We start from the raw sequence: 69,478 nt of genomic DNA on the forward strand, positions 1-69,478 counted from the left end.
TTTCCTGTACTAAATTGGCTACCCCATGCATTCCTAGTAGTACTTAAAAATTCGAATACATGTTTTTGGAAAGTTCTATCTTGAATAGTTTTGCGTCGAATATATTTTGTGACCTAAAAGAACGAGGTGCTAGAGTAAAATTCCATGGTATTACTTTAAGTAATGGATAGTTGATTTATTCCGACTAGAATTAAAAAGATTGTGTCCTTCAGCTTTGTAAATAGATAAGAATGCTAAATGTTCCTTTTGATAGAAGGAAATAGATCAAGAGTATTTGAAATAAATTTAAAAATTCATCGAGTTTCCCATCTGGATAATATGCGTGTTCGTTTGTAAAAGTCCTTAACAGTAACTTATATACCGCATATTTGTTTTGTTTCTAAAAATAGATGTGGGGAGAAACCCTCACAAGTTCAACTGACGGAAAGTTCATATCAAAATCAAATATCAAATTTAATATAAGCATATTTTACAACAGGAACACATGCATAATGTAAACAGCTAGGCAAACATGCAAAAATTAAAACAAGCAAGCTAACAAGAAAATAAACGCAAATTGAAAAGTATAAATATATACATGTAACTGAGAAGCTCACTCGTGTAAATAGAATTGGTATGATTCAATTAGACAACTCTTCACAGTAGAACAAACGGCAAATAAAATAATAACAAAAAGTCATTTTACTGCCTTCAACAATGAGCAGAGCCCATGCCTCTTTAACTATAATTATTAGTAGTCACTTTTCTGCATTCATTTACGAGCAGCTAGAGCCCATGCCACATTAACTATAATAAGTCCCTTTTCTGCCTTCATTTATGAGCAGGGCCCATACTGCATTAATATCAATAAGTCAGTGTACTGCCGTCAACAATGATCAGAGCCCAAGTCGCATTAATAACATTTAGTCAGTTTTCTGCCTACAACAATGAGCAGTGCCCATACTGCATTTAACGAAGTCATTGTACTGCATTCAACAATGAGCAGAGCCTATGATACTGCATTAAAGAGTAATTAAAAACCAAAAAGAAAAATGTTAAACAAGTCAAACGAGAAAACAGTAGGCATAATTTATGTACATTTTTTTTATATAGTAATGCCGATTTAAGTGTATCAAACAGTTTAGGAAATATTTAAGACTGTACATGTTCAAATGATTTCCACTTGTAAATATTTTAATCTAAGCCATCGACTCTGATGGATTTAATCTAAAGCTATCGCGTCATCCGCCACAAAATTTGTCTTCTAACTCTCATATAGTGTATTTCATCTATTACACGTCAGCTGAGCCATCTAACACATAGTGTAAAATTGTGTATAATAGTGGTAGAATCTGTAAAGTAAATAAAGATGAGGAATTTGCACTTATTGCCCTCGTGTGTATCTCGTGTGTAATAGCGCTAGGTGCGTCTTCAAAACCACTGCATGGTTATATAATTTATGTACATTAAAGCAGACATGTAAAAAAGGCCACGAATTAAATATATGACATCAAATTATGATAATAAATAATCCTTTCAGTAATCTTATCTTATCACCATCAGATTATCTTATTCCTAATGAGATAAATATCAATACACTAGTTCAGGGAAACAATGCGCATGTGCAAGATCGATCGTGATTTTGCGTTATCGACTAATTAGATACGAGATTTGATAAACTGGGGGCATTATCAGTTTATTGATATATCTGATGGGCATCGTTATTACTGAAGTCAGATCAATGAATTTCCATACATGCTATGGCAAACTAAAAAATATACAATATATGACAAAAATAAATTAATTAATTAATAATAATATCTAACTTGTGGCCAAGAACAGTAGAATAAATATAAAATTCTATACGTTGGACATGATAAAACAAAATGATATTTGTCCTCCAAAACATTTATATTGCAACATATTATATTTTCTCTTTGAGTATTCAGATAACGACCAACTTCAACATTTAATCTAAGTGTGCCGCTACGCAAATACTGGTTTACATGTATATATATCGTTTGTGAATACAAAAATTACCTTCACGCAAAAATGGACAGATTCATGCTGTGATGTTCACTTAGCAGATTGTCTTTATATTCAAGAAGGTACTGATCTTGGGTCATAAAAATAAAAGTCAATCAACACCTAGGCCATATGGTATGATAATGTTTTACCTTAAACTATTAATCTCACCAGGCGACAGTTAGACACAATTAATATACCCTTAAAAATCATAATCATGTTCTGACAGTTAGGTACCATTAACATACTTACTAGACCTGATTGCATGCGTGACAATTTTTTAAAGGAAAGGTATATACATGGGTCGTGCAGCATTTTATTTTGATATATTGTGAAGCATTCATGATATTATATACAAAATATCTAGTTAATTTCAATGAGATTTATTAAGATTTTAAACAGAAAAAAGACACTTTTTGTTGTTGTACCTTCAGAAAGTAAATTAATTTTCACACATATATATATACATATATAGTTTGGCATTTGATTACATACATTAAATGAACAGTTCTGTCGTATATTTGTTTTTGTGTCAGAAAATTCACGTTAGTAGGTAGAAAAATGATATTAAATGCGAAAAAAATAATGTTATATTACAGTTGCTACCCCCCCCCCCCCCCCCCCCTTTTTGGACAAAAAGAAAACAATTGTTGTCATTTTGTCGATAGCAATGAGGTCTTTAAGATTTAAGAGTGAAATATCTGCTTACTTGGATCTTTTGGCATACATGATCCTTCTTTTTGACATGTTTCGCGAAAGCGATACTACGCGATCCTAGATTCCGCCGATTACTTCAGCATTTAGGTTCAGACTGTGGTTAAAGTTTTGTTTTACATCAAAATCGTTGTCAAACATAATGGAATTTCGGGATTTTGGGGCAGAAGCTTCTTTATGTCCAAAATACAGTATATATGCAGGGCAAAATTTTGCAAATATTTATTTACATTTTCCGTATTTTACTACAAGATGGACTTCGTTTTTCCTAAACAGTTAATTTCACGTTTTGTATGAGGTTAAAGATTTTCATGCATTCATCAATAACCGTTTTGTTTAAACGTCCAGTTGCAAGTTAAATGCATATCCATGCAGGTCAAGATCATGAAAATGATATATGAATATTGAAACTATTTTGTTCTACATTGCGCTGGACTGTACTCGTTTGTTCAAAATGCATCAGTCAGAGTAAAGGCATTGTATAAATCAAGTGAGTGCGGCTTTTTGGCTAAGAGTTTCATTCCATATGACGACCTATAGCTGTTTGATTTTATGGGAACTTATATTTCATGGTTTGAACAAGGAACGTATTAACTGTTCCAAGTTTTAGCGATCAGATTATTTATACAATATTGAAAGCATAACATTTATGAACCCATGGTTATTTTTTATTGAATACATCGCATAATATCATTCATTGCGACTATGTGTGATGACCAGCATCAACATTTTAAAAAGCTCCGGTTTAGATTGTTTATTTATATTTTCCCGACAAAAGCTTAACAGAATAAATAATGTAGTGTCACCAGTGTATGATATACTGTTTTGTCAATTAATGCCATTACACCAGCATGTTTCTGGAAATTATTCTCAATCGCCAAAAATGATATTCTGCACATAAACTTCCTCAAAGTTCTAAACAGCCTCCAGTGACTTGAAGGATCTCGTTCCTTCATTAGAGGTCCTTCTTTGTCAAATTTTTCGTTTTTGGTTATTTGCAAGCCGTAATTTCAAATTTCTTTTCCAATTTTCTCCCGTAAATGGTACGGGATAACTGTAATTCTAGGAGGATAGCTTCGTGAAACCGGCCCCAGGTGTTTTCTGAGACTCGTAAGTTCTAACTGATAAAATAACGCTTTAAATTTTATTTTATTTTGCCTAGAAGGGTTTGAAGGGTTTTAGAAGGGGTTATTATGTAATAAGTTATTGATGTTTAATAGCTTTTGCTGGTGATTTTATTTAATATAGGCTGTATTTTGTACAGTCAAAGTTACAAGGGAATTGATGCAAACTACGTGAAATTTTATGGATTTTTTTTAACATAATTCTATGAAATTATCTTATATATTTTTTAGCCATATGTTTCAAAATGTCTCAAAATATAATCCTATAAACATTTCACTAGAAAAAAAAATTAAAGAAAAAAATTGCCATTAAAATTTTACGGTTTGTGGTATCAGAGACATATATACACGTATATATGTCTCTGGTGGTATTAAAAACACATTTTTTTATTAATTTATTCAAATCTTCTAGTTAGAAATGTTTCATTTTTTGTTTTGATACTTTCCTTAAGGACTTATCATTATTTATCTGGGAGGGGGCTGGTTAAAATACAGGGGGGATCAAGTTTTTTTATGTATGTGGAAAAGGGGGTTCAAATTTTATATAAATTCAAAGTGGGAGGATCAATATTTTTTCCACATGAAACTGAAAGTTAAAATGCTTCAACAGGCAAAATGCCAAAAAGAACATTACAACAGTTGAATGAAATATAATTAAGTAAGACATCACAAGACTTTGTGGTGATGTAGTAAGCTCAGTGTCATTTTGTGTCATTTTGTCCCATTATAGGTGCTTCATTATGTTCATAACCCGATTAATCCAGTATTTATATTACACCCACTTCGATCACTACATTAACAAGCATTATAAGTGCCAACTTATGTTATAATAAGCTAAAAGTTTGAAAGAAATTAAGTATAAATTAAAATGAAATCTACAGCGATTTGTGCAAAACTTTGTCACACAAATAAAATCACATTGCATCATGAAAGAATATAGTGTAGAGCAATAAGTTCTGCAATAAATGGTCAAATATTCTGCATAAAACTAGTTGAATATTGATACAAAAGATGATTCTGAGATGACAACACCACTAATTATATGCACCTTTTTCGTTATCAGATCCCTTTGGGTCCATTTATACATTTCGATCATTGCAAAGTTTGTACTTTTAAGGCTAATGAATCAAAATTTTGGGGTATTATCACACATTTATAAATGAAATATGACAACAAATGAGTACTTAATAATTGAATTGTTCTGAAAACTGAAAGCATAAACTATCCATACAGGTATCAAAATTCACGTAAAACTTAAGTTTAGGCAGCATATGAGAGAGGGACAATTTAAAAGCACCTGAGATCAACCCTAGATTTTGGTGGGGTTCGTGTTGCTTATTCTTTAGTTTACTATGTCGTGTCATGTGTACTATTGTGTGCCTGTTTGTCTTTTTTTATTTTTGGCCATGGCGTTGTCAGTTTATTTTCGATTTATGAGTTTGATTGTCCCTTTGGTATTTTCGTCCCTCTTTTTTAATAGATTCTTCTTATGAATGTGCAGTTACTGTCTCAACACGTTTCTTTAATAGCCCAATAAAGGAAATTAGAAAAAAATAGCTCCCCAAAGCTCTGGCTTGCTCTAGGCTATTAATATTCATGCAAGAGTCCTATGTCAAGGCAATTTTCCTTCAAATATGGTTTTGGACTCAATTCACTGAAAATATTTCATGTTTGCAATAAATGTACTTCTGTGAAATAAATTTAAAAGTGTTTTGCATGTTAAAATTTTGGCATGTTTGATAGAGGGGGGATCACATTTTTTTTTACAGGGGGATCAAATAAAAACAGATAAATTTTACCGTGTATAAAAGCCTTAATAGGATTCTACACGTACCACTACAGATACAGATGGGGGGATCAAGAAAATTTTATACTTTGATTTCAAAATGACCAGCCCAACCCCCTTCCAGGAAAATAATGATAAGTCCCTTATGATCGAACCTTAAAGATACCCCAACTAAATGGGGGATCTTTTAAAGAAGATCATCTTACAGTTATCTCCCCTAATATGACTTCTTCAAAAAAGAAGTAATATAAAGCCAAGGAGGTTATATTAGATATTAGATATCTATTAGATATCTAATATAACCTCTTTGTATAAAGCAGATTAGTTGAGAATGCCAATGTTATCACAGGTCAGATGATGGAATTACTATATATATCATTTGCATATAACTAGAGACTATTTACACCGTAAATAAATAGATAATGTACTAATATGTCACAACAGTGTTCCTTCAAAAATAATTCTCCTTGTGGTATCTCCCAAATTATATTATGCTTCATCTGAGGAGGTCATACATACATATTTTAAAATGTGAGAAGCCAGTATCACAGCATCTTCGTGGGTTATCCTGTGATACAGATTTACAGATACCAGAGGGCCTTCTTATCTTGTATAGATATGGGAATTATTCACTTGATTCCTCTACTCTAGAGAAGTATATTTGTCCCAAGCATAGGGACAAATCTCGGAATTTATTGGAGAATAAAATTGAGAATGGAAATGGGGAATGTGTCAAAGAGACAACAACCCGACCAAATAAAAAACAACAGCAGAAGGTCACCAACAGTTCTTCAATGTAGCGAGAAATTCCCGCACCCGGAGGCGTCCTTCAGCTGGCCCCTAAACAAATATATACTAGTTCAGTGATAATGAAAGCCATACTAATTTCCAAATTGTACACAAGAAACTAATATAAAAATAATACAAGACTAACAAAGGCCAGAGGCTCCTGACTTGGGACATGCGCAAAAATGCGGCGGGGTTTAACATGTTTGTGAGATCTCAACCCTCCCCTATACCTCTAACCAATGTAGAAAAATAAACGCATAACAATACGCACATTAAAATTCAGTTCAAGAGAAGTCCGAGTCTGATGTCAGAAGATGTAACCAAAGAAAATAAACAAAATGACAATAATACATAAATAACAACAGACTACTAGCAGTTAACTGACATGCCAGCTCCAGACTTCAATTAAACTGACTGAAAGATTATGATTTCATCATACATGTATGAACATCAGGCACAATCCTTCCCGTTAGGGGTTTAGTATAATACCATCATAACATATATGAGAAGAACATAACCCGTGTCATGCCAACAACTGTTTTTAGAATAAATGTGTTTAGTTCCGACGCAAAGACCTTATTAGTCATGTTAGTGACTCAATATTAACACCAAAATATGCAATCTTTAATGACTTGACAACAGTATCGTAATTATATCCCTTCTTAATCAGTCTATTTAAAGGTTTTGTAAGTTTCTGAGGTGAATACTGACACCTTTGTGCTTTATAAAGAATATTTCCATAAAAAAATGGATGTGAAATACCTAAACGTATAAAAAGTCTGCATGTTGAGCTATATTTACGAATGATACCTTTATACCGATGATAAAATTTAGTAAAAGTTTTGACTAGTTTGTGATATCGAAAACCCTGATGTAATAATTTTTCAGTGATACATAAATTTCTCTCGTTAAAATCTAAAACATTGTTACAAACACGAGCGAGTCGTACAAGTTGAGATAAATAAACACCGTAAGATGGTGACAAGGGAACGTCACCATCTAAAAGCGGATAATTAACGATAGGAAATGAAAAATCATCCCTTTTATCATAAATTTTAGTATTCAGCTTTCCGTTAGTGATATAGATATCAAGATCGAGGAAAGGACAGTGGTCATTATTAGTATTAGCTTTATTTAAAGTAAGTTCAGCAGGTTAAATTTCATTAATATACATACTGAAGTCGTCATTATTGAGAGCCAAAATATCATCCAAATATCTAAAAGTATTATTAAATTTGTTTATCAGATGTTGTTTTGATGGGTCTTTGCTTATTTTTGTCATAAATTGTAACTCATAACAATACAAAAAGAGGTCCTCAATAAGTGGTGCACAGTTAGTCCCCATTGGAATTCCGATAATCTGACGATATACGGAATCCCCAAAGCGAACAAAAATGTTATCTAGTAAAAATTCAAGGGCATATATAGTATCAAAGCATGTCCAATTAACATAGTTTTTTTGTTTATTGCTACTTTGAACATATATATTCACATTCTGATTTTTTGAATGCCCATTTAATTAGGTGTGTGAATTTTTTCTTAATGAGAATGTGAGGCAATGTGGTATACAGGGTAGAAAAATCAAAACTTTGAACAGATTCAAAATCACCAATATGAGCATGCAATTTATCAAGTACTTCCAACGAGTTCTTGACACTCCAAAAGTAATTTATTCCACTATTTTCGAAGGCCTTATTTGAACAATTTATTATAAGGTTTTTAATTGTACCAAGTGTGCTGGTAAGAAGAATAGACAATTTAGTAGTTGAACAATGGCTTGAAGACGAAATAAATCTATATTTGTAAGGGGTTTTGTGTAGCTTTGGAAGCCATTACATAGTTGGGACTTTCATTGTATTTGGCTCTGCTTGTAAAGCGGTGGCTAAAAGTTTATGTTTGTTACAGATTTCGTTTTCTGAAAATGGAGTCAGTTGAATTGGTGATTTCCTTTTTCAGAACCTCAATGTAAAATTTACGTCAAACAATAATAAGAGGTAGCTCAGTATTGTCAAAATAACCAGGAATTTGTTCTTTAACAGAATGGTCGTTAAATATACCGGCAATATTTACAAAATCAAAGCCTTTATTGACATACTTAATTTTAATAAAATGTTTTTTATGATTTTCAGGGCGATCAATTTAAGACAACAAATAAGATGCCAGTCAACATTCCATCCAACAAATAGCCATGCTAAAGTTGAAAGAAATATCCAGGTACAATTCAAGTTGCAAAAGAACTATGGATGGAAAGTGGAGTCTATATTCCTGTTGGTGCAGGTAAGGATAAAAAATTTCATGTGTATACTATATGAACATCACTCAGTGATGACATCAGTGTACATATATGATCATGTACATGTATGTCTCTTTTATATATAAATATCATGCAAAAGTTGTACACATAGACTAAACACAAAAGGTATAGAATGTCATGTGTAAAGACTTCCTCCCAGAATGATTGCAATTGTCTTTCTGCTTTTGCTGTTTTATTATGAGGAGTGTTACAAGTGAATTGACAGCTCTGTTCTCTTGTCATGCTAAAAATGCTGAATTGCTATATACAAAATTAATGTTTATAATAATAGGTTCAATTAGAATAAAAAAAATAACTAGGCCTATGAGGCATATATAACATAATTGATTTGAAATGTAAAAGGTTTTTTTATCTAACCTTTTTTTAAATGTGATTTGGGAACAGTATATGGACAACCTTGCAAATGTTATAGGCTAGCTCTGTATCTATCATGATTATTATTTAGAAGTGGGGTTTACATGTATATTGAGTCTATATTTGGAGTTGTGACTTAGATACATTATACAATGTAGTTGTGGGTGTTTTTTTTTATATATTTCCAAGTACTGGACAGAACACAACAAACAACAATAATATTATTTCAAAAATGACACGCCCCAGTAAAGGGATTTATAAAAATCAGTTACAGACTGACAGTTGATAATTACAACAATAAACATGTACATGTATATTTAGTATACAAGCTGATACATGTATACTATATTTAGTATACATGTATTATCATTGGTCAGAATCAGAGCCTGGTAAACAACCATATAAATAATGAATTCTGCTAATGTTAACTTTAAATGTTGACCTATATATTTAAGTTATACCAGGTACATTTGTATTTAAATTTTTCATATTATTCGTAAACGTTCATTTTATTAATCCTTTTAAATTTCTAATTTTAGATATGGGATTTACATTTGTATTTCCCTCTACTAATGTAATTTGAACTTAATATTTTCTCCATAGTGAGTTTTAGAGCACCGTCCCTTGATGAATATTGTCCAGTAGCAATGTTAACCCTTGCTATTGTGCATTAGTCATGAGGAGAATGTGCATTTGTTATTACAGCTAGTTTCCTAATGCATGTAAAGCAAAACTTTGGTTGGCTTGCTTGCTTTGTTTGTAAAATTGTTTGTACAAGATTTGTAAATAAGATTGACATCTTTAAACAATATATATAGGCATAGTTTAACCTGTATATATAACAGGCGCGTAGCAACCCGTACGCAAAAACGCAGTTGCGTACACATCTAAAATTTCACAAAAATAAAAATGTGGTAAATCAAGTAAGAAATAAAACTAATGAAGACAAGTTAGTAAAAACTATTTTTGATTTTAGTGCAAGACGGGTGCCTATTTCGTTCAACAAGTTAATGTATGGCCTTCAACAATATCTAATTTAAAGATGTAAAAGGTCCAGGAAAGGACAAATGTAAAATAATTTAACAGAGAGTTCACTAATGACCTGATTTACATCATGTAGGTAAAATAAAACCATGATTCATGAAAACTGCATGTCTTCTGTTTGTGTCATTAGGTTGCTGTCTTATTGTAATTATAATACTTATATCCTTTTTGGTGATTTGTGAATAAAAAAGCAATTTGAGTTGGTATGCCTCATATACAATTTGTAAAGTCCTAGTTTCATTGATAAAAAAAAGAATTTTATTTTGTGTTGAATAACACTTAATCATGTTTTGTTAAGTATATTACCTATAACTTTGTTTCATTGACTTGTTTCAAAATGAAGTGAGATTCTGACTACGTTTTTTTTTTGTGCGTTGAATGAATTTTATCATGTTTTGGTTTATATTATAGTGTATTGCTATATTTTATTATTTAATTGTTTCAGATCAAAGGGACCAAGCTGTTAAAAACAATTATCTTTTGTGTTTTTCTTTTAAAATATTTAATCTTTTACTCATACCAAGCTATAAATAAATACATTCAGTATTTACATCAAAGCAATTAAAACAAAAATCATGATTTTCCAATTATTCAACTGGAATTTGAATTAAAATTGGGCGCGAACGGACCTTGGGTGCGAACGTGCGAGGTGCGAACGTGTAGGGTGCGAAAGTATATTGGGCGCGAACGGACCTGTTACCGACATACCGTACGGATACACAGAACAGAAAGTACAATACCCATTTATTATCGTAGGTAGGGCACAACAAAGTCAAATCCATTTTTTATCTTCAATAGCATTAAATCAAATTTAATAAAGATAAAATTTTAAAAATTTACTAGTTAAAGGTAAAAAATGGTGGTAAAGCGAAGGTGTGGGGTGGTGGATCAGTACTTCGCGGAAAAAAATGATTTTAATTCAAATTAGGATTACGGAAAACAAAAACTTTAAAACTGAAAGCATGGAAAATACGCACTTTTATTTAAATTTTGGAACATGTAACTTGTTGAACGAAATAGGCACCCGTCTTGCACTAAAATCAAAAATAGTTTTTACTAACTTGTCTTCATTAGTTTTATTCTTACTTGATTTACCACATTTTTATTTTTGTGAAATTTTCGATGTGTACGCAACTGCGTTTTTGCGTACGGGTTGCTACGCGCCTGATTACAATGTCTAAATTTAAGCTCCAATGAAATCTTCACTTTAAATAACCCACCTCTAATAAATATACTAGGCCGGGAATTTTTCATACGTTTTTAAATATAGTGCTAGGTGCTAGTTTTGTTTAAAACTGGGATATGTATTAAGACAACAGGTATGTTCGAAATGTAATATTTCAAATCAACCGCAAGGAGACACATCTATATTTTTTACTTGTATATCAATTATAAAAATGATAGTTTGAAAAGACGACAAACCAAACATTTAATGAAATGGATATCGGTCGAGTTCATGTATCTAAGGTATGTTCAACAGTGCAATGATTTGCCATCTTTATTGCTGTTTTCTACTAATCAGCTATCTAACGGGGGGGGGGGGGGGGTTTGAAATAGATATTCTAGCCAAGTTATAGTCCGATACTACTCTGACTTCCAACGGCTATTTGTCAGACAAGCTACAGTCAGGGTACTCTCGGACTAGACCAGTTACAACAGGGTAAAGACACTGCCCATTGATCCAAACTAATAGTATGTCTAACAAGATGAAGGACAAAACAGGAAATAGCTGTGGTCATAAAGCCAACGATACAGAATAAAAAGACACCCTTACCCAGAAAATCAATTGTCCGGTTTCCCTTTGTTGAGAAAAATAATGAAAACAACACGGATTTTAAACAAAAAAATTATTCTTAAATGTTATTAAAAAAGAAGTTTGATTTTTTTTGATTCCAAATGAGTTTATTCCGAGATTTTTTTTTATCCAAACGAAGGAATGCCTTACAGAAAATTAAACAAATCTACTTAGTCTTAAAATTGTTTTGACTTACCAACACCCAGGTGAATAAGCATTGCCCAGGGAGACCAGCATTTTTTTTAAAGGGGGCATAATTCCTTAAAATAAAGAAATACTAGTCTATCGGCGGCGTTGCGAGACGAAATAATGTTTAAACTATTTTCGACTAGCAGATTATATACAGCCATGGTCTACAACTTCGTTCTTTGCTTTGTCTTTCACCTTTTGGAAATTTAGCGCCACTCGGGAGTCCTTTGTAGACAAAACGCGCGGCTTGAGTACAAATTCTAGTGACTACTTGTGGGTATCTATGATTAGTTTATGCTATATTTTCCATTAACAATATTATATGGACTTACTTACTTGTGCTCTCTTCCCTTAAATCGTTCACTATGATACCATGCTCTATGCTTATTTTAAAATGGCTTGGCATAAATTTGTCACCATCTGTATACTACAGAAGGCTTAAACGAGATGTTTAGTATTTTTTTCATAAAATATCTTGTACCAAGTCAGGGAAATGCCCATTGTTATGTCATAGTTCGTTTCTGTTACATTTCAATGTTGTGTTTCTGTTATGTCGTAATTCATCTCTTATATTTGATGTTCCTCTCAGTTTTATTTTGTAACCGGATTTGGTTTTTTTTCTCAATCGATTTATGAATTTCGAACAGCGGTAAACTGCTGTTGCCTTTATTTAGTATTTACAAATATCAGTGAATAACTATCTATGTAAGGGTTGTGGTATGGTACATACAACATCTCGAAAGAATTGTAACGGCTGACAGTTTCTAGAATAAAATTTTATTCTGGTTTTACAAAATTTAAAACTGTCCTGTCCTGGATTTTAAGAAAGTATCGTCTCGCAGTAAGTACCAAAATATACTAGTTATCTGTTAGTGAACAAAAATTGAGACGTCCCCCTCATGTTATAATGGTAGGGACATAAAATTTCCTCAACAACAAAAGCGCTGTGCCGTTTGGATTTTGCTGTACTTGTATAACTGATTTTGTGTCAAGGATTGATACCCCATATTCTTTGATTTTCTATTAAATAAACTTTTCTGGTGCAATACAATGCAAAATATTTTAGTAAGAAAATCACTTTCTTTAAGTTTATTCACATCACAACAGAAAAATAGAATACAAACAGGACAATTAAGTATCATTCCTAATATATTATAACAAACACTTACAAGTAGTACACGTTCGAATCCTATTTCTAAAATATACATGTAGTATGATCTGGAAATCATCGTAATTGTGTTTATTCTTATCTTCATTTGAATAACATTGTATCTTGCTCAATATACTCAACATATTCCTCTATAATTATAGAAAAGTCTATAACGAAAAATTAGATGTAAAATATTCAATTGGTGTCGAGTAAATATACAATTGCAGTATTTGATTTTCTTTTAGTCATTTACTACCAATTTTGTGTTAAAATTAATATATTGATTGAATACGATCGCAGATATGTTCGAAATGTGTTTCGAGACGGACTCAAGGAGACTTGAATATTTTTTGATTTTGTATCAATTAATATTTTTATAATTTGAAAAAGTAGACTTTTGAAATTGTTGTAAGCATGAAAAATCTATTAAAATCTCTAGAGGTTGCTGCATGCATTTCTGTAACAATTGTATTAGACAATGCAACTTACAATAGGAACTCCTTTTTATAGCTTAACTGTACGTCTTATAATTATGAAGTCTTTTAAAGATTCGAAAAAGAAAATCCTTCATAGGCGGATCCAGGGGGGGCCTGGGGGAAAAAATTTGGTTGATTATATAGGGAATCATTGAAGCATGACTGGAGCGGGCCCCCTCTTATGTCGGTCAGAGCCCCCCCCCCCCCCCCCCCTTAAGGATAAGTTCTGGATCCGCCACTGATTCTACGAACGAAAGCTCATCTTCTGCAATTTTTTTAAAGGTCAAAATATAGGGCTGTTTTGTATTTTTCAACATTTAAAAGCCTCGACCTTTAAAGAGTTTAAAATTATACAGAAATTCTGTATAGTACCCCTACCTTCACTCCTCCTGAGCACTGAATTAATGCGGTAACTATTTATGGAACCAGTACGTAAACAAAACAAAATATCATGCTATTTATAACGTTAGGTGTTTTCATTGTTGATCTGCGGTCTATTAAACAACAGGTAATTTTTACAAATAATCTGTAAATCAGTGTAAAATTGACTTAAATTTTCAACAAATTAAATGAAAGGGCGTATTTTGAAAATTATTTCGTTATACTAGAAAATAAAGGAAAAGCAGTATGTTGCACTTAAAATATAATTTTTGCTATTTGAGGGAGAGAGAAAAAAAATCATAAAATAAAAGGATAATTTCGAAGGCTTCTTTCGATCTCAATGAGTATATGTTTTGATATTCATTTGATATTAAAAACAAGTCATAAATCTTAACTAACTGTTAAATCCTTTTAGTTATTTAGAAGAAAAAAAAATCATTGTATAGAAAATATTAGGCAATTGTTTAATGTCTTAATTTGGACATCCGATATCATTCCATGGCTGCTGTTTATGTTTTAGTATTGAGCAATTGAAAAATGTGAAGCAAAAGGGATTACATAGAAATTTCGAAATGATTCGTAGGGATGGAAACTAGTACTCGAGTATTCTGTATAGTATCTCTACCTTCACTTTAAGTCTCCTCAGCATTGAAAAGTATTCAAATGAAGAACTTTTGAAAAACACTTTTTCTTACTGCAATAGTTACTTATCAGAAAGGAGTAGGTCCGGTAAGGGCCGATTTTGGCCTCAAATTTCAAGTTCATCTAACGAAAGTTTTTGGACAATTTTTAAACACTTAAGTGTCTATTTCAATTGATTCGATTAGTTTATGTGAAAGATTTTAACTGATTTAGTCATTAAAAACGCTCTGATTCAAGCTTAAGCTTTTCAGATGGTTTTTGTCAAAAATGGCCGCATCCGTTTTCATCCTCAACCTTTATAAATGGTTTGTATTATTATCAAATACAACTTTCATTTCAATATCATGAATGAACACGAATGCGGCCACTTTCATTTTAGACGGAAACCCTCTAAATATTAACCAAAATTTAGAAGATTACTGTAATTTAGCATGACTTAATGATGCTAGAACGCGTTATATGTGTATTGTATTGTCAAAACAGCTCATATTTATGTAGAAGAAGCATTTTACTTTCCAAAATATAGCTTAAAGATTACATTTTCACAATTTTCTAAAATTGCTTTATTTTGGGGCCAAAAAGGGGTCTTACTGAACCTACTCCTTTTCTTTTACAGTGCATTTTAATCCCCAACCCCTGTTTCAATTTTTTTTTTAATTTGGGAACAGAACTTTAATTAATGTCAGCTTACTCTGTGTGTATGTTTTCTGATATGAAATGCCTAAACTGGCCACCCCCAGTCCAGTCCAGATGAATGACCGGTGCCAAAGAACAGTCCATTATGTTTTTTAAAGGGAGTGTTATTCCATAAGCGGAAAATGGACTATTTGATACTATAATTTGTATCCTGTTGGAATGTTGGCTCCTCAATGGTTTTTCTTTATGTTCCAGCGTCACTGGTGGATTCTTTTGTAAACGGAACACGCGTCTGTCATACCAGAGACATATAATACAAATTCTAATACAATTTGGATGTAACAATTTTTTTCATTTTCGTTCATTAAAGGGCGTGTACTCCCTTGTGCCCCCACCCCCTTGGAACTTTCACTATGATGTCATGTTATAATATAATTTAACATGGCCAGGCTTTATATTTGTAAAAAAAGGTGGTCGTGTTTACACTGCAAAATATACTCCCGAATACAAACAAACCACTCCAACTGAAAAAGCTGAAGGGCTGAAAGGAATTAGAATAAAATGTACGCTTATTTGACAATATTCAGAACTGTCCTGTCCTGGATTATGAAAAAAAAAATGTTTTGTCCCACAGAATGTACTAAAATATGCTCTGAGTGAAAAATGTTGGGACGTCCCCTCATAATTGTAAGGAATTGTTAGATTGACATGGATTTCTAGAAACTTTTCGCCGAAATCGTCAATTTTATTCTAACTAATTCGAAGCAGGTTTAAATGCGTAAAAAATCATTTATCTTGTCTCATGTTTTAACTGTTCAATGTACACATTGTAATTACTATCACTAGCAGAACGTAGCACTATACAAAATATCATACAATCTTATTGTTAATATAAAAGTCATGCTTAGAAAAGCAGAATCAGGAACTAGGAAAAACAATATTCTCACATATAGGCATATACATACATCTGAGAAAATTGGTGGAATCAACACCCTGTGTCCATGCACCATCCGTTCGTAGCTTCAGAGAACAGCTAACATCAGCTACAATTTTTATTTTATTAATAGTTCAAAGGACATCATTCTTTCTTTTTTTTAAGTTTACTGGTATTTTTTTTTTTAAACTTGTCACAACAGTTTGTGTATATTTGATAAACAATGGGTAAGAATTGTACACAATGAGAACACTTTCACTACAATATAATTAATATTTTTTAAAGGGGCAATACCCTTTTCAATATAGTTGATAGACACTGATTTTCAACTTGTTCAAGACTGTGTTTATAAACCTCTGATACATAGTGTATTAGTTTCATAAAACTGTGGAAAGAGTTGTAAATATGAGAGTGCTTATAATATAATTTTCCATGAAAAATGTATTCCCTAAGGCATAACTCTTTCATTGAAAGCTATCTGAAACTGATTTTCGGTCATGTCAAAGGTATTTCTGATATAAACTTTTTTTGTTGACATTGGATACCATCTGACATAACGAATTTCATGCTAATTTGATTGAAATATAGACAGTCAATTTACAATTTAATATTTTTCACATTTTCTCATACTGTTCCTTCAATCGATATATATCTGTATACATAAGTTTATTTGTTTTGTTCATTGTCAAAGACGGAAAGGAGGGTGGTAAAGGGTTATTTTCGTGCAATGTGATCGCTGTTTTTTATTTGACGTTCAAGGTAATTTCACTTTTTTATTTGATGTTCAGTCGTGTAAGACAGGTGCCTCGTTCAACATGTTCTGCTTATTTTATTTTACGTGCATCTTGATTGTCAAATGCTTATTTTGCGTGCTCGGTATTTTTCAAAAAAATTCAAACACTTTGCCAGAATCGTCAAGAAATACTTTTTTAAAAGCCGTAAACCATCTATATCATAAATGTGTATACTAAATCGGGAATATCAAGTAAAACAGAGAGTTTATATATACAAGAAGACAGTGACTCAGTCACAAATGGTTTTCATCAAAGTCTTTATTTTTTGTGCAACGTTCATGACAGAAATTATTTCACGTTCAACGTGAAATTATGTCTTATTTTACGTTTTTCTGTGCAAGCAACCCCCCTTTACCACCCTCGGAAAGGTATATTTCATTTTTAGTTGATAATTCCCCAATGTCAATAATGAATTTCTTTAATTATGTTAAAATCAGGACATGATCTAACCAACATTCTTTACAAGGAACATAGAAAACTTATTGCTTGAAGAATCTGAGAAACGTCTGTTTATTCGTGTGTCTGTCCATCAAAACTTGTTAATGCTCGCACATGTACAATTCCTTTCCACATTTTTTATAAAACTTGTATTATTGGTTACAGACTTACTTTGGCGATGAACTTAAGGAATCTAACCATCCGTCTACACATAATTTATATTTTAGTTAGACAAGCTCATTTTTCGGTTTTCATTTATCATCTTTGTTTCAAAAAACAAGCTTTACATTTATTAAAAAAAGGATTGTAACTTTCTTCTTTAAAATTATCTTCTTCTCTTTGAAGGAAAGCAAAAGAAAATGTGCACATGAAATGGCTATGGAGCTTTCAACCATAATGACAGAAGACGAGAGACCAGATACTGAAGTGGATGATACAAGACAACGGATGGACAATGATTACAAGCTAAAACAGTGTTCATACGAAAATACGTTGAAAGATATTGATGCTGTACAACTTATACTATATCAAAAAGATAAGCAGCTGCAATTTATACGGGAAGAAAACTGCTTAATCCGAAATCTTTTCAATCAGCAGATAGCATCACTTCTAGAAGAAATCAAAGAAAAAGAGAACATTATCCAACAACTTCAAAAATTTGATAAGTTCCAAGAGGTGAAAAAAGAAAATACTCTAGACAGGTTGACTGTAAAGCTAGAAACAGTCATTGGTGAAATTAGTGGCATGTGTTCTGCAATAAATGAACTGTTGGTTGAAGCCAGGAGGAAAAGCAGTCAATCAGATACCAAAAATATAACACTCAACATTAAACAGTAGGGAATTTTGCAGATTTCTACAGAAGAATAGACTAAAAAGAGTTTTTTTCACAGTTTATTTTCCTAAGACATATAATACTGCTATTGTATATGCAGAATGATACTAGATTTTATATACAAACTAACCACATTACTGAAACATTTTTTTTAAATTAATTTGTTATTTTGATCATGATGATAGTAAAATTTCCAATGTTGAAATTAAAATACCAATAAGTTTAACATTTAAGGCATGCAAAACATACAGTCGAAGAAACGGTGAAGGGCCAAACAATCTCCGTGGATATTAGATGTGCCAATGCTAATACATATGCTTACCTGATATCATTGAACTACCACTAATGGTACCTATAACCTGACCTAATCACAAACTAATACATGTAAACTAAGCAAAAGTCAATAGACCATGTCTGAGGGGGCCAGGACAAATAATCTCAATGAAAATGGTACATACCAAGTTAATATAACTGCATAACAAATATTATTGAAATACTGCTTTTGGTTCCTATTAACTGAACTCATCAAAAAACTAATACATGTAAATTATGTAAAAGTTTCAAAGTCAATAGACCATGACTGAGGGACAGGGCCATATAAGCTCTATTAAAATGTGATGTGCCAATGCTAAAACAACTGCATACTTAATATCATTGACCAAATACTAGACTAACTACAAATACATTGTTGACATTGCTTGCCACCTCCGGAAACAGTATATCTATATCTCGCTATATAACTCTGTCAAGGAGAGACAAAAATCAGTTGAATCAAATGGATGTCCCTAATAAAGATGATTGTAATATCCTGTATATTCAATAAATATACTGAGCCAAAAAAGTTTAGCAACACCTTTTTTCATTTTTTGTTGTTGATGTTTATGCAATATTTTTTTTAAATATCAATGATATAATCCTTAGTTTCACCTGTAATTTTTAACAGTCTTATTTTTTTCTGAAAAGATATAGGAAGATGTGGTGTGAGTGCCAATGAGACAACTCTCCATCCAATGTTTGATTTCACGCCATTTTAGCCTTTCACGTGTAATTGATGTTTTACCTTCTGTACCTGTACTTTTAAAACAAAATTAAAAAAAAAAATCACTAAAGTTCAGAAACACACCATTGTTCAGAAAAACACAAAAAAGTTTGAAAAATGCATGGGGCGTCAACCTGGCCTCCCTAAAAATGACTGTTAGAAGGCTATTTGAATGGTTGATGCCAGAATGAGTGTTTCTGAAGGCATGGCTTGATTAAATGTGCATAATTCAACAGTTTAGACACTAACAAACAGATATCGACAAATTGCAACTGCACAGGATAGGTCGATAATTCGTAGACCAAGAAAAACTATCATCAAGGGAGGAGCGCTACTTTCGCTTTACATCAACACGTGACAAGTTTTTTTCCGGCCACAAATGTATTGCATTGACTTAGGGAAGCTGCTGGTGTGCCTGCCAGTCTTTCATTGATGCACTTAGGGTATGGCCGAGAAATTGATTTTGAATAACACAATACTCATTTTTGCATTTTGACCATTCCGCGCTCCATACAAAGAAAATCCTAATGGATGTGAGTGATAAACATTCATGTTGCTTCAGACATGTCATAATGTCATTTTTTATTATTATAATCATATGTTGTTACAATTTTGAAATAAAAAAAAAAATCATATTTTCTTGCTAAACTTTTTTGACTCGGTATATATTTTTCCTAGATTTTTTGGAAATATTTTGAAAAATACCAATGCTTTACAACTAAAACTATATCAAAAAGATAAGCATCTGCAATTTATACTAAAAGAAAACTACTTAATCCGTAACCTTTTAAAGAAGCAGATAGAAGAAATCAGAGAGAAAGATAGCCTGATTCAAAAACTTCAAAACGTGAAAAAAGAAAATAATCTAGATGGGTTGACTGTAAAGCTAGATACAGTCATGGGTGAAATTAGTGGCATGTGTTCCGCAATAAATGAACTGTCGGTTGAAGCCAGGAGAAAAAGCAGTCTATCAGATACAAAAAAAATAACACTCAATACTAGGCAGAAGGGAATTTTGCAGATTTCTACAGAAGAATAGACTAAAACAAAGTTTTTTCACAGTTTATTTTCCTCAGACATATAATACAACATACTGCTATTGGATATGCAGAATGATACTAAATTTCATATACAAACTAACCACATTAAATGCAGAGGCGGATTTAGGGGGGGGGGGGGGGGGGGCAGGGGCCCAGACCCCCCCCTTTATATGAGAAAAAAATTTGGTTGCTTATAAAGGGAATCACTGAAGTGTGATGGGAGCGGGCCCCTCTTACGGCAGTTAGTGGGCCCCACTTATGAAAATTTCTGGATCCGCAACTTGAAATAAGTTTAACATGTTAGGCATGCAAAATATTCAGTTGAATGAACCATGACTGAAGGTGAAGGGCCAAACAATCTCCATGAATATCAGATGTGCCAATGCTAATACATATGCTTGCCTAAAATCATTGACCTACCACTAATGGTACCTATAAACTGACCTAATCACAAACTAATGCATGTAAACTAAGCAAAAGTCAATAGACCATGTCTGAGGGGCCAGGACAAATAATCTCAATGAAAATGGTACATACCAAGTTAATATAACTGCATAACAAATATTATTGACATACTGCTATTGGTTCCCTTAAACTGATCTCATAAAAAAACTAATACATGTAAATTATGTAAAAGTTTCAAAGTCAATAGACCATGACTGAGTGACAGGGCCATATAAGCTCTATTAAAATGAAATGTGAGAATGCTAAAACAACTGCATACTAAATATCATTGACCAAATACAAGACAAACTACAAGTACATTGTTGACATTGCTTGCCACCTTCGGAAGTTGAATCAAATGGATGTCCCTAATAGGTAATACATATAAAGATGATTGTAATATCCTGTAAATTCAATAAATATTTTTTTCCTTGATTTTATTTACCTTTAAAATTCAAGATGCACTGATTTATGATGTTTAAGGATGAATTTATCATAGAAGAAATAACTAGAACATAAATTCAACCCTTGTTTTTCCAAGAAAGATGCGACACAATTTCACTGTGGCAGCTAAAAACTATAACAAATCAAAGTGCTTGTGGGCACTGAAGGATAAAGTTTGCATTGAATTGTAGTTTGATAGGCAAATAAAAAATTAATTGAGTTGGGGTTATCTCCCATTCTTCATGATTGTACATTTTTTATAACAGATTCAACCAGATGCTCCGCAGGGCGTAGCTTTATATGACCGCAGATGTTGAACCCTGAACGGTTGGGGCAAGTATGGACACAACATTCAAGCTGGATTCAGCTCTAAATTTGGATTGTGATTAAATAGTTGACAAAGCATAGGTTTCTGACACAGAATGAATGTGTTCTAATGAACTTAAAATTTTTGTTTTCTCTTAGAGCAATTCACTATGCTGTTGAATATTAATCCTCTCAAAAAAATGTTTGAAGAAATTTTCTTTTTATTTTTGAAATTTCAAATGAGAAAAATTGAACCCAATTTTTTTAATCACATCCCCCTTTCCCTTATTCCAACACTAATCGCAATTAAAATTTCTAGTGGAGTTTGCAACAATAACTACTCATTTAAATACATCATAAAATATTAAGATGTAAAAAAACTGCTTGTTATCACTGAATGGTAAAGATTATTTTAATTTATCAGTTGGTAGTAAAAAGTGAATATACATTGTATATTATATATAACAAAGATTTAAGTGGATTCTGGAAAAAGAAAGATAACTCCAATTAAAAAAATTCTTGCTATTGCACAATATTGTGCAATTAGATATTTCTTGCTTACTATTCTGGACAAAGAAAGATAACTCTAATTAATTTTTTTTTTAGCTATTTCACAATGTTATGCAATTAGATATTTCTTGCCATTGTGCAATACTGTGCAATTGAAAATACTTGCTATTGCACAATACTTAATATAATATTTTAGATCCTGATTTGGACCAACTTGAAAACTGGGCCCATAATCAAAAATCTAAGTACATGTTTGGATTCAGCATATCAAAAAAACCCAAGATTTCAATTTTTGTTAAAATCAAACTAAGTTTAATTTTGGACCCTTTGGACTTTAATGTAGACCAATATGAAAACAGGACCAAAAATGAAGAATCTACATACACAGTTAGATTTGGCATATCAAAGAACCCCATTTATTCAATTTTTGATGAAATCAAACAAAGTTTAATTTTGGACCCCGATTTGGACCAACTTGAAAACTGGGCCAATAATCAAGAATCTAAGTACATTTTTAGATTCAGCATATCAAAGAACCCAACCGATTCATTTTTAGTCAAAATCAAACTAAGTTTAATTTTGGACCCTTTGGACCTTAATGTAGACCAATTTGAAAACGGGACCATAAGTTAAGAATCTACATACACAGTTAGATTCGGCATATCAAAGAACCCCAATTATTCAATTTTGATGAAATCAAAGAAAGTTTAGTTCTGGACCCTTTGGGCCCCTTATTCCTAAACTGTTGGGACCAAAACTCCCCAAATCAATACCAACCTTCCTTTTATGGTCATAAACCTTGTGTTTAAATTTCATAGATTTCGTTTTACTTATACTAATGTTATGGTGCGAAAACCAAGAAAAATGCTTATTTGGGTCCCTTTATGGCCCCTAATTCCTAAACTGTTGGGACCTAAACTCCCAAAATCAATACCAACCTTCCTTTTGTGGTCATAAACATTGTGTTTAAATTTCATTGATTTCTATTTACTTAAACTAACGTTATTGTGCGAAAAACCAAGAATAATGCTTATTTGGGCCCTTTTTGGCCCCTTATTCCTAAACTGTTGAAACCAAAACTTCCAAAATCAATCCCAACCTTTCTTTTATGGTCAGAAACCTTGTGTCAAAATTTCATAGATTTCTATTAACTTAAACTAAAGTTATAGTGCGAAAACCAAGAAAATGCTTATTTGGGTCCTTTTTGGCCCCTAATTCCTAAAATGCTGGGACCAAAACTCCCAAAATTAATACCAACCTTCCTTTTGTGGTCATAAACCTTGTGTTAAAATTTCATAGATTTCTATTCTCTTTTACTAAAGTTAGAGTGCAAAAACTAAAAGTATTCGGATGCCGACGACGACGCCAACGTGATAGCAATATACGACGAAATTTTTTTCAAATTTTGCAGTCGTATAAAAACCATGCAGTACTTTTGTAACTTTTAATAAAAATGTTTTCTTGACAGGTATACAAATTCAGTTAAACATCTTATTGTGACCAATTTAGTAAAGTATAATATATCATCGATAAATTACATGACAATGACTGAATTTGAATAAACAATGATCCCTTCACAGCACTATTTTGTTTGAACTATCAAAGTTGTGATCAACTTTGGAAGATATACATATCAAGCCAGTACCATAGGGTTTTGATTGCATGCAATTTTCAACCCCAAAACCTCATCAAATAAATCAACATAATGAAAAACTATTGTGATCTGAAATTGGATTACCAACTTTTATCCTCAAATTTGGTCAAAATTAAAAACAATTCTAAATTCCTGTATCATTTATTCATTTTCTTGCTTTTCGTTTTCTTATCTTTTGTATTGAAAGTTTTCTTTCCTTTTGGTTGTCCTTTTGTTTTCTCATCAAATCTGAAATGATTTTGTTTGCTTGATTTCTTCACATGTTTATTTTTCCTGTCACTCAAATGTTGAAATGGATCAGTCTTCTTATTGGTACTTCTGAAGCTCAGTTTCGTATTATCCCTTACAGGTTTTGGTCCAGATTTATAGGCTTTTCTTTCTTTACTGATTATCATCTGTTAAAAGGTTAAGGAATTATATGAAAGAAAAATATGCTCATATTCTATTTTTTCAATTTAAAGAATATGTCTCATTTGAGATGAACGTTACTTTGAACACTTTTCTATCACAATATTCAATATAACTTTGTTTCAGCACCCAATAAAAGTCAACTGTAATAAGAATATTGTTATGGACATGATCTTCAAATTGATTTTTTTGCATGCACATGTGTAGAACACATTTCACCACAACAATTAAATTCAAAAAGTTGGGTAACATATAGTGATATAAATATAAATCCCTATTTGCCTTTTCTTGTTTAGAAATGATGTAGCCTTTTAGAGGATTCCAGAATTGTGACAACTTTTACATGATATACACATAAATATCAATATCAACATAATGCATTTTTACTTGGCAATGGAACAAGGTACAAATTGGATTATCTCCCATTTACCAGTACTAATCACAATTAAGATATTTTAGTAAAAACTAGTTAATTGTACCTTAAGCTTTTATCTAATATGTGAAACCCTTGCTTTAAAGATTCGGTCAACAGGAAGTTGATCAGGAGTGGTATATATTGTACTTTTTTCACTTTCGATCTTTTATATCTGGGCGTCACTGGTGAGTCTTGTGTGGACAAGGCGCGTTTTTGGCGTATTGAATTTTAAACCTGATGCTTTTTGTTATCTATTAATCATGTTTTTCTTTGTCTAATATGTTCTCCTATTTATTTGTATTGTAGTCCTGTAATATTATGTTGTCATTTCAATGTTATATTTAACTTTTCCATTAAAGTGTGAGGTTTGGCATGCCACAAAACCAGGTTCAACCCACCACTTTTATTCCCCTTTAAAAGTGTCCTGTACCAAATCAGGAAGATGGCCATTGTTATATTATTGTTCGTTTCTGTGTGTGTTGCATTTTAACGTTGAGTCGTTTGTGTTTTCTCTTATTTTTGAGATATTGAGATAAGACGTGGCACGGTACTTGTCTATCCCAAATTCATGTATTTGGTTTTCATGTTATATTTGTTATTTTCGTGGTGTTTTGTCTGATGCTTGGTCCATTTCTCTGTGTGTTGCATTTCGGTGTTGTGTCGTTGTTCTCCTCTTATATTTAATGCGTTTCCCTCGGTTTTGGTTTGTTACCCCGATTTTGTTTTTTGTCCATGGATTTATGAGTTTTGAACAGCGGTATACTACTGTTGCCTTTATTTACACCATATAGCATGCTAACATGAATCTTGATTCAAAATTTCAGAAAACCTTGATTTGTAGTTTTAGAGAAAATGCATAGAAAATTGAATGTATGGCCATCAAGTGTAATGATATAGAAGTATTTGGTAAACAGGAGCAACAAATCTGAAAACGCATAACACAGAAAAGCATTGTCACCATGAAGGTTGATTCCAAGTTTCAGGAAGCACTTCTTAGAAGTAAATATAACCTCGCATCCATTGTATAATTTTTTTTCCTTCTCAACTTGACAAGAGTAAAAATTTTAATGTAAGAATGTTAGTCTGTTATTCAAAAACATTATAAAAATACACAATTTATGATAAATTAAAGGTTTCAAAAGGATACTTTTTCTTTCTGTTTCTGGGCTGCTTTCACATCACATCTCATGACCCTGAGTTGTCTCCCCTTTAATTGACTCTCATGGAACTTTAAGGCAAACATTACACCATCATTTTCCTGAAAAATATATTATCGCTATTTAGTGCATTTTTCCTTAAATCCTTTTTTGTGATAATTTTCATATCATGCTTCCTGCTTGAGATGGAAAAATTATCACTAGAAACTAAGGAGGCCATGTGGCTTTGCTAACGAAATTGACATGAAATTGACAATGTCGTCATAGGTAAAATAGCGATAAACAAATTATCATTGGTCATCTCAACTCGATTGCTTTTCTCACTTTTGCTGTACCAGCTCATCAATCTCGTTGAGATGATCAATGATAATCTATAAAAACTCACAAGGGCCATAAAAGAGATTACATTTGTTTGCCTTAACCTTACAGTGTTCCAGCTAGGCCGTTTTCAGAGGTCACTGCGCCTACCCTTTCCCAAGTGCCGCCCTGTGCCGTTTTTACAGTTTCCAGGGCGCCCTGCCTTTTTTGAAGATGGATTGTATATTCATTTGTTCAAATTGATATGATACGCTGATTACTAAGTTAATGACTTTGTTTACGACCCCAAGCTAATCAACGGTTACAACTGGTGATCTTAAAACTTGTGTGACAAGCTGCTTGACAAGTTTTTCAGCCTAAAAAGTAGAAAGATAGAGTTCTATATGGGCTAATGGAGTTGTTCTTGTATAACCTGTGATTCAACAAATAAACACAATGTTTGATTAATATCTTTTATTAAAACATGCCCTTTTCATATTATCATATCACGCGTTAAATGCCCTTTTTCAGGATTGGCACCCTGCTCTTTTGAAATCCTAGCTGGAACACTGCCTTACCTACCCAAAAATTCTGGTGACATGCTGTTCTTAACTCAAATTTTAATAGAGGTCATTGCATAGTATTTGTATGCAAATTTTAAGAAAATTCAATGGTGAAAAAAAATTGCTATATCTGTAGGGATCCACCTTAAATTTTTTTTTAAATCAGACACACATGAAGGCTAAAAAATATTTGACACTTTAATTTCTCTTTTGTCGAAAAAAAGAAAAGAAAATGCCTACCTACCCACTGTTTCAATCTTAGGGTAGGGTTTGGACAAACCAATTTTTTTTTAATTTTCACCCTATAACTGTAATGAATAGTTGAATATTTCATCCAAACTAGACACAAGGTTTGTGATTTGATATATGCTCAGAGAATATAGTTATTTCCTATCGTGTGCATTGTTTATTATGTGAAACTAGAGGCTCTCAAGAGCCTGTGTCGCTCACCTGTTACTGTATTTACTGATGTCGGTCATCTTGGTTGGTAGGTGGGGTCGTTAGACACTTTTTTTAAATAGATACCCTAGTAATGATTGTGGCCAAGTTTGTTTAAATTTGGCCCATAGTTTCAGAAAAGAAGATTTTTGTACAAGTTACAAAAATGACAAAAAGTTCAATATTGACTATAAAGGGCAATAACACCTAAAGGGGTCCTCTAACAATTTTGATCATGTTGACTTATTTGTAGATCATACTTTGCTGAACAGTATTGCTGTTTACAGTTTATCTCTATAATAGTATTCAAGATAATAACCAAAAACTGCAAAATTTCCTTAAAATTAACAATTTTAGGGCAGCAACTCAACAACGAGTGTCAGATTCATCTGAAAATTTGTGAGGGGAAAGATCTTATTCTGATGGACATTTAAATCTTGAAAGATTTGCCCTAAATGTCTTAGTTTCAAAGATATAATTCAAAAACTGCATTTTACCGCTATGTTCTAATTTTAGCCATGTCGGCCATTTTGTTTGGTAGGCAGGGTCATCGGACACATTTTTTAAACTACATACCACAATGATAATTGTGGCCAAGTTTGGTTAAATTTGGCCATGTAGTTTCAGAGAAGAAGATTTTTGTACAAGTTACAAAAAATGACGAAAAGTTGTTAAAAATTGACTATAAAGGGCAATAACTCCTTAAGGGGTTGACTGACAATTTTGGTCATGTTGACTTATTTGTAGGTCTTACTTTGCTGAACATTATTGCTGTTTACAGTTTATCTCTATCTATAATAGTATTCAAGATAATAGCCAAATACTGCAAAATTTCCTTAAAATAACCAATTAAGGGGCAGCAACCCAACAACAAGTTGTCCCATTCATCTGAAAATTTCAGGGCAGATAGATCTTGACCTAATAGACAATTTAACCCTGTATCAGATTTGCTCTTAATGTTTTGGTTCCAAAGATATAAACCAAAATATACATTTTACCCCTGTGTTCTATTTTTAGCCATGGCGGCCATCTTGGTTGGAAGGCCAGGTCACCGGACACAGTTTTTAAACTAGATACCCCAAGGATGATTGTGGACAAGTTTGGTTAAATTTGGCCCAGTAGTTTCAGAGGAGAAGATTTTTGTAAAAGTTTACGGACGACGGACGACAGACGACCAGGTGAGCTAAAAAGGGAAATGTGGTTCATGGACACAGATGATGCCCCCACTTGCATATAATGTATAATGGACATAACTCAAGAACAGTAGAAGTGTTGGAATCCAGACTGACAAGGCTAAAACTTAGTGCGCCCTTTGCTACAGTGGGAGCATTAAAATATAACAAAAGTAATGGATAGCTATGTGAATCAGTTTAAATTACACTCTTAAAGTGGGGATATAATAAAAAAAAAAAAAAAAAAATGTTTATCTTCATGCACCATTTCATTATTACACAACTATAAACCATCAAACAAACTGAAATCTTTGCAAATTCAAGATTAATCATTGTATAAATGCATTACATACATCTATAACTGTATGTACCGATATGTATTAAGGTTCCAAGATCTGCAGTAAATACTCACTTTGAACTCAATATATCCAATTCCCTTGCCTGTGCCAGTTTTATTATCTCTTATAATTCGGACATTTTCTATTTCTCCACAATCTTCAAAATGTTTCCATACTTCATTTTCTGTTATATCTAGAACAATCAGAAATTCTTATCATGTAAATGACATGTACATCTTATTTAAATCTCCCAGTAGAATTCAAGCACTTATTTGTTATAAGGTTTAGACCTCAGATGTAACTTCCATGGCCCAGTGGTTTAAGTAGTTACTACTGTATTCACTAGCCAGTCAACACTGAGGTTGTGAGTTCTAACTCCACATGGTAGGGTGCACTCGAATCTTAATTGACTAGTATTGTCAGTTTTCTTTTGAAGGTCAGTGGTTTCTCCAGGCACTCCGGCTTCCTCCACCAATAAAAACTGACCGCAACAAAAAAGCCTAAATGGGGTGCTTAAAAGTTGTGTAAAAACACCAAAAATCAAATCAAATATTTTTTTTGCTTTAAAACTCACATTACAATGTGTGAAAACATCCCACAATTATATATAACTTGTTGTTTTAATGTTTTATAATGCTATCAGGTAGAACTGAAAATTAAAAGTACTCAAACTCTCAAACTCCCTATGATCATACTTTAACAATGTTGAAAATTTGATGCAGTCTTTAATGATGGGGCTTTAATATCCTAATTATGTTTCTTCTTGTTTTGAAATTACAGTTTTCTTCTATTGATAGACTGAACATATTGTTGCAATTTACAAATGAAACAGGGTTAACACAAATTGGTTAGAGTGTTGTTAACTTTTGATATTTTTATTTTGACCTATGGTCTTAAAATATTGCATTTGATGAAGATTAGATGCATGACTGGTCAATAAACTAGATTTTTTAGGAGCATCAGTAACAGATAAAATAAAAGACAAATAAATGGACACTGTCTGTCTGTTCTTCAACAGATAAACAACAAGAATGTGTCCATAGTACACGGATCCTCCATCCGCACTATTATTTTCTACGTTCAGTGGACCTTGAAAATGGGATGAAATCCCTAATTTGACATTAAAATTAGAAAGATCATATCATAGGGAACAAATGTACTAATATTCAAGTTTATTGGACTTCAACTTTATCAAAAACTACTTTGACTAAAAAATTGAACTTGAATTGGGACAGACAGACGGACGGATGGACGAACAAACACAGCTCAGAAAACATAATGCCCATAAATCGAACATAAAAATACTTATTAAAGGAACTTACCATAAGTCATGTTTCCAATGAAGACTGTATTGGCGTCGTCATGCTGTTTTGAAAAAATATCATAATTGTTTCAAATACATTTGAATAGGTTTTATTAAAAGTTTACTGTGAGTTTATTTATAATTATGTATTGAGGAAAAATGGTATCATCGTAGATATTTTAATTTGAGGACTACCTTCACCTGTAAAAACAACTGAAAAGAATAATAAAAAGAGGGACACAAGAAAGACAATTAATGTGTTGTTTTTTGTTTTTTTTTAAACTAGACCTGAAAGTCTTTACATCAAAACAAGTAATTACAGATAAGTAAACATAATTGGGCATTTTTTTTCAAATTTATTGAAATTTTGTATCCATATTGATCTTGTTGAATTGTATCTGAATATTGATAAAATTCTGAAGCTTACCCTCTTTGAATTATTAGATATATCCACTCTAATATGATTCCCATCTATGTCCTGACCATTTCTATAACATAAGTAAACATACTTAGTATGCATATGGCATGCTTTGACTATTACAGATGTAATTTAATTGATGTCAATCTTCGATGTGAATCAATCATTTTTATTTGTCAATTATAAAAATAAGAAATTGTGGTTTGATTGCCAAAAAGACAAACTTTCCATATTCAGATTGGTACATTCATTTCAATTCAAATGTGAATTTTTCTTTTATGTTTGTTTGCTTGATTTTTTTGTAATCTTTTATAATATTGTAATTTTTTGTAACTTTTTGTTATTTTTATCATTTTAAACCAAAATGTGATAACTTGTTGATGTTGTTTTCATGAGGGCCTCAGAAAAGCAATATTATATAGCAATCAACACCAATGACCGTCTCAGTGGTCTGCAGACATGGCTTGATCCAAAAATGATTTCATTCAACAACACAGCTTAAAATGAGTATCTGCTGCTACTCCGTCAAGCAACTGGCTAGAGAACCAGAACCGTGAACAAGGAAACAAAATTTTAAATTGCTGCTACATGTAGTTACTTTTTCATGAACACATATATATTGAATGTTCCCTACATATTATCCTTCTAAAAAGTATGATATAAAAACCAATGAAAATTTGATATACTGTCAATTCAGAAATTATAGGGTGCATTTATTTTTTTGCGATTTTATCATTTTAAACCAAAATGTTATTTTTTTTTTGCTATACAGAGAAAATTTTCCTTCGTTCATTTAAAAAAAAAAAAGCGAGTTTAAAATTATTGTGATTACAATCCTGTCACATTGACATGGCAATAATTTCTGTATCTACAGTATAAATTCATCTTCAAATTACAAATCTTAAATTCATGTAACTCACAATAATAGAGCTCTCCCTGCACTATCTTCCTCTTCAAAGCATACATAGGATATAATATTGTGTCTGTCTTTGTGAAATGTTTTCCTAGAAATAAATAAGAGACATTTAAAATTTTGACATTAAAATAAGTGTTCCTAAAAACCTTACCTGTTTAGCAGCCAGCCATTAATAAAATATTTTATTCATTTTAGGCATCCTTCTATGACTTCTTAAACTTCCCATGTAAATGTTTATACTGACAACTATGCAAAAAAATAAAGTCCCTGGATATAGTAAATCTGTTTTGCATTTGCCAAACCTTGAAAGAAGATTTTTTTTTTAAAGTTTAGACATATTTTCATGATTTTGTTTGCCATCTCATACATTTAATAATTTAAGAGCTGATGGCTTAGCATTTTGTTGCAGTTTGATTTTGAGATTTTATATTTTCATTTAAATTAATCTGTTACTTAACTATAGTATGGCGATTTAGATGTATTCATTTTACTCAGTCAAGATGTAACATTTTGAGTTTTTTATTTTTTTAGTTGAGAAACTAAATGTACCTAATATAATTGATTTTTTGATTGTGTGGTTACCTCCCTTAATGCTACTTTTGATAATTGCTTTTTTTTGGGAGAAGATTTTCTAATACTATCCATTTTATTTTGTTTGTGGCTTTCTTAGTGATGTTTTTCTTTGGTGCTTACATATGTCATGTATGTTTTTCAGCAATCAAAAATCATTAAAAATATGTTAGACCAACAATTGATACATTTAAGAAAACACATTGTTGCACATCCTGGAAATTTGAATCATGGTGATACCTAATTGAGGGGCCTGATGGGTTATTTTTGTTCTTCGTGATTGGTGCTTTTTCCCTACTGTGATCCGTTTTCCTACAGATTTTTTTTTATAGATTTTCGTGATTTCCTTGATCCTGGAAATTAATTTTCTGTCAGTGTGAATCGTGATTGACAAAAAATCAACGTGATGAGACCACCCCACCCCCATATAAGGCCCCTCCTTAATTGGTTGTACATTCTTACGTGATTGCAATTGCTCTCTTTGGTAATTTCAAATCTGCAGGTGGCTACAAAATAAATTGATTCGTTTTATATGTATTCTTTTAAAAATTATTCTGAACTTATACATTTATGAGGATAGACAACTGCAATATCATGGGTCAAATTGCATAAATTTTATCAAAGAAAGTAAAAGATGTAAACATTCAAAATATATATGAAGTTTCTCCTACTGCAGGAAGAATAGGTAGACCTCTAATTCAGCACCATGTAAGAACCTGTTAGTCTTAGTATTAACAGTATGGCTCCACATAAATACAGTTTAATTAATTGATTGATTGTATAAAGTACTGCAACAAATTTGGGGTTTAACTGATTATTAGCTTGACTATGAAACCAACTTCACTAGTTTTTGAATTGTCATTTCAAAAAAAATTATTGTCCTTTCATTTCATTTTAATTCAATGAAAATTAAATTCATTTCTTGGGTACATGTGCATCAAGAATTTAAATAATTCACTAAGGACACATTTTTTTTTATGGTATGATTGGACTTCTACAGAAATAATTTTTTTTGTCAATCCCCCAAAAATTAGTACCAACTTGAATCCACAGTACATGTATTATAAAGTGGATAACAAAAGGATTGCTGGAGAACTATTTTGATTTGCATTCTCCATATTTACCAAAGAAAAAAAGTACATGTTATTCATGAATAATTATTTTTATTCTTTGTATGAACTTAAATAAATACTGTAATTTTAGAAATTATTGCGATGTTTTTATTATAGTGGAAAAAGCGACAGGGTTATGATCGCAATAATTTCAACATGCATTTTGAAATATTTTATATAAATTAAACAGGATTTTTCTCAATATCCCAAAAAATAAAATTGCATTTAAGCCTAAAATGATAAAATCACAATAATAAATGCACCCAATAATTTCTGAATTTACAGTAAGCTTATTGTCAGATCTGATTCTGAAATAAATATGTTATATTCCATAAGTACATGTCAACTGAGCATAGTATTCAAACAATAAAACCACATGGTAAAATAAGTCAAACACTTACTGGACAACGGAATCTGACACTTTCTATTTTACCACACGATCGGAAAATCTTTATCAATTGCTGAAAATATAAATATAATTACAAGTCAAAGGAAATGAAATGTAAGGAATATTTTTAAAAAGTCATTATAAAACCAAAAATACATTTATGAGTTCAACATATAGTTTTCAATAAAGGGTGATTAAACAATAAGCCAATCTTTAAATAAAACACATGAATGATGAAAACTTGAGGAAAAAATAAAGTGCTATTCTTGTAAGACCAAAAACACCAAAGATTTGTTTCTGTTGGTGTAGGATTATTTAATGTTTCCATTCAGGTAAATTTTTTTAAAGATAGTGGGTGTAATTATTACTGAAAAAGCATATTTTTCAACCATTCCCTGAAAGGCAACAGAAATAAATATAGGTTCTAAGAAACAAAAATATTGTATATACCTTTTTATCAAATGATAATGGGAGATTACCAACAAATACAGTTCTAGCATCTTTAGTTTTGTCTCTCTTTTTATGTCGAGGTTTTCTCCCTACTAAAGTTGTTCCTTCACTCAGGCCTTCACCAGTTCTACAAAACAATTAAAGCAAATTTCAGTCAGTATGTAGCTAATGGTAATATCTTTGATTAGCTTGCTTGTTAGCTGAACCGTGAAGTCATTGTTAGGTTAGGTAAACTACCCTCCTTTCATAGTAGACTAGCCCAACAGATAACCAATCCATCTCTCTGTAGGACTAAGCTACTTTAAAAGGAGGGTAGTATACCTTACCTAACAATGACTTCACGGTTCAGCTAACAAGCAAGCTAACCAAAGATAATACCATTAGCTACATACTGACTGAAATCTGCTGTAAATCATTTTTACTTTGAAATTTCTTTCTATTCATCGATCAGCATTGCAAAATTGTTTTCTGAACACTTACTTCTTGGATATTTTGATCTTTTTCTTTCCTTGTGTTGGATATATTGAGGGCTATTCCATTAAAATTGAGGGGAGACTATTTTCAAATAATTTTGCATTCATCAAATAGATATTATTGTTATAAACAGTAAATTACCTTTTCAAATATAAGGACTCATTGAGCTAATCTACTAACTTTATTTAATATCATGATTTTTTATCGCAAAAGATAAACAAGCTACTTTTGGCTAATTTTTCTCTTTGGTCCAGTTGTTATCTCTTTGACATAGTGCATTTTATTTTAAATTTTACCCAATTTCACCTATTATCCATGTCACAAAAAAACTTCCCATACTATTCTACCACATTCAATTAAATGGATAAGCCCTAGAGTATACCAATTGGGGAGGTTTGTATAAATAATGTACACGTTTTGTCTGGCTTTCCCAAATATTTTGGCAACAGGTGAACTTTTAGACACAACAATTTATGAAACAGTTTATTCTATTTTCTTAAAATAAAAATAAAATAGTTAAGAGAAATGTTAGTCTTCTTCTATAAATAAAATTTAGTTAAATGACAAACTTCTCTAAGGATTAATCTAATAAGGGATATAATCTCATGTGTTTACAATTTTAGAGGGGAGATAATTTAAACTGTGTACAATTTTAGAGGGGAGATAATCTCAACTGGGTCAAAATCTTTAATAGTTTTTACATAGGCAGTAATGGTAACGTTTTTTCCTGTAGCTCAGTCCATATTGTAAACTTGGATATGTATGATAGCTCGTTTCGAAGCTATGACATTTTCACATATGTGGTTAAATTTTGGGGGTACGAAGTGAGATTACTTTTTCCGTGTACAATTTTAGAGGTGAGATTATCTCAACTGTGTACAATTTTAGAAGGGAGATAATTTCAACTCTGTACAATTTTAGAGGGGAGATAATTTCAACTGTGTTTAAAAGGGGGAGATAATTCTGGTGCAAACATTTTGATGAACCCCTGGTCTTTCCCTTTGTTTTGTATTTGTTGTATTGTTATTTGTTTGCTCTCTGTCAAACATCTTGTTCCAATTTAATATTTAGTTTTGTAATTTAAGTAAAATAAATAAGCCAATTGTTAAATTTTCAGTAAGAAAAATTGCAAATAGATAACATCTTGAAAATATACTACAACAGTCATCAAGAAGAATACCTATTTGTGGTGTTCTGCATCAATGATTCATGTACTATTCCTGGTGGTGGGTCGAAGCCTTCTTGTTTCTGTGTAGGTATACTTATGTCCAATCCTCTCTTTCTTTTTTTATTACTTTTCTTCTCTTTGTTTTTAGGGACAGTGGCAGGTTCTGGTGTTTTGATCGTTGTACTGACATATGAAATGGGCTATAATTTAAATCAAATAAAGTTAAAATAAATATCAATGATATAAAAAATATTGCAATTATATAATAGGAAAGTTATAATTGGTCAATCAGAACATGCTCTGATTTGAATATGAATTAAACATGGTATTTAACTTATATACACATCAGTAATGGCTATTTGTTTCTGTGTTATACATTTTTTATTGGTTCATTATTTTGTACATAAATTAGGCAGTTATTTTTATTACTTAAACTGTGTTACATTTGTCATTTCTGGCTCAATTATAGCAGACTTTGCTCATTGTTAAAGGTCTTAATGAGATCAATAGTTGTTAATGTCTTAGTAATTTGGTCTATTGTGCAGAGTTTTCTCATTAGCAATAATTCCACATCTTCTTTTTCATATGTAGTACTAGTGCATGCCTGGTAATATTTAAGTAGGATTAACCTTTACAAATTACCATACCGGTGTATGTATGCAAAGTACAGTAACATAAACTGTGCAGACATGTTTATGAAATTTTAGTGGTTCTCAATAAACTGTGTGTTAATGTTTGGTTGATTTGCCTATAACAATGATAACATCAAATGAGTTTCAATCATAATACATTAAAACATAGAGACAGATTTGACATTAAATGAACTGTTTACAATGTGTGTGGATTATAAATCCTTGCCTCAGGTGCAATTCTCTTAGCTGGTGCAGCAAACAATGAAGCTAGCTTGGCTATTTCTCCTTCTGATGATTTTCTCTTTTTTGCTTTTGATGATTTCTTGATGACATCAGACAAGCTCCCTACTTTATATTCTTCTGACATTTTACTTTACTGAGAAAAAATGTAAATGAATTTAAAAACAATAAATACAAAAGAATGTTCATATAAAAATTTAAAAAAAGGCAATCAAGGTTATGATCATTTAATTCATATTTGGATTATAGAGGAATGATTAAAACACTTGATATACATGATATATTATTGATATAATAAATGGGTAAACAAATATTGCACAAACTAGCTTAGATCAAGATTCCAACTACTAAATGTATTGTTATTAAAGGGAGACAATGCAAGTTGATGCTGAGAAGATTTTATATCCATGTACAAAAAATAGTTTTAGAAAAAGTGGCAAGTTAAAATGAACGCATTCTTAAAAAAGATACTTGTTTCACAGAATAATTTGTCACACTAAAGGTTGAATCTAACAGAGCTTCCATATTTTCAAAACAACTTTACAGAATATTAAAGCTGTGTTCAAGTAAGATCAATGTACATGTTTGTAAGTGTAATTTTGTGAATTACCTTTTTTTTCACTGTGCACTGATATGTGATGTCATTGCCTAACATTTAAGAGAATCGAGTCTTTTTCATGATCTAATAAACAGGCAGTTACAAAATGAAGGATCGTTAGAAAATTGGAGACTGCCAATAAACATATCCTCTTCTCATGGGTTCTCGTGTAATAAGGAATGCATTGTGACATGACATTTTCCATTGAAAAGCATGCATATGACGTAAGTAAACATATGATCTGAACAACGAAGTCTTTCCCATGCTAAGAAAAAGAAGAGACGTTACTTATTCTTCTTCTTTAGGTATACAATATATATTCCATAGACATCTGATGATTACATACTGGTCGCATACATAGACTATTTACAAAATTTTAACCCCAATTTAAACAAAATGTAATCAAAGTGCAATGAAAATATCAAATTTGTTATTAAAAATATGTACAATTTAAATTAATGCTTTTAGTTAATAGAACAGGTGGATGGTGGCTGAACTTGTACCATAGGGAGCTGGTTCCATTGTGGTATTGTGTATGGAAAGTATGAATGTCTGTTGGAGTCTTTTGAAGTATGAATATGTCTATGTGAGAGTGGATGTTTTTTTCTTGTTCTCGAGTCTGAGTATGACTGATGGAATAGCAACAAGATGGAATGATATTTTGTACATCATTACTTATTTTGCGCATAGCCTATGTTTAGTCCAAATAGTTAAGACGCCTTGAAAGGCTTTGATAATTTTTTTTTTGAAGCCTGACATCGATGTAAGGCGCTACAGAAAGTAATTAGCATAGCCTTTCAAGGGGGTCTCATTGGGGGGGTTCCAATCCCGGATCCCGCTTACTGTTTTGTCAGATTCCCCTATCCCGCTAACACTATATGGGTAAGCAATTCTCATTTTTTTGTCATTTCCCTGGTCCTCCAAGACCTCATTTCCCGTATTCACACCACAATAATTTGACTTTCACGTGTCACGCTAACAAGTAGAAGTAAGCTTGTAACACTACTCGTATTATGGTATTTATTGTAGACATACCAAGCAGCTCATCGTTGGACATCTCAAATTATATTACCAATATATTGCCTTCAGATCTGTAAACTCAAATGTGTTTTATAATGTCATTGTAACCTTGAGTTTATTATAACCAGTAATATAACGATGTAGGATCATGATTTAAGCATGTATTATAACTGTAACTCCCCCCTTTTTTCTCAAACTATAAGATAGTATAGAAAAAAAATTTGTCTTTTACACTTTTGATTCGAATTACTGACATTAGACTTGTTTATGATCATTTTCCAACTGAGAGAATGTAAATACCTATAAACAAATGCTAGTAAATGACTGTTTACTTCGTTACACATATATCTTACATTTATATACATGTGCTTTGCTTATTTTGGTGTGCAGTACGCCATCTGTTGGACATTTATTGCGATTTAATATCCCGGATGTTCAGGTTGACAATAATGGCGTCAAGGGAAGCGTATTATTTTTGACCAAACTTTTACCTTTAACCGACACTGGAAACAATTTAGAGAGATCAAGTTGACTTTACAAGCTATAAAAATCAACTTTAATTTGTTATGAATGTGTTTTAACGGTGCAAAACACTTGGAAATAAGTTCATACCTGTGGATTTTACAGGTAAACAATATTTAATAATCAGGGTGTGTAAATCGGTGACAGTTGACAATCCTGCCCACATAGTTCCTCTGTATTCATAAAATATTGTCAAATAGTTAGTCACTTACAATTCCTCATAAATTCTTGTACTGGAAATACATATATCGTTGGGAATACAATTTGAAACGTGCTTAAAAATACAGGTAATCTGATGAAAAATGTAATACCGGAAGTCTTAGCATAGTTATTTGAAAGGTGACCTACTTCTTTACATTGTTCCTGATTTATTATGATACACAAATATACATTTACAAATTAACATTTATTAATTAGATAAACAGCAAAGTTAAATAAACTATCTTTATTATCAAAACTCAGTTTTCAATATTACATATAAACACACGTACATAATCCCAAAGTTCCCCCATATTTTACATCATATTACACATGCATGCAATTTTATATCTGGGAAGTAAAAGTTATAGTTTGAAAGTTTGTTGAAAGGTATGCTATCCTCAGAAGACAAATTGTATTCTACTGTTAACACAGTGAAGTATATACATACACTTGTATACAACTATGTACATAAAGTATTCATGAATAAATCTCATGGTCAAGATTGATTGTATTTGATTAACAGAAAACCTCACATTTGACAGTCACCACTGTAATGAGAATTTCATTAAAAGAAATATGAATATAATTGTAGACCTGTACAAATTATGTAGGTTGATGTCTGCTGTACATGTAGACCAAAAAGTGTCTTTCAGAAAAGAGATGCTTCAAAAATAATAATTAAAAGTATCTAGGAGCTCAGTTTTTTTGCTAGTGCTCATCACTTTAGTAATTTTCTAAAGCGTTTTCGCATTGACAAAAGTATTTAAAATCAATTTCGTCACTTAAATTTTGAAAGTGTAAAAATATTTTCGCCTTTAAATACTACAAATCTTCCTGTCTTATGTATGTGACAAGTTTATGACTCCCAGGTAATTAACATTTTGAACAGGTGTTACAAGTTGTGATTACAACTAATACGATTATCGCCATCAGATGGGTCACTAATCCTTTTATATTAATAAACCTCATAATTGACCATCATAATTATTTCCCCAGGAAAATTGGTCTGTTGGGATTTCAACATCTAGGAGTATAGTATGACTATCGTCATTTGATTGAAATTGATACCCCCAGAACCGTTTGCATATATTTGAATATTTCTCAGACGATCACAATTTGAAGTTCTTTTGTCGTAGATTCGTCATTCGAACGCATTTTCATTAAAGGATTTATATACATTTTGTAGTTCCAACTTACTAAAAATTATTTCCAAACATCGATTTAGACGTTTTTCAAGGATAACAATTATGCAGTGATATAATCAGTGCAAGTTAATTTCTGCTGTGATTCCTTGTTTGACCTTGTTTAAAAAAATGAATCCAACTTTTGTTGATGCGAATGTCCTCGAGAACAAACTGAAGAGAAATTATGAACTAAGTTTCCACATCCCATGTCAGAATCTTTTATAATAAGGGCCAATGAAATAATCTCAGACAGAAGGCAATCCCATCACATATTACTTTATTGGCAGCAGGGAACTGAGTACCTCTAATTTAGGCCTACCTAGGACCCTGTGAAAAAATCAGCTCTTTTGTTGAAATGTACTGTGTAAGACAGGTCAAACTCTTGAAATCAAACTGTTTTCTTCTCAGTTTGCACATGCCAATCAAAAATGTATTCATAGACATCTATAAACAATATACCACGAATGATTGTTTCAGTTCCAAAGTTATAGCATTTACTAACACTTTCTATAATTATTACAACATGCATTCTTCTGTTTTGATAAATTGCCATTAGTATTTACATATGCAGTACAGAGTATTTTTTTATCATGATAGGCTTGGTTGTATAAACTAAAGAAATAATGTGTAATGAAAGCTAAAAGCATTGCAGGTGGGAATCTTTATTTGTCTTGATTTAAAACCATTAGTTGTAATTTTTGTCTACTAAGTACATATTTCTGTTTATTTGTCCTCACAGTGTGGTTATACTTATAAGTCTAACTAGTACATGTACATGTATGACTTCTCCGAACAAATACTGTCAAAGAAACTTTTTTATTTTAATTGGGCTTACAATGTATATTACAACAATGTATTCAAATTGTGGCTTTGAACACTAGGCATAAGTTGTAACCGTAAATTATTATCAAGATTTCAAGACTTTTACAACACCTACATATGTTTCTATTTTTAGCATTTTGACTTATTGTGTCTGTTTGTTTTGTTCACGCATCGTTGACAATGTAGTATTGAATTTGATGTGACTGTCATACAAGTGAGAGGTTTAGAGGTGAGGGCTATAAAACCAGGTTCAATCCACCACTAAAAAATGAAAAAAATGCCTGTACCAAGTCAGAAATATGTCAGTTGTTATCCATTCGTTTGATGTGTTTCCTTTTTGAATTATCCTCGGAGTTCAGTATTTTTGTGTTTTTATTTTTTTTTATATACCCATTGCAATTTTAGCAACATAAATAAACCTCAAAAAATTTTTTTTTTCAATTTGTCCTGATTAGGCTCATTAAAGGAAGCAATATTTGGAGTGTTGAAACATTTGATATGAATTTGTTATCTTTTCACTTCTAATTACCTTGAAGGAAGCAATTTCTTTTCTCTGTTTGTTTTAAAAATAATTAGTCACATTCAAATTTCGCAGTCCCACTGTGTTTCAGAAACTGAAGTAATTATCAATTCTCTGGTTATTGTTGGTTTAATATGTAAAGAATATACACTACAGGAACCAAAACCTTGTTTTACTTTCTTGTATAAAAACTTAATTGCACTAGTGTACTTTTATCCAAATTAGCTAAGATCAATTTGGCTACATGTACATGTAGTAGTTCATATATCATGTATATCAGCTACATTTGTATATGTATTCAAGAAAACCATGAAGATGTTTTTGTAAATACAATGATGCCATGGTATTGTACATTATCATGATTATGACTAATCATTATCAATGTACATAAACAGTATAATAACATACTGAACATGCAGTAGCCACCAGATGCAAATGGCGGTGACATGTTACTAGACTCACTACAATGCAAGTCAAAATGAAAATGTGTGAAAGTTTTTTTGCTGCTGCCACCATACATGGTGTCATGTGCATGAACATGTATATACTGTGGAAAATCCATTACAATTCGCTGCAAATGATCAATCTAGTACTTAAATACAATAAAAAATTACACGCTGTATATTAATACATTTTTCTAGTACAACAATTTTGATATCTTATCGTCAAAATTCAAACTCTTCTATCATTTCATATGATTTTGTCTATCTCAGAAATACCCCCATCTTAGACTGAAGTATTTTCAATTGTGAAGATTATCTTTATCAGCATTAAGCTACTGGTACATGTTACGATGTACAGCAATATTTTTGATTTTCAATGTCAACAGAGTGATATAAAAAATACCTCTGCTAACCACCCATAGTGGTTAAAGAATGTGCAGATTGAAAAACAAATATTTACCCTTGAAAGCTTCAGATGATCGAAAGTTTTATACACGTTTTAAATATATGGCGAATTGTAACAACATATCAAACTAAGAAAAAATTAATCAATAGAGTGGACCTCCATTTGTACATTCATTTTTGAATTTTTAACTAAATACGTTTTTTTTTGTTGATTTAATTTGTTATGTTATGGGAATGAAAACAAATAATTTAAACCCTAGTGTGTTTAATAAAGTCTTTAATTTTTTAACAGGAATATACTCAAATTAGGTTTTGATTAAATTTGCAAGACGAATGTATTGCAAGAACATACTCAAAGAAGTGTTAGCTATATAGATACATGTAGTTGGACTTTTCTTTAAAGAAGTACATTTTTTCATAAAATTTTATTCAACATGTTCAAAGAACAAGAAATGTATTATTTTTCCTAACTGCAAGTAATCCTATAAAAAGAACACTCAAAGCGAATTAATACTGTAATAACGGAATAATTTATTGAACAATTGGTAACATCATTAACATTCCATCAGAGAATTTAAGATCATTTATAAGATGAAAATATGTTCATCAATATAACGGATATTTTGACTTATAATATTCTATTTCCTATGCATTGTATTTTTTAGCCAACATGTTATTGTGTCCTATCAGATATAACAATGTATGGTCACGACCTCATGTATAATATTCCAGGCTCTGTGATAACTCAGGTGCAGCATTTAGGCCAAGCAAAAAGATAATATTGTTATGTGGTCTTTAAATTGTTTGATAAAATCGGGTGCAGTTTTCAGGCTAAGCAATATGATAATATTTTTATTGTCTTAATCAAATATAAAATCAGGTTCACTAACTAGTGAGACCATGTTCCTTAATATACATGATATATAAGCTTCCAGTTAAAACAAAAAAATGTTGGCAGCATTAAGACCTTGCACTTGCTCAGAAATAAATAATTCCTAGAGTTTCTCTGCACTTTATTGCATGGTGTAGTTTCATTAAAGCAGTTGCATTGTTGAAGTCATGCCCACTCAATAATATTGTTATGAGATCATTGTTTGTATTACATAAATCCATGGTACTGTTTACATGATTTACCCCTGTCAAATTACGATGGATAGATTGTTGTTTGCTTATGTCCAGTGCCAAATATTTCATGCTTGATGTTCAGGATGATTTACTAAACTTCTGGACTGGTGCATTAAATTTTAGTTTCCTATGCTTATACCAACGAAGTTGATGGGGACTTATTAAATGTTTTTAACCTAAATGGTAATTATATAAAGAACTCTATTGTTTTTATCTGTAATGAATATGTTGTTAATATATCACTACACATTGAAGGTGTAGATGTATACATGTATCGGTACACATCAATTTGTAACTTGAAAATTTTAACTTCTAATCTTTGACAGTTATTCAAATTCCATCTAATATCATTATTCCTTATACACAAAAGTACGAAAAGTATAATACAGTAGATGCATGGTGTCATATTGATTATGATGTTGGTATTAAACAGAATAATGGGAATTTAAATGTCTTGACGAAAACTTTCTCAAGTATCTGTCATGATTTGTCTCCTAGGATTTGCAGTAAAAGTTTTATTAACTTTTGTCTTCACTTTCAAAACAACCATTATTATACATTTGTAAAAAGTGAATAATTAACTTACTAAATGAATAAATAAAGTTTTAAATTTCTGTTTAAAATAAGTCAACAGAAAATTGAACGGAAGAGTTTTCAGCACGTTGAGGAAAAGTTGCAAAGAAAAAAGGCGATCAAAATTGAAAATATGAGTTTTTACTTTTACAACACCTACATCATGTACATGTGTTTCTACATATATATACCCATTGCAATTTTAGCAACAATATGGATTTATTTATTAACTTTTTAGAAAGAAGTTAGAACCCAATTGCTTTAATATGCAAACATACTGTAACCTTCATAACAGCTATATAGATATGTACATGTACAAAAGAACCAAACAGCACCGAATCAAACACAACACAAGAGAGTTATGGATAAACCAAAAATCAACTATCATTTGGCCTAATTGAGTATGTTAAAATGAATTAGATAATAAAAATATTTTGAAGTGAAAACTTCCTGTCTCTACTTGTAGGTGTCTTCTTCTAATGATTAGTTTGGCAGCACAGAGATAGGAAATCATGTTTAAGAAAGGAAAAAGGAGACCAGAAATATCTAAGCCCAGTAACTTTGAACATCGTGTCCATACTGGATTCGATAGGGACCAGGGGAAGTATGTGGGACTCCCTCCACAATGGACAGGGATTATTATTCCAGAGGAGAACGATCGGAGGAAACCAATTGTTGATGCCTCTAGGATCACACATACTGAAATTCAGCCATTAAAGGTAATTAAAATATGTAATTAAGTTAATTATTATGATTTCGTTCTTGTTGTTGTTATTGATAGATATAGATATAGCACTTTGACAGATCATTGTTTTATTTAAGTAATTATATCCCATTAAAAATAACATTAATTTTAAGATGATGATCTTGATATAATTGTGTTAAATAATATATAAATTAGAAATTTGTTCCAGAGTGAAAATACCATTATAGAAAATTTTTATTGAAAAAAATCATTGCTTCATTGTTTATTATTTCATTCCAATAAGTGTATGAAATAATTGAGGCAATTAAAATCTTATTATCATGATTATTTAGAGTTTTATTTTATCAGTTAATCTTTTGACAATGAATAGAATGTGTTAAATGCCAGAAATACAACAGGAGAAATTTTACGATTCTGGAATGTACTTTTATCAATAGGTATAATCAGTATTATAAGTTTATGAAATGGAATTAAAGGTTTTAACATGGCTCTTGGAGATAAGAGAAAGTTAATTCAAAACATCTTGAAGAAATAATGGTTAAAACATCTGGCGGGACTGTTGCATTTGTCTGTCAAACTGGAGTAAAGATGAGGCAGCGTGCACCAAGTCCTCTTCAAACCACAAGAATTACATCATTATCATATCGTTAAAATTCTAAAATGATTCTGAGGCTAATGAATCATTTTTCGGATTATATAAGTCGGAAGTTTGAAATATTATATATGATACATTGTTATTTAACTTTTTAAAGAATCTCTCTCTCTTTGATATAAATTGAAAAAAATGTGTTTGAAATTATTTAAAGATGTCCAATTGGAAGAAATTTTACTACTTTTAACCCTTAGTTAAAAATAAATCTCTGCTGCAAAAGATAAGACAATGCATGTACATCACCATCTACAACTGGTATAGGAATAATTTTAACTATACATTTATATTACTTATTGTAGTTACAGTTTTATGTCATAGATTTTGTGGAATTGTTTACTTAAAAAATGCTATAATAAGTGATACCAGAAATATTCAAAATAAAAGAATATTCAATACATGTATTCAAGTTCTCGTCTTTTTTCAATTCTTGTGACAACATTGCCTGAAACCATGAAGATTACATGTTAATTTGATCTTATTTCCAGATTTTGTTTTCTTATTTCTTATCTTGATATTGAAAATGCTACACAATAACATGGATTCTTATAAAAACTGAAATATTAGATAAAATGCATTAAATAGTTGTGATTTGTTAAATAAAATATAAAAAAGTGTTATTCCAGTATTTTTTTTTTATTAAATACCAGGTTTAATGATATTATGAATCATATATATATATTTCTGTTTTAGACAATCATTGGTGAACAAAGACATATGAATGGATATAATCCTGATGTTAGGTCAGTAACTGTTGCACGTTCAAATTCATTACGCAGAGCAAGTCCTCCACAACAAAGACGTTATGTTCAAGAATATCCTCCTCTCCAGGAGGATGAGCCATCTCCTCATGATAGGTCATATCAAAGTAGAGGTGGTCCCCCTCAGTATGACCGAGACCAGGAGCGATTTAGGGGAGATCCACGGCAAGAGCCTAGAGATTATAACCGTTATCCAACAAATGACCCTCGAAGGGAAATGAGAGATCCTCGTGATAGACAGGATCCAAGGGACATTCACAGAGATCCAAGGGATCATCGAGACCATAGGGACCCTCGTGATTATAGGGAGTATCCTCCCGATCAAAGAGACGGACCTCCTTTCCGTGATGGGACATTGGACCGAAGATCTGAGGACCTTAACAGGAGTCATAATAGTTCATTTGATAATAGAGACATCCACCATCCAAAACACAATCAACCTCATTTTGATGGACGAGGTCCACAGTTTCCATATGATGATTATAAACAAAACAATCAGATGCCTATGAATGGAAATTCTATGCATCCTCCCGAAAGATCACCTCGTCATCACGGAGGACCAGATTCACCGCCTCATGGACCTCCTAAAAATGGAGCAGGATTACAGTATGATCGGGTAAGTTTCTATGACAAAGGAAAATTAAGAACTTGCCGATTGAATGTTGTCATTTATGACAAGTCAAGTACATGTATGATGAGGATTAGTGAGAGCTTTTTTTTTTTTTTTTTTTTTTATCAATACGGTATTGATTTACAATTTATGATGATTTAAGAATTAGGAACACCAAAAAAATTAATGTTCTTAGTTTGAATTAAAACCAATGAAAATGTTTTTGATATTATTTTGTAAGTTTTATTGGAAAATATAAGAAAATGAGAATGTTATTTGTTAACTTAAGAAGTAGAAAAAAGAAAAAACAACATTAAAATCAGAATAAAATTGTTCTTGGAATATGTATGCAAGATACAGGCCTTAAAAATCATATGGAAAAATAATACTGCTGTTAGATATAATTGTAGACTTAATTTTTTTTTGAATTATAAGAATGATTTGTTTAAAGCGAGTGTGTATATTTACATGTACATGTATGTTTAGTTTGCATGGTGTTTGAATGAACAAGAATGTGCTTATATGAACCTATTCCAAAAACCTTTACAATGCTTGCTTACCAATTCCATATTGTTAATTTATGATTAATTGATTGATTGTTGGTTGGTTATTAACGTCCATTGTTTTATATTTTAAGCGAGAAAACTGTTAATATGTCAAATGTATAAGCATATATAGGGGAATTTTAAAAAAAATGGCTATGACATCACAGCATACTTACATTGTATGTGATGGTTTGATTGGTGGTTTAACAAGTTTCAATTTAAATAAAGGCCAGGGGAGACAACTGTTTGAATAATTCAAACACTGTCTGTTAATAGCCCCACTTTGAAATGGCTTGAAATACAATATATTCACACGCTCATCTCATTATTGCATCATGTGTTATTTTGAATGAACAAACTTACCACCTTTAAATATTAAAAAAGCATATATATTTTATTCTTCATGCAAATATATAAACTATTCATTTCATACCAGTTTATTTGATAGGTTAACGTCATTTTATTTTATATAAGTGTGAAAAAATTGCAATTTTCTAATAAAATATGTATTAAAATTTAAATCTCATGAAAAAGTTGAATTAAAGCCGACTTATAATAATGGATTCCACATGTCATATGGTAATTGTTAAATCATCCATTGCTTTTTGTGCATAGTCAATAGACCTGTGTAAATTCTATCTAAATAGTATAATACATGAAATTGAACAGTAAATATACACTAGGATGTTTCAAGTGAAAATCACTCTTGATGTTGAATTTGGTGGTTGTGAGTGATTTTCTCTGAAATTTATCATACCGTATACGTATAGCTGTTTTTTTCGCAGGTGTAAAATTTCATGATTTTCATTGAATAAGGTATACGAAATATTTTGGCGGTTTTTATTTTGGTGGATTCAAAACTTTTATCAATACCTTTGCATGTGCTCTTTTAAATTGGTGGAATTTATTTTGGCAATTTTGTTCTATCCACAAAAATAAGCGAAAATTTATACCCCCTCGAAAATAACCCACTATACGTTACGATGTTGACAAATGCTATGAATACATGAATTCCAAATTAAATAAACAATTAATAAAAAATTAGTAAAACCTTGGTCTAATCCCCACACAGCAAAATTCAGAATAAGATCTAGATTTTACTCGCCCACCATTACTAACTTTTCATCAATTGCTCCTTAAGATGGATCCCCATGCATTTTACCTGGTGATGTTATTATAACAAACAAACAAAATTTTTGCATTTGAATTGTATGCATGTATTTAAGGGATATTTCATTGACATGAACATACAGGGTTGGCAAAAACCCAGGTTCTATGAGAATTGCCCAGCCCAGTGGGAAATACTGGGAAAACCCGGGTTTTACAGAACATTGGAGGGTAGGAAACTCCAAAAGGAAAACTCAAGTTAGATATGAGTTGTAGGAGATTTAGTGTTTTCATATACATATTACATTGTATATCCATTTGATGTATAAAATTATCTTGGTTGTGTTTTTTAAGTCCTGTTTTTACCCTCACATATTCATGTCAATGGAATAACCCTAAGTTATGATTTTCTTGGCCAAATATATATATATATCATGCTTATTGTTTGTTGTGTGTCAGGGTGGAGCCAAACCTTCCAACTTGCAAGTTTCACAGAATAATTATTCTCCGACACCAAAAATGCAGCCACCACCGAAATCCCCCAACAATACTGCACCGCCGCCTGGGTCCATACAGGAGCAGCAGAGGCTTTCACATGAGCAGGTATCACTATCATCTTCATTTAGACCAGAATCAAAAATATCAATGTTTGCCATAGTCCACACAAGATGATTCTTGAGATCATGTAGGGGTTTGTTTGTTTTTTTCCCCTGTAAACTATTTGAAAAGGTACGGGAAATATGTATATAAATGTGTAGATTTGAATACAAACAGTAATGATTTATTCCAAGAGACTATGGCAGCATTTTTATTTTGGCAATTTAGGGCACTTTGATTATTTGAACTCCTTAGATATATGGAGTTTGTAGTGATGTTCATTTTAGACCAAAAAAAGTCAGCGCTACACACTTTTCAAGTGTCATTTATCTGATTTTCCTATTTTACAGATAGGTTTTGTATATACATTTATTCTGAATTTTTTAATGCATAATTCTTAAGACTCTTGCATGATTAATACAAATTTAAAGTTTAACTGCAAGATACTAGATACATTGTAGTTTTAGTTTCATGAATATGTTTAGTCAGCCATTTTTGTATGATTTGCTTTTAAATAGAAAAGTGTTGTACATGTGTTTGTCTGTAAATGTTATTTGCCATTTAGAATGAAAAGAAATATGTGTGTCAGTGATCAAATTCCTTTATCAACCCTGTTCTATCCCTCTCTATTCAAATCCCTCTCCCCCTCCCCTTTTTCCTTTCTTCTATCAATAAATCATAAAAGCTTCATAATAATTTCACATCAAGCAAAGTGGTCAAATAAACAACAAATCACCAGTTTAAAGTCACTTACTTCTAGTTGATCTTAAACTGTACATCAGAAAAAAATATTAGCAACACAAAACAGACTCCGAGTTGTTCTATTGACCTGCCCTGCACCATATGGTAGATACAGAATTATTAGTTATGGTGCCTATTGGAATTGAAGAACCTGTTTATTTTTTTGAATTTTAAGTAGGAAACTGTCATTCAGCTTCTTACCAGAAAATATATAATCAATGAAATACTCTATTGAAGTGCAAGTCGACTGTGGATTCATTATTTTTCGTTGGATACCAATTTTCGTGGATTTTGTGAGTACAGGTGAAGCATGAATTTAAATGTTGAACGACTTACAAATTTTCCATAGGTTTGTATGCAGACTTTGTCAGAACTGGAAATTAAACATCCACAAACATGACAAAAGTGTAAGTTTTGTTCTATCCACGAAAATTGGTACCCACAAAAATAAATGAATCCACAGTATTTAAAATGTTATTTTATTGTGTAAGTTAAAAAAAAAAAAAATTTTGTTCCGAAACTTTTTTTTAAATATAGATCCTATTTATCTCTATATTACTTACTTAAACATTTGATATTTTAGTTCCGAGCAGCATTACAAATGGTGGTTAGTCCAGGCGATCCAAGAGATAACTTGGAAAACTTCATAAAAATAGGAGAGGGATCAACAGGCATTGTGTGTATATGTACATCTAAAACAACGGGTCAAAATGTCGCAGTGAAAAAGATGGATCTGCGGAAACAACAGAGGAGAGAGTTGTTATTTAATGAGGTACGCTCACTACTAGTATGCTCTATGGGTTTTGCTCATTGTTGAAGACTAGATGATAACCTATATATTTGTTTACCTCGTCATCATTTGGTATCTGGTAAAGAGTTGTCTCATTGGCACATGTACCACATGTGTTTTTCTTTTTATTTATAATAGTTGTACACTTAAACTAGACAAGTTAAATAATTTCCACTAGGGATTGTTTTTGTGACTATTATTAGTAAAAAAAAAAGTGTGACTATGATGAGCCATATGCATGAATATATCAAACTTGATAAGTATAAAAATACAGTTAGAAGTCCACTTATACTAATTGGAAAAATAAATAGTCACACTAATGAAGCATGATGAATTTCAAATAGTTTTGATTGATTGATTGTTGCTGTTTTAATGCTACTTTTAAACCTAAGTGCCCAGAGTAAACCACCTACTGTCAATAGGAAAAGTGACAATCATTGTCAATTAAGATTGTAATTAAGTGCACCCGCACAAGCTAGGTTCAAACTCACAAACTCTGTGTTGACTAATTATTACAGTAGTTGAACTACTTAGACCACTAGAGGCCATTGAGGCCCCTAAATTATGTTCACTCATGTTTTAGAATGCTGCCATAGGTATGATCATATTATATATTTGTAATGCATAAACAATTTTAATCCCCATTTCTGTTCTATTCTTTTTTAGGTTGTTATCATGAGGGATTATCACCATCCAAATATTGTAGATATGTACGACAGTTTCCTGGTTGGCGATGAATTATGGGTAGTAATGGAGTTCCTTGAAGGAGGAGCTCTAACTGATATTGTAGTCACACAGAACAGGTATATACACATAAAAACAAGTATGGCATAAACATCAAAGGGAATATATCCCTATATAAAAAAAAGAATCTTTACTCCCAGGCCAATTATATGTGTTTATTAACCTTGCTTTTAAGCACCCGCTGTGCCACACCTTGAATGGTTTGGGCATTTATTTTTTTCTTTTTCCAAGAAGATTGTTTACCAAAAAGTTATGGTCAAATCAACTTAAAACACACTCTCATTATGATGTGAACTATTAAAAAAGTACATGCCAGATTTCATGGTTCACTCATTAGGTTTAAAGTTTTTGTTTGGAGTAGTTAGCCCACTTAATTGTGGTCAAATCAACTTAAAAGTTATTACACATGTTCATAATGATATGATCATTAGACAGTATAATCCTAATCTTTTTGGTCAAGATTTTATGGATCACTATTCATGTAATATTGTTTTGTAAAAGATCATGAAGTTGTGGTCAACTTGAAAAACAGTACACATGTCCCTCTAATTCTTTGTCAATTTATCCCTTTCTGCACCCATTGTATAAAAATAATTTAATAAACGTGTGGTTCGTTTGATCGCAGTACTTCATTGGTTTAAATCCGATTATGACGTCAAATTTTCTTGCTTTCCTCTGAATTTCCTATTGTGACGGCATGAAAAAAGGCTACCATGCCTGATGACGTCACACAGATCATTCAAAAAGAAGGAATAAGTTGGCCTGCATAATGTTAGAAAATCATTAGAGAAACAGATTCCACCACCAAATCTTGTGTAATACGATATATATCCACTCTCGACAGTTAAATTTCAAATATTTAAAACACTCCGGCAAGCCTCGTGTTTTAAATTTGAAAATTTAACTGTCTCGAGTGGATAAATATCGTATTACACTCGATGCAGTGGTAGAATCTATATTTATTATTTGAACTTTTTATATGATAGCCAAATGAGAGGATGAACCTGCATCTCACTATTTACTTGTATATATATGCAGTATATAGTTGACTTTTCAAAACAACTTACATTTATTTCATTATGTTGTGAACCTTATGAAATATTTTCTTTATTAAGATTTTGAACTTTTTGATCATTTTAAATAACCTTATAATATTTTTTAGGATGGATGAACACCAGATTGCCACTGTGTGTAAAGCCTGTCTGAAAGCCTTAGATTTCCTACATAGAAATGGTGTTATACATAGAGATATTAAATCAGATTCAATATTACTGGCTCATGATGGAAGGGTAAATATACTATAGGATACTTTGAACATATAATTTCTTTATTTTAAAAACATGTGTTAACCATGTGAATAGAAAACTCTTACATTGCACATTTACATGAGTAAAAGTGTGTATAAAATGTTTTACCAGTCTGTCCAATTTCTTAAGAGTATAAAAATGCACTCATGGAAGTAAAAGAGGGGCAAAAGATACCAGAGAGACATTCAAACTCATAGATAAAAAATAAACTGACAACGCCATTGCTACAAAAGAAAAAGACAAACAGAAAAAACAATACTACACAAAACAACAAAGAAAAATAAAGACTGTAATATAGTATCTCAAAGGAACATGAAGTTATATAAGAAACACTATAAAATGATATTAACTTGTTATGAATTTTGTTTGTATGAAGAAATTTTCTGGAATTACCTTCATCATGTTCATCAGTAATGTACAAACTCAACCATTTAAAAACCAAGGAACATAAAACTTATGGCTATAATATTGATTCTGATACATATGACCTATTGATTTCATACAAACCTCACCATGCATCAATCACATTTGCACCAATGTATCAAACATTTTGATATATGATGAACTAAAATTATCCGACACTTTATGTACAAGAGTTCACTTATTACAAGTTTTACAATGAATCTAGTGTGCTATACTTTCTATTTGGCTTCTGGATGAATGTTGGTAATCATTTTAATCTTGATATTTAAACCTTTTTAATTTTCAGGTTAAATTATCTGATTTTGGTTTTTGTGCACAAGTCACGCCAGAACTACGCCAAAGAAAGTCATTGGTAGGAACACCTTATTGGATGGCTCCAGAGGTCATTTCAAGGTTACCGTATGGTCCTGAGGTAATTGAATCTATATACATTTGTCTCAGGAAATTTTTGTTATGATAGCAAAATAAGCAATAAGAGTAGACAAGTCTGACAGATAAGCAATCTATCTGTCTGTAGCACTATACTAATTTGAAAGTATACTAACCTTATAATGATTTCACAGTTCAGCTAGCAACCACCCTAGCCAAATATATTACCTTTACCTACACACTTGAGTCATTTTGCTGTAAAATCATTTTGGTAAAAGGTATGAATACCCTCAGTAGTCATGTTTCATATGGAAATACCTTTGCTTATAAGAAAAACATCTTTTATAAAATATAAAATTTTTAAAAAAATGTCAAAACTTAACTTGTACTTCTCTCTTCTGTTTCAGGTGGATATCTGGTCATTGGGTATAATGGTGATAGAAATGATAGATGGTGAACCACCATTTTTCAACGAGCCACCACTTCAAGCTATGCGTAGAATAAGAGATATGCCTCCACCAAAACTTAAGAATGGAAATCGGGTAAGTGCCTTATTGTTTTATTTAATTTGAATACAGCATTTATGAATTTTTAATATTGTAAGTTTTTTTTTAAATCAGGATATGTACAACAGTAGGCAATATCTTTTTTCTACACTGCAGTCTATGCCAAACTGTTTAAGAGTTTGTCTTTCCGAAAAAGAAATTTGATTTTTTTCTACAATATATTCAACCAAAAAATCCTAAAAATTCTGTTTGACTGAATGATTTTTTGTCCTGACATTTTGTCGGTCAGACAGAGTTTGGGATACACTGAAACTGCAGATCTTTTTTGATATAATAGTCAAAGATGTTTTGAACTTGTTTATATGTTTAAAAGAATAAACAGTAAATAAAGGAAAACTGAGAAAATAATGAGAATGAAAAAACAATATACACAGGTTTTTAAACACCAAGCAATACTGTGGATTCATTTATTTTCGTGGGTATCAGTTTTCGTGGATTGAGGGATACCAGCATTTTCGTGGGTATTTGATTTCAATGTTTTGCCAATACACCTTATCGCTAATCCCTGCTGACCTGGCCCCCTTGAACTTTTGACGCATACAACAATCACTTTTCCATTGTGGCGTCAGATATTTTGTTTTATGACATCAAAATTTTACGGGAACCTGTGTGATATCCAGTAATGGCGGACAAATAGCAATAAGGTGTATCTCTGCATGCAAAGCATATCCAAAATGTGTAATTTGTTGAACATTTGAATTTGTGGTATACCTGTACCCACAAAAACCATGAAAATTAGTATCCAAAGATTATAAAGAATCCACAGTACATCAGATGATCAGATATGTTGACATGATTACAAAATACTTGCATGGGTTTCTTTTGTGTGTTATTAGATATAAGAAGATGTGGTATGAGTTCTAATGAGACAACTCAAAGATATATGTACTGACTTTAGATCATTTTTCTTGATTGTTTGTGTTAGTTCATTTTGTCTCATGGATGTAATAAACATTTCTTCTTTAATCATGTCTTTTAAATTAGTATTTTACTGAATGAAGTTAAAGTAACTTTTCTGTTTCCATAGGTTTCACCAAGATTACAAGGTTTCTTAGAAAAAATGTTGGTGCGAGATCCTATGCAGAGAGCAACAGCATCCGAGTTATTAGAGCATCCATTCTTAAGAGGAGCAGAAAAACCGTCTTGCCTTGTGCCACTAATGAGAAGTTTCAGACATAGTCCATGCTGAGGGGAAAAAATATATAAATGATATTTAAGTGCTAGTTATACACGGATTGTGAAAGCATGGCATTCCACAGTAATCTGGATCATATATATCTGGATTGTTATTTCGTTGTTGAACAGACCATTGAATACGGACAGGCATATAGCACATATAAGGAAAGAAAAATTGGCAATGAATGATGGAACATAACAGACATGCAGCATGGAAGAACAGTGTTTACAGCAAAATTCTTATATCAAAAACTTCACACTTAAAAGATTTGATATGAGCTGGTATTTGTGATTTTGTAAGAATGTTTGACTCGCACACAAAGGTTGTATGGATTGTTAAGTTTTAAACTAGATTTGATGCTTATCATTTTAAAACATTTTCTTCAAGTTTAGAGAATTTATAAGAAATTATCAAAGTGTTGTGCATACTGTGTGAAAGGATGGGCATGTGATTGTTTACATTCATGAGAGTCATGAGTTTGTCCCTAGATAGTGTTTATTTATCATTGCCGTTAGGTTGTTTTGTTTGTTTAGTTAATTGCCGTGTAATAAATCATGTATTATTAATAGTCAAAATATCATGAATAATATAAAAGTAATAAGCCAGTTATGTATATTTTTTTGTTTTTGTTTTTTGCTATAAATGTGAATTATAGTCCATCTTAACATTATATACATGTACCATATATTGCATTTGCTGTAAGCTGAATGTGTTAAGTATCCATTCTTCATAGACAACTGAGAACTGAGACTGATTCACATTCCATACATTACCATGATATAATTCACTGTTTCAGAATCTAATGCATTCTGGGTAAAATTTTCAAAATCCTTCACCAAAACATTTTGATTGGTTCAAAATGTTCTAAACAAAAGAAATTCAACCAACGACTTAACATTATTTTCATTTTGGTGTATAAACAATGAGATTACCCATAGTCCTTTAGATTCTGAAAAGGCGAATTGACCCTTTTTTAACTTTTTTTTGAAGAATAGAATATTATTGAAATTAGTATAATTATTGTTAGACCACCAAGAAACAATGTATGGAGATACCTTATATTTACAATTTTAGAGGGTACCCCCCAATGTCACCATCGGACATTATATATTGAACAGGTTGTTGTTTGTATATTTCCATACATACATTTTTATACTGTCATGGGCATTGCTATAACTCGAAATAATGATCTGTGTTTTCAATACATGCAATCTTTACTGGAAATGAATGATAATTAGGGGTTCAGTAAAGGGAATCTTTACTAGAAATGAATGCTTATTAGGGTTTCAGTAAAGGGAATCTGTACTTACATTTACCATTGCTTTTATCATGTTATTAGCCGTAAAGGTATATATTGTTAACTTTTATATGATATTATATATATACAGACTTTATATAATGTACATATCAAACCCTATATATATGTTATATAGGAATGCATGGTTGTTCTCATATTTATAAATTTTAAATTATATTTTTCATCAAATAAATGGTTGTTTTTTTAAGAGTTTGAATTTATAACTTTTATATTTTAACGATAATTTCTGTGATTATTTGTAAATAAATAGAAACTAATAGTTTAGTGAGAGCTTGTAGAACAAATATTATTTTGAAATACTAACTTTTCTTTTTTTCTTTGTAGTATACGTTAAGCCTAACTATGGTTGCATTTATTTATTATTTATAAGAGTAAAACTTTTGATTTATTAAGAATATGTTTTCCTCAAATGTAAATGAAGTACCAGTTTCTCAAGCTTTCAAGAATTTTTCTAAGCATTGTACCAAGTTTGGTGATGGGTGATTTGGTCTCTGTTTTGGCAACAAGATTTTTTATTATTATACTGTCAAACACAGAAACAGGTCATTAAATCTCATTTATCACTTTGTTTAAGTAAGTTGAAGATTTTTTCTTTTCCTGCCATACTTTGTACCGCAAATAAGATTTTTTCTTATGCAGTTAGTTATTTGTAGCCATAAGAACAAATAGCATGGATTGAATTTGAAAGGGGAGGTCATTCATTGTAGTTCAACAAAATCATCAATTTCTGATCTTATTTCCCACAAGTCGAATTCCACAGCAAGTTTTTTTTTTTTTTTTTTTAAGTTTCCCTATTGAAATCTAGTGTAATAAACATATATTTTGATAAAACATGAATTATCGTTTATAAGAATGCCTGAAGAAATGAAATTTTATCTAATTAAATAATATCAAAACATTGTGAATTCATTTAAGCAAATGTTGTTTTTTTTATTTTAAGAATTATTGACAGTATTTTAAACATTCGATATAAACATTGATGCAGCCAGTTGTAAAATACATATATTGTATAATTTCATCTGTAATAAAAAATATGAATGTGGCATAATTTTCTAGCGTGATGCTCAATTCATTCCTTCAAATTATCAAACAGTGGCACTAACATTCATGTATCAAGAAATAAGTTTTAAATGATATATATATTGGCTGTAGGACATGTTTGTGTATGCGTGTGTGTGTGTGTAAACTTTTTGGTGCAAACTTTAGCATGACACGATAATTTTATACACAAGATGACAAATTAGTTGGCATTGCATTTATCTGTGGTGTGCCATATCATTTCATATCAAGATTTCAGTATTAAAAATCGTCATTTGTAGTACAAGACATCCATGCCCTTAGCAACGATATGTTTTGTTTAAACATTTTGTCCTTTTGAACAATAAACTTTGATAACACTTAAAAGGCATGTTGTCTGTCTTGGGGCAGAATTGTTCTTGTTAAAGCCATATCATTCGACTATCTAGATAGGACTAGGGGTTTACAGGCTTATTTTTGGTATTTTGAAAACAAATTTGAAGAAAAAGGTGGTATTCTAATTTTTCAACCCATGAAAATGTAAAACTTAAAGGTGATAGATTTAAAGAAAAAGTTCTAAAGTAGTGCAACACATAGTCATGTTACCTGAAAACTCTAGTTTGATTTCTTTTGTTACTTTGTCAATGCTTTTTAAAGGGACATACCAGATATATTATATTTGTTTTGACTAACTTGTATGTAAAAAAGATAAGAGATAATGAATGAAAAGGCAAAGTTTGGTCTATCTTATTTCAATTGAAGGTCAATGCTTGGCATGCCTCCATTTGCTTATGAAAACTGATTTTTTAAGATTGTCAGATGAATATTAAAATGGTGTTTACATGCTTTTTACAAAGCTTAAACTTGTATATTCTGTTTTACAAAATTCATAATTCTGTAACATTGCCGGTACTTAGAAATACTTGTCTCTCCATCAAAATATGTGTTTAAAAATCATTAAATCTGTTATTCATAATGTAGTGCCAAGTGATGCCTAGTTTTGCACACAAGAATATCAATTTACATTCTCACAGAATTAAAAAGTCATTTTATTTCATAGAAACTAAGTCAGTTAGAATAAAAACTTCAACCAGAAAGTTGAAAAAATTAAATTGTCATAAAACACGTCTATTTGTACAGGATTTTTTTCAAGAAACTTGTGGCTCTTTTCCCGAACAATCAAAGTATAAAAATACTTGTAAGGCATTATAGCATGTATGTATGACTTACAGTGTATTTTAATTGTGATATTATCAGTGAAAAGAATCGCAGGTACGGTTCCACATCCCTAGTTTATTTGTTTCATATTTTCACAATTTTTATATAGAAACATGTGAATTTTGGGATTGAATTTTTGCAGATCAATTAAAGGTGAAAATTAGATACCTGTATGCCTCAATTATTTACCAGCTAACCTGAAGTGATAGAACATTTTTCACATTCCATAGACAAATAGTTTTAAATATTGGTTTTCTAAACAATAGCATACATTCATCAATGGTAGTTTTGATATCAAATCAGTTTAATCATAAAATAAACTGAATAATGATTAAAAATGTCTATTTTACCACATCAAAGATGTGCCACATACTTTTGATAGTTGGACCACTTTTCTTCAGGCTTTTTTGAGAAGCCAGGTAGTTGCCAAAAAGGTTATAAATTATCCAAAATAAATAACCTTTCAAAATGTGTATTTTTCATCCTGGAAATTCAGATGCTTAGAAGGTTGCTTTGGGCACTAGAACATGAAACATTTCTTTTATGTATAAACTGGATTGTGAAAACAAATTATTTTATTAACACAACATATCATTTTATACACTTAAGATTATGAATATTTTAGATATTATTACACTTGATAACATAAGAAACTTTAGTTTTTTCTTTTCATGGAAAAATGTTAATTAATATAAATTTTATAAAAAAATATTGTGATATCAGGAAACTTATGTAAGGCATTAATTTTACAACAGGAAAAGACGTGTTTTTTATACCCAAAATATGAAATTACATTGAATAATCTAGAAATTTTCAATTTAAGGTGACACAGTATACTACTACTAGGAAAATTTATACATTCTGGATGAATAAGTTAATATTAACATACAGTAGTCTCTTTATGACTTGTACATTTTTGTAAATTCTTTTTATAATGCTGTAAATATATTGCTACTAAAACTTTACAGATTGGTAAAGGAAATAAAATAAAATATATCTTTTACATCAGTATATGTTGTTTGGTGTTATTAATATCATATAGAAATAAGGAGATGTGGTATGATTGCCTATGAGGCACCTTACAACCATAGTTCAAATGACATGAATGTTAACAGCTATACTGTACCATCTTCATATATTAATAAAGTCTCTACCATATAGTTTATAGCTGTGTCAATTCAAGTTAGAAACCAACAGCCTGATTTGTGAAAAAACTATAAACAAGAAACAAATATGACAGAAAAAAATCCAACAAACACTGAAGTAGATTGTAGACAGTGGGTAAACATGTTCCTGTGTATTCAACCCTCCCCATTCATTATAAGTGATGAGATAGATTAACAGTAGACCATACTGCTTCATTTGATGTCATGTTATAAGTAAATTATCATGACCAGACACAAATGTTGTGTCATCAGTTGGTTAGATATGCATTGGACCTGACACAGATGTGGTTCATTGGGCTGTTTGCTTTTCACTGGACCTGACACAGATGTGGTTTCATTGGGTTGTTTGCTTTTCACTGGACCTGACACAGATGTTGAGTAAGTCATTGGGTTGTTTGCTTTTCATTGGACCTGACACAGATGTTGAGTAAGTCATTGGGTTGTTTGCTTTTCATTGGACCTGACACAGATGTTGAGTAAGTCATTGGGTTGTATGCTTTTCATTGGACCTGACACAGATGTTGAGTAAGTCATTGGGTTGTTTGCTATTCATTGGACCTGACACTGATGTTGAGTAAGTCATTGGGTTGTTTGCTTTTTATTGGACCTGACACAGATGTTGAGTAAGTCATTGGGTTGTTTGCTTTTCATTGGACCTGACACAGATTTTGAGTAAGTCATTGTGTTGTTTGCTTTTCATTGGACCTGACACAGATGTTGAGTAAGTCATTGGGTTGTTTGCTTTTCACTGGACCTGACACAGATGTTGAGTAAGTCATTGGGTTGTTTGCTTTTCACTGGACCTGACACAGATGTTGAGTAAGTCATTGGGTTGTTTGCTTTTCATTGGACCTGACACAGATTTTGAGTAAGTCATTGGGTTGTTTGCTTTTCATTGGACCTGACACAGATGTTGAGTAAGTCATTGGGTTGTTTGCTTTTCATTGGACCTGACACAGATGTTGAGTAAGTCATTGGGCTGTTTGCTATTCATTGGACCTGACACAAAGTTGTATCATTACTTTAGTCTGTTTGCAATTCACTGGACCTTACACATATGTGGTGTCATTGGGCTGTTTGTTATTCACTGGACCTGACATATATGTGAGTCATTGGGCTGTTTGCTATTCACTGGACCTGACATGTATGTGGTGTCATTGGACTGTTTGCTATTCATTGGAATTTACACAGATGTGGTGTCAGTCTGTTTGCTATTCACTGGACCTGACATAGATGTTGAGTCAGTCTGTTTGCTATTCACTGGACCTGACATAGATGTTGAGTCAGTCTGTTTGCTATTCACCGCACCTGACATAGATGTGGTGTCACATGGCTGTTTGCTTTTCACTGGACCTGACACTATGTAGATATTGTGTCATTGGGCTGTTATTCACTAGACCAGACACAAGTGTTGTGTTATTAGTCTGTTTGCTATTCACTGGACATGACGCAGGTGTGGTATAATTATGCTGTTTGCTATTCATTGGACATGACACAAATGTGGTGTAATTGGGCTGTTTGCTATTCATTGGACATGACAAACGGGTTACAATTGGGCTGTTTGCTCTTCATTGGACATGACACAAATGTAGTGTAATTGGGCTTTTTACTATTCACTGGACATGGCACAAATGTGGTGTAATTGAGCTGTTTGCTCTTCATTGGACATGACACAAATGTAGTGTAATGGGGCTGTTTGCTGTTCGCTGGAACTGACACATATGTTTTGTCATTAGTCTGTTTACTATTCATTGAACCTGACATACTAGTAGATGTTGGGTTCTTGGACTGTTTGCTGTTCAATGGACCTGACACTTATGTGATATCATTAGACTGTTTGCTATCACTGAGTGTAATTCACTTGATCTGACATAGATATGAGACCAAAATAATATTTACTATTAGTGATTTTTATTTTGCTTTGCTTGATAGATAAATCACGTCCCTTCTTTTCTGCGGCATTACAAAAACAAGAGTGCACACACTGAAATTTCACGCCTTCTTTACTAATCATTGATATTATGTTGATAGTCCTAAATATAAAGCTTTATTACAACTGTCACATAAACTTAACATTAACCAAGATCGCTAAAACAAAGACCAATGAACCATGAAAATGAGGTCAAGGTCAGATGAACCATGCCACGCAGACATGTACAGCTAACAATGCTTCCATACAACAAATATAGTTGACCTATTACTTATAGTTTAAGATAAATAGACCAAAACACAAAAACTTAACACTGTGCAATGAACCGTGAAATTGAGTTCATGGTCAAATAAAACCTGCGGGACTGACAAATGGATCATAATATATTTCCATACACCAAATATAGTTGACCTTTGGCAAATAATATTAGATAAAAAGACCAAAACTCAAAAACTTAACTTTGAACACTGAACCATGAAAATGAGGTCAAGGTCAGATGACATCTGCCCGCTAAACATGTACACCTTACAATCATTCCATACTACAAATATAGTAGACCTATTGCATAAAGTATGAGAAAAACAGATCAAAACACAAAAACTTAACTATAACCACTGAACCATGAAAATGAGGTCAAGGTCAGATGACACCTGCCTGTTGGACATGCACATCTTACAGTACTTCCATACACCAAATATAGTAGCCCTATTGCTTATAGTATCTGAGATATGGACTTGACCACCAAAACTTAACTTTGTTCACTGATCCATGAAATGAGGTCAAGGTCAAGTGAAAACTGTCTGACAGGCATGAGGACCTTGCAAGGTACGCACATACCAAATATAGTTATCCTACTACTTATAAAAAGAGAGAATTCAACATTACAAAAATTCTTAACTTTTTTTTCAAGTGGTCACTGAACCATGAAAATGAGGTCAAGGACATTGGACATGTGACTGACGGAAACTACGTAACATGAGGTACCTATATACAAAGTATGAAGTATCCAGGTCTTTCACCTTCTAATATAAACCTTTTAAGAAGTTAGCTAACACCGCCGCCGCCGCCGGATCACTATCCCTATGTCGAGCTTTCTGCAACAACAGTTGCAGGCTCGACAAAAACCAGAAAGGGAAAATCATATGACAAAAGTCACAAATTTCGGCATGAAAATTAAACAGAAAATTTACCACTCATTTACATTAACGATATCGATCTTCTTTTTTTTGTCACCAGATGCCCAAACTATTTGAAAATCAAAAACAAAAGTATATTGTAGAAACCTTATGAGAATGTTCGTTTGGTAGTTGTTTTAACTAGAACTGTGATCTTTTCCTATGTATATTTATGACTTGTTACAATTTTTGTCTCATATTCAAGTATTTCGGTAAACCACTTACGCCAACAGTTGGCTGCTTTGTTAGCATGTCCGAACATAAAAACCTTCCAATATATAGTACTAGTAGTTATGATGTGCCTAATTCACACGGATGCTCTGGGCATATATTCCCTCCTTGCTTCCCTTCTTTTTGGTGTTTAAGATATTTAAGTAAAATATTCTTTTAATATTTCCTTTCAGCTTATTTTCACATAAGTTGTGTGTTTTTTCTCGGATACACACAAAAGTACAATAACAGTAATTTTCACGTGCTGAACCTCGACCGACTTATAGAAGATGTATATAGTAAAGATCAGTCGGTATATAATACTAGTATGCAGTTATTGTAAAATAGTGTGGACAAGCCTAATATCTTTGATGAATTATTATGATACATAACATAACTTTTTTTCAAATTTGTATGATTTAAAATATCTTGAGAAGAAATAATAATATATTTCTGAAAAGGGGGGATAAAAAAAACTGGTTTGTTTACATTAATAATAAGGGGGTAAATATATAAAACATCAAATTAATAATCATGTTTCTGCATGCTATTGAAAAACAGTTTGTTTTGTAGTAAAGTCAGAAAAAGGTTAGTCTTAACAAAACAAACAAAAACATGCCTTTACCCCCTCGTCCCCCTCCTCCACCCCCAACAACAACAACAAAACAAACAAACAAGAAAATCAATGAAAACGAATGATCGTTCCCTAATATGGCTTTAACATAATTCAGCAATCCACAGTGGCGCTTTTAGGGGTTCACGGGTTGGAAACCCCCTATTTTGACAGTCAATGCTTTTGAGTAGGGACAGATTGGAAATCTCCCACTTTACCCTGTTAAGATCTGGTAAAATGGCTGGATATACCCTTAGTTCATATTTCAAAGAAAAAATATCTATAATACTAAAATTACGAGGTCCAATTTGTCAGCCGTCATCACGTAAAAACGACGAATCAAAGAATTCAACTTTATATAGAACTAATATAGAACAAATGTGTAGATTAAAAATTACACCACTCCAGGCCCTTTTGTTTTCCACGTAATTAATATTGCCAATAATTAAGAAGTTCCGGGTCGAGTCCGATACCGATACCAATAGTATATTCACCTGTTACCTATCACCTTATCTGTAAGTTCCGCATCTGACTGGCGCACCAACAAACGGTGTATTCAGGATTAATATAATCACAGGGTTGACACTACTAAATTGTCAATTACCTATTGTAGTATTTTAATCAGTAAGACTTTCTAAGATAACAATACGAATACTAAAAATCTGGACTAAAAATAAGGCGTATAGGCACAGTTTTCAATTTGTTAGCGGGCATGACGTAAAACAGCGAATCAAAGAATTCAACTTTATTTATAACTAATATAGGACAATGCTGTTGATTAAAAATACTCCATTCCAGGACCTTTTGTTTTCCAAATAATTACTATTACCAATAATTGATAAGTTCCAGTTCGACGGGTTCAAACAGAAAGATTTAAAAGCAGAGAAAACTGTGTATCTTATAATCGGCATGAATATACCAGATGACAATACTAATACTAAAATAAGGCTTGCGCATAGTTATATACTTTAATTCAATCACGAACCCGCGATATCACGGGTGTGTTCTAGTATTAATTAAAAATACCAGGAATATTTTGATAATCAATTTACACCACTTGAAAAATAAAAACCGTTATTAGTGAAAGTTGATAGATAAACAAAGGTATCAAATTTAATCTGTCGTCTCGAACTTTAATTGTACAATTGAACTAGTTGTCCATGAAATAAAAACAATACGCTTGTTTGATTGGTATCTACCCAACCTTTTAATTACAACAATTCCATAACTTTAAAATATTTTTAACAGGGAAGCTTTCGTTCGAAATTAATTTCACTGCAATTTTCGGCATCCACTATGGCATCAAAAAACGAAGACTCTTTAGATTATTTTGATATGGACTTAAAAGGAGTTTATAAGTTAAACAAAACTGCACACCTGAGACTCAATTTATATATCAACAAGTTGGAGAAACGTCAGGAACAGTCTATGGTAAGAATTGATCATGATATAAGAGAAACCAAACGACAAATAGCCCGGATGGAAGACGAGAAAAATAAACTTGTGATGAAACTGTTAAAATCTTACGTTAGTAAAACTACTCAGAAGAAAAAGAAACCCTCACGTCTACAAGAATCGATTGCGCAAAGTAGAAGTGGCTTTAATTCAGGATTTACATTTAGCACTTATTTAGATATACCTGGTCAGTCGAACAAAGGTAGTTCAACAGTATCAGAAATTCATCCAGCCATTTCACGTCAAAAACGACCCGTTTCTATTCACTTTCCTACAATGGACAGTAATTTGAGGATGGATAGTGTTCACGAAGGGAGGGCGATGTCAGACTTTGCATTTCCGTTTCGAAGACCTGGGCAGCGAGAATCTAGTCGACAAGATTCAAGGATTTCAAAACGGAATGAAATTCAACGATGTGACAATCACTCAAGAGTTTCTACTCGTTCGAGATTATCTAATCGTCTTGACAACCGGTCTAGAATATCCAACAGATGTGATATAAACTCGCGTGTTTCTAAGACTAGCATGATAAGTGATTTAGCAGCAACTAGAGGCCAAATTCTTGGAGCCAAACTTTCAGAACATGCTCACAATCAAAAGGTTAAAGATTTACTTGGGGGTAATACATGTTTATTCAGAGGACATCACCCACCTAGAGGGTACAATATCGAACCATTACATAAAATGGAAAGGGGCATTCTGCCATCGGAAATTCACTCAGATGACCACATAGAGCCACGTAAGCTGCTTGAACGGATTAAAATATTTGGAAATGTTAAGTTACCAAATGTTACACGGAGACATAATCTAGAAATTGATCCAGAAAGTAGTTCACAACCCCTCCCTCGGAGACTACTGCCGACACTGCCACAAATATTGTCAAATACGAAAAGTACATTCGAAAATCCACAGTCAATTGCGGAATCGCCATTTCAAACTAAGCCTATTAAAGCAACATCTACAGTCAAAGTGCGGGGTTTACTGAACATGGAAAAAGTGCAAAAGATTTAGAAAAATATTAATTTGGAACTATTTCATATCATATTAATTCCGCTAAAGATGTTTTATTTTTTATTTGTTTGCTTTATGAGCCTTGATTCAAAGATGGCAACTACCAAGCAGTTAATAAATATGTGCATGATTCAAAACCAAATTACTGTAGCCACTTCCAAGTTACTGAATCATTATGATACTCTATAATAGAATTTTCATCATTCGAAAATTGTCAATATCATTTGGTTCAGCGGCAGAACTCTGGTGAAAAATCGAATGCACAACTTCGTTGGACAAAAGTGAGTTCTCACTCCAAAAATGTCCTATCATTTCAACCAAACTCAATACTTTTCAAAAAAATATTACCAAGTAAATCTATGAGAGATTTTTATAAAATAGATACCATAAAATGAAGAAATGTCTTAAAAGTTTTATTGTTTATTTGTCCATAATTTTTGGTGAGGTTCGTTTTCATTATCTAATGGGTTAATCACATATGCATTTGTTAAAGATTTTAATTTGGTTAGAATAAATAGAAAACTTTTCAAGAATATTTTTCTTTGTGTTCACCTCGTCCGAAATTTAAAATAAGAATGAATAATATCATGGTTAAATAAACAATAAAACTTCAGAAATTTCTGCATCTTATGGTATCTATCATATTAAAATCACTCATAGAGTTATTTGGTAATAGTTTGTGGAAAAATATCGATTTTGCACGGTTGAAATGATAGGATAATTTTTGAGTGGGAACTCACTTTTGTCCAACGACATGTGTGTACTTGAATCTAAAACAAACAAAAAACAGCTACAGAACGTCTTTTTGGAAATTAATCAATGTAGGATACACAAACTTTCAAGTCTGCCTCATATCTTGACGTGTATCTAGAAGATGGACAATGAGGGTCGGTTAAAAACAAATCTTAACGACAAAAGAGATGATTTCAGCATCCCAATTTTCTATGTAGCAACATTCCAGCAGCGCCAGCATACGCACTTATATATCTCCTAATTGATACGATATTCTTGTAGCATGCATTTTCTATCATGAATCCCTGGATAAAGGGTGGCTGCTCACAAAGAATTAAACCAAGAGTCCCAAATGGTGAAGTTGAAATTATCTCTTCGTAAATTTTACCGACGCCATAATGAGTTTGGTGACCGTTATGGAATAACCGTTTCACAGATGATATCGAATATGTTCTTTCTATCGTTACAATACCCTTTCCTTTACACGAATGTGTCCTACCAAATTAGACTGTTTACCAGGTTTGTAATTACATGAGCAACACGACGGGTGCCACATGTTGAACAGAGTCTGTTTACTCTTCATGAGCACCTAAAATCACCCTCAGTGTTTGTTGGGGTTCGTGTTGCTTTGTCTTAAGTTTTCTATGTTGTGTCTTTACTTATCTGTTTGTCTTTTTTTCTTTTTTTAGCCATGGCGTTGTCAGTTTATTTTCGATCCATGAGTTTGACTGTCTCTCTGGTATCTTTCAAAACTAATGATGATATAATTAAAAATGAAATCCAAACGTGTCTGTAAGAAATATATAGTTCAGCGACTAATAATAGAGATCAGACATGCATGATCAAACTATAAGATTTAATATGAGCTGGATCGCAACTGTGACTCATAAACTTTATCTGTTGGATTCAGCTTTCAACAACAGCGTGCATTCAGTGATATTATCTACTTCCATAGTAGTTATAGTTTACCAGCTTTGATCTCCTTTTTCTTTTAACATTTTAGGTCTTAGTACTTGTCCGTGTTGGCTTAAGTGCATTAAAATGTGTAATTTTATCATTTTTCGCACCAAAAGGAGGTTACTCTACCTGTCAGTGGGTAGTCTTAATGTGAAACATTCATCCAGGATATCATTCTAAGCTTGATTTAAGTAATAGAAACAGAACTCATACTAAAAACTACCTTTTTTACAGGCAGTAGCTTTTGTTCCTTTCAAAACGTATTACATATGATCTGAAGTTATGACATAACTCGGGCTAATGTGCACTTCGTCAGTGGGCAACAAACGAGGCGGGGAAGAATAAAATTGCATGTACTTGTAATTTATACCGACGCGTCAGTATTCAGTTACGATTTTCGACTTCTCCAGTTACAAATATGAATTACACTGGTTTAACCAGCAAATAACGACTCGAGGTTTAATATGTATGTCATTGTCATGACAGATCCTTCTTGGTTCCATTAACTCCATTGCTGATAATGTTGATAACAAATTTGAATTATTACTATTTGGAAACATATTATTTTCATATGATATGAATATTGCTATTTTCAAATCTGTTCAGAAATATATCAGTGACACTAAACGTTTTGTTTCAAACTTACTTATTTATTGTTTCATTTAGTTTTCTTTTTTTCTCCTCCACTTCAACATCAATTCATTTAACTAAGCAAGCTTATTGTCTCTTTCAAGCCATATACATATATATTTCTTATGACTGATACAGTTGTTATAATTCAATTTATTGAATTATACCTTGTACATGTAATATGGAGAGAACTTTTATAGGCTGTGCCTGTTGCTCAATCCTTTTCATATCTTAATGAATAAAATATGTTTAGAATAAACAAAAATTGTCATTGTCGAATGTTTGCTACTTCTCTAGACAAGATTGACGACATTTAGTTAAGTACTATGTCAAATCGAAGACATGTATATTCTTTGACTACAAGATCGTGAATATGTAAAACAGTCAATCTAATTAAAATATTGATCTCTGATTGCGTTAGAGATCAATATTTTAATTAGATTGAACAGCAGTTTCTTGGAAACAACAGTTAATGAATATTTGTGCATGAATCTGTCTCCAAGAATAATATGAACTGCAAACTTTTTTTTCTATTCTCTTTCTAGTTGTTTCATGGGTTACATGCTCATAGCCAGGGGTTTAAAAATGCCTATATATTAACCCGAGACATTTGATATTATGGTATGCATTATATAGATATAGGAAGATGTGGTGTGAGTGCCAATGAGAAAACTCTCCATCCAAATAACAATTTAAAAATTAAACCATTATAGGTTAAAGTACGGCCTTCAATATATATATATTATATGTCTGTTGTATTAACGATATACTTGCTTGTATGGTGTCACAGAGAAAACAATATCTATTTTTATATTATGTTTCTGAATAAAAAATAAAATTCCAACCAGAGAATGCAGCCAAGCAACACATGTCATTCATGATCTTGATGGATAAGTTTTTATTATTTACATTAATATACATGTATAATGTTTGTTATACGGGGTAAGTCTATACAAGATATATCGGTCAATCGTCGTCTCTGATTTTGTATTTTAGAAATGCATGAAAAGAGATGTGACAAAGAATAGCTGAATTATAGCCTGCTTTCAGCCGATTTCAATGAGTATGCAGCTAAGATAAGATATTTGCTTAGCGTGCCTGCTAGCTGAACCGTGATGTTATTGTGAGGTTATGAAAACTACCCTTCTATAAGAGTAGACTAGTCCGACATACAACCAATCTATCTGTCTGTAGGACTAGGCTACTTCGAAAGGAGTGTAGTATACCTTACCTAACAATGACTTCACGG

At 31.8% G+C, this 69,478-nt stretch overlaps 3 protein-coding genes across 8 annotated transcripts; 2 read left to right on the plus strand and 1 right to left on the minus strand.

Annotated features, from left to right (window-relative positions):
- The first annotated feature begins 11,400 nt into the window (after positions 1-11,400).
- Positions 11,401-20,112, plus strand: LOC134710217 (uncharacterized). 2 transcript variants are annotated; one of them, XR_010106107.1, is made up of 2 exons: positions 11,401-11,448; positions 17,910-20,112. XR_010106107.1 is itself a non-coding variant. In XM_063570462.1 (2 exons), the coding sequence occupies exons 1-2, from the start codon at positions 11,567-11,569 to the stop codon at positions 18,399-18,401; spliced, it is 522 nt and encodes a 173-aa protein (XP_063426532.1). In that variant the 5' UTR covers positions 11,412-11,566; the 3' UTR covers positions 18,402-20,112. The 2 variants fall into 2 exon arrangements, 1 of the variants encoding a protein (XP_063426532.1); XM_063570462.1 differs by having other exon boundaries at positions 11,412-11,596.
- A 3,631-nt stretch (positions 20,113-23,743) lies between these two features.
- LOC134710219 (RNA-binding protein 34-like) lies at positions 23,744-38,785 on the minus strand. Of its 3 annotated transcripts, none has more exons than XM_063570468.1 (12): positions 38,645-38,785; positions 36,279-36,428; positions 35,433-35,620; positions 33,779-33,905; positions 33,342-33,401; positions 32,291-32,334; positions 31,263-31,346; positions 30,352-30,412; positions 29,944-29,986; positions 28,696-28,814; positions 25,804-25,914; positions 23,744-24,228 (listed from the first exon to the last, which is right to left on the minus strand). In XM_063570468.1, exons 2-12 carry the CDS (start codon positions 36,417-36,419, stop codon positions 23,971-23,973), a joined length of 1,236 nt encoding a protein of 411 aa, XP_063426538.1. In that variant the 5' UTR covers positions 36,420-36,428; positions 38,645-38,785; the 3' UTR covers positions 23,744-23,970. The 3 variants fall into 3 exon arrangements, with proteins under 3 accessions (XP_063426538.1, XP_063426537.1, XP_063426536.1); XM_063570467.1 differs by lacking the exon at positions 38,645-38,785 and adding an exon at positions 38,211-38,312; XM_063570466.1 differs by lacking the exon at positions 38,645-38,785 and adding an exon at positions 38,264-38,433 and having other exon boundaries at positions 23,746-24,228.
- On the plus strand, positions 38,337-59,356 carry LOC134710218 (serine/threonine-protein kinase PAK 5-like). Of its 3 annotated transcripts, none has more exons than XM_063570463.1 (10): positions 38,337-38,537; positions 44,172-44,424; positions 45,754-46,437; positions 48,543-48,686; positions 50,005-50,193; positions 50,878-51,014; positions 52,118-52,244; positions 52,972-53,097; positions 53,462-53,596; positions 54,648-59,356. In XM_063570463.1, exons 2-10 carry the CDS (start codon positions 44,218-44,220, stop codon positions 54,807-54,809), a joined length of 1,911 nt encoding a protein of 636 aa, XP_063426533.1. In that variant the 5' UTR covers positions 38,337-38,537; positions 44,172-44,217; the 3' UTR covers positions 54,810-59,356. The 3 variants fall into 3 exon arrangements, with proteins under 3 accessions (XP_063426533.1, XP_063426534.1, XP_063426535.1); XM_063570464.1 differs by lacking the exon at positions 38,337-38,537 and adding an exon at positions 38,566-38,719; XM_063570465.1 differs by lacking the exon at positions 38,337-38,537 and adding an exon at positions 43,206-43,315.
- The last annotated feature ends 10,122 nt before the right edge of the window (positions 59,357-69,478 follow it).

Source organism: Mytilus trossulus, chromosome 3 (assembly GCF_036588685.1).
Source record: "Mytilus trossulus isolate FHL-02 chromosome 3, PNRI_Mtr1.1.1.hap1, whole genome shotgun sequence".
In the NCBI taxonomy this organism is placed as follows: Eukaryota; Metazoa; Mollusca; class Bivalvia; order Mytilida; family Mytilidae; genus Mytilus; species Mytilus trossulus.

Excerpts from the sequence above, each read along its gene's own strand:
- LOC134710217 (XM_063570462.1), top strand. The coding sequence starts at position 11,567 with ATGGATATCGGTCGAGTTCATGTATCTAAG. Across the intron at positions 11,597-17,909 it reads GTCGAGTTCATGTATCTAAG|GAAAGCAAAAGAAAATGTGC; the intron begins GTATGTTCAACA and ends TTCTCTTTGAAG.
- LOC134710218 (XM_063570463.1), top strand. The coding sequence starts at position 44,218 with ATGTTTAAGAAAGGAAAAAGGAGACCAGAAATATCTAAGCCCAGTAAC. Across the intron at positions 50,194-50,877 it reads GAGAGTTGTTATTTAATGAG|GTTGTTATCATGAGGGATTA; the intron begins GTACGCTCACTA and ends ATTCTTTTTTAG. Across the intron at positions 53,098-53,461 it reads GGTTACCGTATGGTCCTGAG|GTGGATATCTGGTCATTGGG; the intron begins GTAATTGAATCT and ends CTTCTGTTTCAG.
- LOC134710219 (XM_063570468.1), bottom strand. The coding sequence starts at position 36,419 with ATGTCAGAAGAATATAAAGTAGGGAGCTTGTCTGATGTCATCAAGAAA. Across the intron at positions 33,402-33,778 it reads CATTATCATTTGATAAAAAG|CAATTGATAAAGATTTTCCG; the intron begins GTATATACAATA and ends TTATATTTTCAG. Across the intron at positions 25,915-28,695 it reads TTGGATATATTGAGTTCAAA|GAAAATGATGGTGTAATGTT; the intron begins GTGAGTATTTAC and ends TATATTTTTCAG.